Source organism: Canis lupus, chromosome 31, assembly GCF_048164855.1.
Source record: "Canis lupus baileyi chromosome 31, mCanLup2.hap1, whole genome shotgun sequence".
Classification (NCBI taxonomy): Eukaryota; Metazoa; Chordata; class Mammalia; order Carnivora; family Canidae; genus Canis; species Canis lupus.
In genome coordinates this window covers 32,018,914-32,091,002 of record NC_132868.1, presented here as the reverse complement: position 1 = coordinate 32,091,002, position 72,089 = coordinate 32,018,914, and the positions used below count along the sequence as shown (strand labels likewise).

Here is a 72,089-nt window from a genome sequence, read left to right as displayed (position 1 = left end):
TGGCTTTTGCTCCAGTGATACACCCCATTACACTTACTGCCAGAGTCTTCACATTCTGTGCTGATATTCACTCTGTGGGGTTATTCATATGGAATTTAGGATTTGTAATGGATGTTCTGATGCTCTGTCCAGATTTCCCTTCGGGTAAGAGGGACTTAATCTTCCACTTAGTAGTAGGATTAATCTCAGCTATCACCCCTATTTAGGAATATCTCTCCTGCGGTCACACTTCCCTCCATGGGTATCCAGTGTTGACAAGCTGAATAATGCATTGATATAAAGGACCTGCTTACTTGTACTACTAATTCAGGTAAACTCTAAAGAGCCATTCAGCTTTGCTGCTCAACTTCTCACTCAGGCCTCTCTTCCACAATGTTGATCCCCACTGTAGTCACCAAAACATTTTTCATAAGCTAGCTAATCTGTGTTCCAGAGTCTGCTTCCTGGTAAGGCAATGTGCACACTGACTCATGAGAAAAAAGGTTTTTTCCACACCAAATAAATTAATAAATTAACTAATTAATTAAAACAAAATAAAATAAATCAAATTGTCTTATTCCATTAACACTAGTCTCTTTCTTGGTCCTGCCTAAAGCACCAGCCTACTAAACCCACTTCTCAGTTACCAAGGACACACATCAAGTCTCAAAGAAATCTCACTGAAATCCTTATCATTAGGCATAAGGTTAAGGGGAGAATTTTTTCTCCTTCCAAGTTAATAGGAAGTAGAATTCATAGCACAGTTCTCTCCAAAGGAATCCTCTTCAAAAATTCTCTCTTTAAATCACTCTCTTGTCTCTTCCTTATCCTCCTTAGGAGTCTGTCATAGGTTTTTGGCCATAACAATGCAGCACTGTTTTTGTTTGTTTGTTTGTTTGTTTTCAGAGCTTAACTGAGAGTTCAGTTGCTTGTATAAGGTCTGAAAGCCCTGTGTCGCCCCCGCTTTAAAAAGAACAGAATAATACAAGTTCAGTAAAAATATCACAAGACTGTAAAAGCTAGTCAAAGTTAAGAAAATGTGTACTAATTCAAATGACTCATTTAAGTAATTTTTCAATATCACAAAAAATGTAATAACTACTTTTCAAAACTATTTCAGAATTTTTTTATGATTGAATATATCCCTAAATTTCTAAATTCATAACATTGATATTGAGACAAATTATAAATATTTCCTTATAAGAGGTAACAAGGTAACAAGGTAACAACCTATATAAGGTAACAAGACAAATATGCATTCTAAATCTTTTTCTATATAGCAGTAATGTGTTAATGTGCAAATTAACCCATAGATTTTTCTGAAATTCAAGTAAAAGAAGTAGTTATAATCAATTATAAGCAAATTCTAAATGTCAATGTAGTACAAAAGGTAAAAATACTACCATCTACTTTACTATTATATTCTATTTGCAAATAAGCTTTTTATATTATTTTTATTATTTTTTCCACAAAATTATGCAAAGTATACAGAACAAGTGTTATCTCCATTAGTGGCCTAAGAAAGTTAAGCAATTTGCTTAAGGTCACATAACTGATAAGTAGAGGATTAACTTAGAATTCAGGTCTTCTCATTTACATGTTACCACCCATTTTATCCCTTATTTGTGAGTAAGCCAATTTTTCCTAGCATTATCTCTTCCTCTCTCAATTTTGGCTACTAGTAATTTTTATCATTCCATTTAGTACTTGATTTTTTACAAACATTAATTATTTCTAATGCTTTGATATTGTTTAGATACTTTTCCTGAACAGGTGTGTTACCTATTTTCTTATTGTGAGAAAGCCTAGCAAATTTTATAACATCTTTAGAATATGTTGTATACACCATTTTTCTACATAATTATACACCACAATAATAGGTTTTAAAGAGCTAATCTGCATGTCTTATTATTCAATACCTACTCTGTAAAATTATTTTTAAAGTCATTATGAGGAATAGAATATACTTGTTAAAATATATTTTCTATCTACATTAATATGGAAAAATACTTTTAAAAATTGGATTTTATACTGAGTGACATTTTGAAAATTAGTATTAAGACTGGCCCTTCGATTCTAATACTACTACAACATTCTTGTGGCATATTATTAGTATGTCTCTCTGGTCTTCCCCCAGTATACAAAACATAAGATTCGTTTTTAGGTTTAGATTTTTATTTTGTCATTAATCAACCAAAAGATCACACTGCTTTAAATTTCCTCATGTTCTATTTAAATCGATCACTGTATATGAAATAATGGATTCATTGGCCTACTGTTTCAAGGTGAGAAGCAGAAGATAAGCCTACTGCTAGTAAGAAGATTTACAACAAAGAAATTATTAAGATTTCTTAATAATATTCTTTGGTATATATTTTGCTATTTATATTAAAAACTATACTTCCTTATATGATAGGACAAGAAAGAATGATAAAGTTACAAGTTGAATTTATATGTAACATGATTTGTGAGGTCAACCATAAAAATACTGCTGACTTTCCAATGCAAAGATGACATTTTCTGACCCTCTACCAGGAAAGCATGTACTTTGGTTTCATTTAAGAATGATGATGGGTTTGCAGTAACTGATCCATATTCTTTCATATAATCCTTCCTGAAAGTGTAAAAATGGTCTGGGTCAATGCTTGTATCCATGAAAGAAAGAAAAAGCTGACAGAATTAAATCCCCACCACTGGCCTCATTAGCATGTTTCAGAGAAGTAAATCATCAGCCTCACAAACCATATTAGCATTTTTATAATATTATTAGTAGTAGTAATATTATTTTTATTATTTGGTGGACAGGTAGATCAAACAAACTCTTAGTTCCATAATCCAGTCAATTCCTTTATTTAATAAATCTTTACTGGGTTATTATACTAAAATCCATGAGAGAAAGAAATAACATGGATTTTCTTTTCCAAAAGCTTACAGTTCCATTATTAAACAAAATATGCATATGTATAATTTCCAATAATATTACAGACTGGTGATTTTTTTCAACAAGAAGGTATAGTTGTTGTAACATTAAGGCACCAACATGGGAGTACCCAAATACATAAAGCAAATATTAATAGACATAAATACATTGATAGTAATACAGTAACAGTAGGAGGCTCTAATACCCCACTTACATCAATGGATAGATCGTCTAGACAGAAAATCAACAAGGAAGCAGTGGATTTGAAAGATACATTGGACCAGATGGATCTAATAGATATTTTCAGAACATGCCATTCCAAAACTGCAAATTATGCATTTTTAAGTGCACATGGAATATTTTCCAAAATAGTAAAAATCATATCAAGTATCTTTTCTGACCACAGGGCATGAAACTAGAAATCAACCACAAGAAAAAATCTGGAAAGAACACAAATACATGGAGGCTAAATAAACTATGCTACTAAACAATGAATGGATCAACTAAGAAATCAAAGAGGAAATAAAAAAATACATGGAGACAAATGAAAACAAAAATATGATGGTCCAAAACCTTTGGGATGCAGGAAAGCTGTTCTAAGAGAAAAAAGTACAGCAATAGAGGCTTACCTCAAGAAGCAAGAAAAATCTCAAGAAAACCCAACCTAATCTCATACCTAAAGGAGCTAAGAAAAGAAGAACAAACAAAGGTCAAGGCCAGTAAAAGGAAAGAAATAATAAAGATTAAGGTAGAAATTAATTAAATAGAGACTAAAATAATAGTAGAATAGGTCAATGAAACCAGGAGCTGGTTCTTTTAAAAGATTAACAAAATTGGCAAACATTTAGCCAAACTATCAAAAAGAGAGAGAGAATTGAAAAGGAGAAATGACAATCTACACTATAATATACAAAGTATTATAAGAGAATATTATCAACAATTATATGCCAACGATTTGGACAACCTAGAAGAAATAGATAAATTCTTAGAAACATATAACCTCCCAAAACTATATCAGGAATAAATAGCAAGTTTGAATAGATCAATCACTATCAATGAAACTGATTCAGTAATTTAAACAACAACAAAACAACTCCCAATAAACAAAAGCCCAGGACGATGTGGCTTTACAGGTGAATTCTACCAAACATTTAAAGAACACTTAATATCTATTTCTCTCAAACTCTTCACAAAAAAAAAAAAAAAAAAAAATTGAAGAGCAAGGAAAGCTTCTAAATTCATTCTATGAGACTAGCATTACCCTGATATCAAAACCAGATAAAGACACTACAAAAAAGAAAACTACAGGTCGATATTTCTGACGAACACAGACCCAAAAATCCTAAACAAAAATATTGGTAAACCAAATCAACAGTACATTAAAAAAAAAATCACTCACTAAAATCAAGTGGAATTTATTCCAGGGATGCAGGTGTGGTTTGATATTTGCAAATCAATCAACATTATATGTTTAATTAACAAATGAAAGGATAAAAACCATGTGATCAGTCCCATAGATGCAGAAAAAACATTTGACAAAGGACAACATCCATCCATGATAAAAACTCTTAACAAAGTAGGTTTAAAGGGAACGTAGCTCAACATAGTAACGACCATATATGAAAAACACACAGCTAACATCACATTCAAAGGTGAAAGACTGAATTATCCTCTGAGATCAGAAACATGACAAAAATATCCACTCACCACTTTTATTCAACTTAGTTCTGGAAGTCCAACCCACAGCAATCAGACAGGAAAAAGAAATAGGCATCCAAATAGAAAAGGAAGAAGTAAAACTTTCACTATTCGTAAACGACATAATACTATATATAAAAAACCTTATATATAAAAAACCTTTATATATAAAAAAACACTATTCGTAAATGACATAATACTATATATAAAAAAACCTTCTTCTAAGAGAAGAAGTAAAACTTTCACTATTCGTAAATGACAAAATACTATATATAAAAAACCTTAAAGATTCCACCAGAAAACTACTAGAACAGATAAATGAATTAAGTAAAGTCACAGGTTACAAAATCAATGTGCAGAAATCAGTTGATTTCTATACAGTAATAATGAAATAATAGAGAAATTAAGAAAGCAATGTCATTTACAATTACACCAAAAATCATAAAGCATCTAGAAATAAACTTAATCAAGGACATGAAAGGCTTGTACTCTGAAAACTACAAGACATTGATGAAAATAAACTGAAGACACAAACAAATGGAAAGATATTCCATGCCCATGGATTGGGGAAACAAATATTGTTAAAATATTTGTACTACCTAAAGCAATCTACAGATTTAATGTAATCTCTATCTAAATACCAACACCATTTTTCACAGAACTAGAATAAATAATCCTAACATTTGTATGGAACCACAGAAGACCCCAAATAGCCAAAGCAATCTTGAAAAAGAAGAACAAAACTGAAGGTATCACAATTCCAGATTTCAATATCTACTACATAGCAGTAGTCATCAAAATAGTAGGTACTGGCACAAAAATAGACACAAAGATCAATGCAACAGATTGGAAGATCGAAATAAACTCATGATTATGTGGTCAATTCGTCTAATACAAAGGAGGCAAGAATATACAATAGGAAGAAGACCATCTCTTCAACAAACAGTATTGACTAAACTGGACAGCTACATGCAAAAGTATGAAATTAAGCAACTGTTTTACACCACATACACAAAATAAACTCAAAATGTTTTAAAGACCTAAATGTGAGATCTGAAACCATAAAATTTTTAAAAGAAAACATAGCCAATAATCTCTTTGACATCAGCCATAAAAACATTTTTCTAGACCCATCTCCTTTGGCAAAGGGCACAAAAGCAAAATTAAACTACTGGAACTACAGCAAAATAGAAAGCTTTTGCATAATGAAAGAAACCATCAACAAAAGAGAAAGACAATCCACCATTGGGAGAAGTATTTGTAAATGATATATCTGATAAGGGATTAATTCCAAAACATATAAAGAATTTATATAATTCAATGCCACAAACTCAAATAATCCAATTTTTAAAAATGGGCAGAGGCCATGAATAGTTATTTTTCCAAAGAAGACACACAGATGGCCAACAGACATATGAAAAGATGCTCAACATCACTAATCATCAGGAAAATGCAAATCAAAGCCACAATGAGATATCCCCTCTCACCAGTCAAAATGGCTAAAAGCAAAGACACAAGAAATAACAAGTGTTGGCAAGGATGTAGAAAAAAAGAAACCCTCATGAACTGTTGGTGGGAATGCAGGTTTATGCAGCCACTGTGGAAAACAGTATGAGGGTGCCTCAAAAAATTAAAAATAAAATTACCCAAACTACTGGGTGTTTAAGCAAAGAAAACAAAAACATTAATTTGAAATGATATATGTACCTCTGTGTTTATTTCAGCATTCTTTACAATAACCAAGTTGGAAACAATCCAAGTGCCCACTGATAGATGAATGTATAAAGAAGATGTGGTATATACAATAGAATATTACTCATGCATAAAAAAAGAATGAACTCTTATTATTTGCCACAATATGAACAGATCTAGAGGGTATAATGCTAACTGAAATAAATCAGAGGAAGACAAAGATCATATGATTTCACATGTGTAGAACTGTGGCATCATTATATTGCACACTTGAAACTAATATAACACTGTTATTATACTTGAATTTAACATATAAATCATTTAAAAAATAATGGTGATTTGTTTTTGGTAACTATGTGATTTCCAAGTCCACTTATCTATTTCCATTGATTACAGCAAAGTAAAGCCCAAATCTTTGGGTAACATACACTACACAGTTCCCTAAAGCTACTGACAAATATAATTTTACACCGTGATCTTTACATCTTTGTCAGGTTGAAATACACATACTTACTTCCAGAATTCCTACCTAGCTTTCAGTCCTACTTTACATATGATCTCTACTAAAATCATCCTAAAATACTCCAAGCAGAATTAATTAAAATCTGAGCTTTGCTTCAACAACACCAGAGAGGTACCATGATGAAATAGAATAAACAACGGCTTTGGTGTTGGATTGCTCTTGTTGATTCTCATCTCTACCATTTATCTGATACGCAACTGTAGCCGATCATCTATCCACATGAGCCTCAGTTTCCTCTTATATACAATACAACTAGTATTCCTATCTCACAGGATTTACTTAACTAACATGTGAAACACAGTCCCTGGTACAAGGATAAAGTATACAACAATATGAAACATTATTATATAATTATATATAAAGTACTTGGGATATAATAGGTGGACAGTAGTACTATTTTATAATAACATCAAAATAATGTTTGGCTTCTATTTTCTTTATTATCCTTAATTAATATATTTTTTATGATCCTTTGTCAATAGAATTAAAAATAAGAATTGCATCTTTCTCATTTTATGTCCTTGGTTCAGGTAGGTCTCTCAGTTGTAACAGGTATCAGTGAATGCTGTAGAATTAATAAGCCAGTAAATTAATGGCACAAAATTTGAAATGATTACACGTTTTGGTACACTGGGTTGATTTGCCAGGATGCAATTTAGTAAGAGTAACAGATGAAGAGTAATAGATGGGGAACATAGGGACAGATGTTGAATTGGTAATACTAGATTTTGAGCAGTCAGGAGGCAACGGGAAGAAGATACAGGTTTATTTGTGGGACAACAGGGGTTGGACTTTTCCCTTTGCTCTTAGTATTTTGGTAATTATGTGTTTTGTTCACCAGACTCTAGCATACAGTGACACTTAATATTTATTTTAAATGAAAATTTACATGCACTGTACAAGTGGCATGAATTAAGTGCTGTTAAGGTAATAAGGCAGTATGGGAGAAGAGAAATACCTGAGGTTACTGGACACACATCTGATCTTTGCCAAGACTGAGGCCCCCACTGGGATTCAACCAGGAGAGTACTGTTTTTCCCATTTCTATTCCTTCCTATCCCTGAGCAGATAAGAAGAACTCAATGTCTTGGCCTTCTACAGGCAGCCTTTATCTAAGAGCACTAGGTGTATTTTTTTTTTCTTATTATGGTTTATATAGTTTCTCTAACTCTATGACTCTGTCTGATATTAGTCAAGTTATTTATTATCTGCCCAATTTCCCCATCTGTAAAATGAGAATAACACCTCTGACCTCATAGTATTGCCGTGAGGATTAAGTGAGGACAGCTGTAAAAGACAGTGTTCAGCAAGCATTTGGTACACAATAAGCATTGAAATGTTACTTATCACCAAAGACTCATTCCTGTAAAGGAAAAAGATCTTTTATTTCTACCTCTAGAACTAGAAAGTAGTTCTTAATCAGATGACTACACTGAATTAGGAATCAGGGCACAGGACTTCTACTTTGCCACAAGTCACTAACTTGTTAAGAGACCTTGATTAGGTCACTTAGCCTCTCTGGGTTTGGGGTTCCTCATCTGTAAAATAAATGCTTCCACTAAATGGACTCTGCGGTCCCTTCTCACACTGTTTATAACCCAATGTGCTGTGTTAAAGGCAAATGATATATGAAGATCAGTCCTCCCTGTGCAAGGCACTGACCTTTCATGAAAGCAGTGGTCTACAGAGGGGTGGGAAGGAAATGAGAATGCATGAAATTAAGAAAAGGGAAGATGGAAAGTAGAAGTAGAAAGCATCAAACAACCTGACCATAAAGCAATGAGTTATCCTGAACAGAATGGGACAGCAAGTCAAATTTTAAAAAATTCTAAGGCAGAAGACACATATCTATGTTTAAAGACAAAAGGAAGATATAAAATTTTAAAAAGGTTAAAATGCCTGCCTTTCATTATCTCTTCATTTTTAAAATTAGTCTAATTATTACTTTTCATTTCATCAACACTTTTTTATTGTCTCTAGAGTCATTCTTCAAAATTTGCTTTGCTTTGTTTTATCATTTCAGAAAGCCCAATCAACAAGCTATGAGTTTTGCTGTCAATTCGAGAAAGTTAACTTAAAACTAAGGTGGAATTTAAGACATCTTCAGTGCCATTTCCTTTGTTGCACAGAACCATAATGCAACCAGAAGAATTTTTATCAAAGTAAAAGCAACCCATGATCTTCTAGCTTTCTGCACTGCTTTGCACTTTAAACATAATGATATATTTGCCCATTTTGGCAGAACTAAGGATGCTATAATTACTGAGGCATAAGATAAGAAAAGAAACTAGAGAATGAGTCAAATGAATGAAAAAGGAGGTAACAGCTTAAAAATGAGGATGTGCATAGACACCATGCTATAGCTGAGAGACAATGGTGTTTTAAAAAGGGGAAAAGTCTAAAAAAGAACGGGTAAGACGGAACCCAATGAGAAAATTGAGACTGGATGGCTAGAATATGGTAGAGCTCAAATTTCTGATTCCTAGGATCTTGAGATTTCCACTAAAGGGAGTAAAAGTCAAGAAAAATCCTAAAGACAACTCTTAAGTGGAATGCTTAAAATCATCTACCAGACTAATATAATATCTGCTTTGGATAAACATTTATTATGTAGCTTTTCTTTTGCAACAATACCTAATGGTTAGCATTATCCATCTCCCTCATCTCCCAAATTATAAAGAAAATGTCATTGGTAATTCCGAACAAAACATACTTTTACATTTTACATGCTTTTCAGCCTACCGTTTCTTTTAAATAATTGGAAATACATACATAATGGTTTAACAGTATTGCCATTTTGGACTTTTATAAACACTATCCAATATTTGGATTCAAATATTTATCCCTAAATTCTATCTGAAGGTCTCTCAGGCTTCATTAAAAAAAAAAAAAAAAAAAAAAAAAACAACAACAAAAAAAAAAGTTTTTGTTTCTTTTGTCAGCATTTTCTTTGGGCATACTTAATAATGGAAAACTGTTTTCATATACACAAACTGCCTTTTCTCCTTTAAATATGACATGAGACATGAAGTTAGTATCTTTGGATCAAGCACAAAACTATTTCCTGCTAATCTGCTGTATCATAACCTTCTTTATAACTTGGCACTGTCTTTTCATCCATTTTGACCAGCTTAAATCTTTTCTATTCAACCTGCCCTTGATTCACCATCTCTCACTGGGCCACCCAACATACTGCTCTCTCTAAATAGAAATTTCTAGCAGCACTTTTCTAAGAAAGAGCATCTTTTCCCTCTTCCTAGACCATCTTCAAGACTTCCTTTTTTTTTTTCAAGACTTCCTTATTCCATTTAATACTTCTAATCTCGTCTCAATTTATTCCATATTTCTTTTTAATGAAAGTCAAGAAAGGAGTGTAAAAGGTAAAATGAATGTAAGGGATCCCTGGGTGGTGCAGCGGTTTAGCGCTTGCCTTTGGCCCAGGGCGTGATCCTGGAGACCCCAGATCGAGTCCCACGTCGGGCTCCCTGCATGGAGCCTGCTTCTCCCTCTGCCTGTGTCTCTGCCTCTCTCTCTCTCTCTCTCTGTGACTATCATAAATAAATAAAAATTAAAAAAAAAAAAAAAAAAAACGAATGTAAGAAAGACTCAACTGGCTTTCTTTAGCACCATCCCAAGCAGAATCACAGACAAAGAAGCCAAGACTTAGAGCCATTTCACACTATTCAAAAGATTCCCTGATACTACCTGAGTGTTAAAGGCAAGTTACCTCTTTATTCTACATGGTAGGTGTGGGTCTTCCATTTTGTGTCCAAGACTAAAATCTCAATCCAAGCTCCCACATGCGAATATAGGTTTCTTTCTTTCAGTGTGTATAATACTCATGGGGTATTATATGGAAAAGGAAGTCAAATATCAGTTTTGGGTGGAACCCCAGAATAAAGACAGGGAACATGCTACACATGATTAAAAGCCTAGACTATCTTAAAGAATTAAGTTAAATTTCCCCCAAACTGATTCCTCTCAAACGATACTCACGGGGTTTTAATAATAAAATTAAACTTAGTAGGTAAAGGAATAGTCACTAAAGGATTTTGAACTGAGGAGAAATAAAACAAGAGTTATTCTGATTTGACAACTGGAAGAGGTATTGTGGTGATCAAATAATTGATTACAAAGGCCTGAACTTGGTCTTAGAACAAAATAAGAAAAAAGATGGATTCTAGAGATATCATTAAAGATGAAATCATTAAGATTTGAAATCTTTTTGCTATGATGGAGATAAAAGATGGAGAAAGGGGACCAGGGATAATATAAGTTCTAGCATAGGTGACTAGGTTAGATAAGTGATCTTAAAAGATACCTAAAAGAATGGGGTGTTGCATGTGTGTTTTGGAAGATGGGTGGTCAGTGCAGGGCTGTGAATCTGGAATGATGAATCTGAGTTGGTAAGCAGATAACCAGAAGAGATGGTTAGCAAAGTGTCAGAAATGCAGACCTGGAAAAAGTCAAGACTGACTGAAGAGTCATCAGTGCAGAGAAGATATATTAGATCACATAAATGGATGCAATATAAATGATGAAGATATAAGGAGAAGATATAAAGAGAGATATGAAGATATAAGGACCAAGCATAAAATCTCAGTGAGTGCCTAAAATTAGGGAGCAGAAGGAGGAGGAAGTCAAATGCTGTGTATCACTTAGCAATAATATTGATGGATCATCTGCTTCACCAAGATGCCAGAATAACAGTGCTAGTACTCGATAACTTATAATAAAACTATTATTCCATTTCTCTTAATTTAAAAATCATTACTATTTTGCAAATATTGCTAGCCATGCAATCCACTGTCTATTCATGCTTAAAGTGTAACGTAATGTGTTAGGTCTTGGAAGAGGTGTAGATTAATAGGACATGGTCCCTGACTTCAAGGAACTCATCCTGAAGAGTGATCAAAAACTCCCACTATATATTTATAATGCACAATAGTCACTCAAGTTAAAGCAACCGAAACTAAAACTCCTTTTAATCAATAATTTACCCTTGAATAGGACTTCTCACCCTTTCTTGTACAAATTTTCTCATTTATCGTCTCATTTGATCTTTGTAACAACTCTGTTAAGAAACACAAGCAGATATGTTTCTGCATCTGCTTCTTCTTACTTAACCAGCCACATCTGTCATTTCTTAAGGGATCTATCAGCAGGGGCAGAGTGCTGGTGATGGGGAATGTGGTGCAACTCCAGCTCCCGTTCCTCTTATGAATGTTGAAATCACTGTGGCTTCCTTAGAGAGGTTTCTCCTGTCACTAAAGATAAGGTCCTTCTCTCAAAGTCTGTTCATCAGAGATACATGTATTTTCTCCCAGATTCTGTTTTTATTTTTGTTGGTTCAAATTTATATGATATATATTTTAATATTTACTTCTGTATATAAAGGTGCCAAATTCATTATATAACATTTAAAACTACAAAATGGTAATAAAAACATCAATCATAATTACTACTGGCAACTATCACTAAGATTCTGGTGTTCTTGGGGCACCTGGGTGGCTCAGAGGTTAAGCATCTGCCTTCAGCTCAGGGCGGGATCAAATCCCACATTGGGCTACTCTCTCTGTGTGCCTCTCATGAATAAATAAATAAAATATGTTTAAAAAAGAAAGAGTCTGGTGTTCTCTATATCCATGCCTAGAACTAGGTCTATATTTATATCCACATCTGCCTATAAATAGTGACGTCATATTTTGTATTTAAATTTGCATCCTGCTTCTATCACTTAACACCATTTTATCACTTAATAAAATCGCTTTCCCTCATGACAATATTCCACTTCATTCTATAAATGGAACATAATCTACCTTACTATTTCTTTTGGAAAAATTATGCTTGGAAGTTTTGTCTGGGAAAGACTGAACATAATGTCTATCCATAGGAGTCTCATTTCTATAGTACTCCATGAAAGTAAAAAGACCTTTAAATAAAAAATAGCTGTAAAAACAGTGAAGAGAAAATCCATAGCACTATATAATCCCATTAACTCTGGACTTAACCTGCTTACTTTTTATTAATGACTTGTATCAATGTGTCTGTAGGGTATGCTGATCAACTGTGCAGATGGCATAAAAACAGGAGAAATAATAAACATGTTCAATGATGAAATGATGATCCAAAAGGATCAGACAGGTTGAAATGATGGGCTAAATTAAAGAATGCATCTTTATTTTTTTTTAAGATTTTATTTATTTATTCATGAGAGACTGAGAGAGAGAGAGGCAGAGACATAGGCAGAGGGAGAAGCAGGCTCTATGCAGGAAGCCCAATGTGGGACTTGATCCTGGGACTCCAGAATCACAACCTGAGCCAAAACTATTGAGCCACCCAGGCGTCCCAAAGAGTGCATTTTTAAATGAATGGATTTAAATTTTCATGCTTGAGTCAGAAACAAAAAAAATCAGTAGTATATCATATGAAATGTGATTTAACAGAAAGTTCATGCAAGATAAAACAAAAGAAACAATGGTATAAAGCGGGTGACAAAAAAGAGAGCTAGTATAATTTTGAGATGTTTTAACAAAAAAAATATGACAAGAACCAGGAAACTGATACTTTGTTTTCCTCTAAACTAAACAAGTCAAACGTGGAGTTTGTTCAGTTTTCTGCTTTACAGCTTAAGGAGGATATCAAATGGTTGCCATTTAACAGAGGGTGCTCATATTGCAAAAAGTCTCAAAATATTACATATAAAAGAAAGTTGAAAATATTAAGGCTACTTAGCCAGAAGATAATGCTAGTGAATTTTAGTAATTAACTCAATAGCTATATTAAAATACGTAGAGAAATTTACGAAAAATAATTTGTCCTAATAGACTTCTTCTGTGTCCCATGAAAGCAAACTTAAGACCGAAATAGGTTCTGGTACCAATTCCAATGTGTGGAGGGATCCCCCACAACAATGAGCAGTTCTGGAGACACCAGTTGGATGTCCTACATTTCAACTCAATTCTGATATTATTTACCTGGTGAAGCATCAGATTCCACAGATTAAGGTCTCAGTCCCACAAGACAACCCACCACTTCAGATGCTAACCACAATCCCAAGTAGCTACAAACTAGAAGCTCCAAAATCCCCTTCAATTCAGAATCTGAATCACAAGTCCAGGTTGTTACTTGTACTTCTGGCAGATTAGCTATAAATGAGAGGTTCCAAACACCTGTACCCTGGGCTCCGTTAATGTACTAGAACAGCTCATAGAACTCATTAGATTACTAATTTATTACAAAGAATATTAAAGAATACGAATCAACATGCAGATGAAGGGATACATAGGGTGAGGTCCTGACAAGGGGGTTCTGTCTTTGTGACGCTTAGGGACTGGCATGGTGGTATGTGGAAGTGTTGTGGTTCCTCAACCTAGACGTTTTCCAAAACCCCTCCTTTTGGATTTTTATGAAATCGCCAATACATAGCCATAATTGATTAACTTATTGGCCGCTGGAATTGGATCAACCTCTAGCCCCGCCCCTCTCCCAGGACGCAAGGGGCCAGGATTCAAAGTTCCAATATTCTATTCGTGGTTGGTTCCCCTGGCAACCAGCCCTCATTCTTAAGTGTTTTCAAAGTCACCTGCATTAACATAAATCCAGTTGTGGAAAGGGCTTGTTATAAACAAGACACTCATTTTACCTTACAGCTCTAAAGTGTTTCTCAGGAACTAAGGACAAGAAACCAACTACTATAACAAAAGATGACTCATTGCTCTTATGCAGAGGAAACTCCTAGGGTTTTGGGCACTGTGAGCCAGGAACTGGAGATGAAAACCAAATATGTATGAGAAAGCTTATATATCACAGTATCATAGAACCAAGGCGTGATAGTTACACAAAGATGAATTTTGTTCAAATACAAGGAATCTGGCTCAATATGTGACAACATATTGTAATAGTAATATAAAACATTCCAAAGTATTCAAAAATAAAATAAATTGCCTCAAACTATCTCCTGACTTTAGGAAATTCCAGTCTTTGGAGCTGTCCATGGAAAAATGAGGTAAGTATATAATCATCTACATTCTTTAGCACAATCTCATCTACGTACATTGCTTAAATTACCACCACTGATGATTTTAAATGATTTCTAGTCTCATCTGTATCTTAAGTTCTAGACACACAATTGTACCACCTTCTTTGTTGTCTCTGTATCAGCGGTTCTCAACTGAGGACGATTTTGTCCCTGCCTCAGAAAACACTTAGAAAAGTCTGGAGACATTTTTGGTTGGGACAACTGAGTTGGGTGCTATTTGCATCCAGTTGGTAGAAGCCAGGGATTTGCATCCAGTTGGTAGAAGCCAGGGATATTGCTAAACATCCTACTATGTGTAAGGCATGCCTGCCACAACAAAAATTATGCAGCCCAAAGTGTCTATAGTACTGAGATTAACACTCTTCCACATTTACATCCGACATACAACAAAGAGCACGACCAACTCCAAACTCATTATCTCCACTCCACTGTTCGCTTTCCCCTAAAATCCAAAGTCTCCTCTCAATAAAGCTTAGTTGCTACTTCCTATTATGATTAATGGCATCATTAGCTACCCCATCACATGAGCTAGGAATCTTGGAGTCATCCTTAAGTCCTCACTTTCCTTTGTCTATTAATCTACTTCTAAAATACCTTTCTAAATCTTCTCTCTCCTTACCACCATTGTTGCCGCTGACTTAGCTCAGTGTCACCTACATTTTGTCTCCCAAAGATTTTGTTGTTGTTGTTTTATTTTCTTGTTTTTTTTTCAAAGATTTTTTTTTTTTTGCTAATTCATCTTTCACAGTGTTGCCAGGATTATCATCCTAAAACACAAAAGCAATAGTCCTATTATCCTATTCAAAAAACACAGGTAAGCTTCCTGTGTCCAATATAAAAGTTCAAACCCTGAATCGACATGGAAGGTGCTAAACAATCTGTCCCCACATTCTCTCAACAATTTCATCCCATTCACTACCTCCTCCCCTTGGATGCTGGATTGTATACTTTTAATGTCCTTCTAAATATTGAGATTCCATAGCTCTAATGCTTTTCACTTATGGATGAGAAAAGATAGTAGTGTTTTCATTAAATATGTCCCATTATATTGCTATCTTTACATGAACATCATTTATCTTGTTTCCGATGAGGCTTTAATCAGGGTCAAAATTTCTAGAGAGAGCGTATCAAAAACAGGAAATGTAAAATGATCTCTTTTCAACCATAGTAATTATATATTATTTTATAGGTTTGGTAGCCAAAGGAAAGACATTAGCGACTATTCATGTTTTGCTTTATGATATTTTTAAATATTTAGATTTTATGAATAAATACTTCCCCAAATCAGAAATCCAAAATGCCAGTACATGTTACATTCTCTCCCTGGATGAGTGAGAGGATCATTGGGTAGATCACATTTTCTTTTCATGAAGTATTAATACTTCAGGGGAGGTTAAAAATGTAATGGTTTTTTGAGGTAGCATGAAAGGAAAACAAATATTTGACTATCTAATGCACACAGCCAAGGTGAAATGACTTGATGTACAGATGGTTAAATGTTAAATATGAAGCTAAGGGGGACACCTTATGAAATATATTTGAGTATGCACTGCATCGAAATACATTAAAAGTACACAAATCTCAAAATCTCTTTATTAACAAGATAGAAAAAGAGGCATTTTGGGGGCACACCCAAACCTTTTATATTTGCCTTCAGAATTTGGACTCATTCCTACTGTCAACACATGTACTCAAATGTCTCCTCCTCTGTGCTGAAGTTGAATCCTTCCTGAGGAGACCATGCTGCTGGCGGCCAAGAACAAAGTGAGGTGTTCCAGAGAAGCAAGTCTGGGGTGACAGCCAAATCTCCACAAAGCAGAGAGTTCTCTAAATAATGAAGAGTTGACTGTGATGGCAAAAGTCTTCTTGCAGGTGCAGATGCATGCACTTTGGAAGAGAAGCAACCCCTTTCAGCTGCTTCCCCTACCCCATCACCAGCACCTTATTTTCACAGTGTTCCAATCTTACTTGAGTTCTTACTTGAGGAATCTCATTACTCCAAAATATTCCAGGTGTGGGATGGAGCAGGAAAGCAAGGAAGGCAGGTAAGTGGGTAGTATAGAAATACAAACAAAATAAAATAAAAATGGGGCAAGGAATTAAAGGTCCTTCTATTTCCCAGGTCTTATTCCTGCTTTGAGCATGATAACTTAATGTATTCTATTCAAATTTAATACCTGAAAATGAGCCTTCATGCATACATTGCTGACATTTGGGGTAGTGAGTAAATAGACTACTCTATCAAATTGAAGCCCCAGACATCAATTAAGATATCTGTGTCATCACTGCAGATTTTTGAAAGAAAGCATATTCCCTGGAGTTTTATTGGCAGAAATTCTTTTATTTCTATTAGTCTCCCGCATTTCACATTTATCTCTGTAATAAATTAGTTTTGATATAGTTTGTTATCAGATCCTAAAAAAACCACTGCAAAACAACAATTTGGGGATACTTCATTCCCTGCCTGCAATATAGGACATTTCTTCTTCAACAATACTTTTTATAATAAAATGAAAATCAGTAATTGAATTAAGCAGCGTTTTAGACAAAATTAAAGAGCGTAATTTCTCAAGTTTTGCAGTTTGCTTATCAGCAGTAAATGAAAGCTAAAACTATAGCAGAGTAATTTGTAAAGCATCGTTTTCTGCTGTCTAGCTAATAATTACACAAACATAGATTTTTCATTCTTCTTAATTCTTCTTAATGTGTGGTTCATCAAAGCAGACAAACAGTATCCTTTTCTTACTGAAAATGTCTCTCAAACTCAATACATTACATCCTTGGCCATTGTACTTTGTCCAATTTTGCAACACTGACAAAGCCTAGGGTGACTCTCCACTTTTATTTTTCAGAAACATTTCAACATGCAATGGTGAAACCGTCTGAAAAATACATCTGCAAAGCTGAAAAAGATGTATTCTAAAAAAATGTAATGGTAGATATGACAAATGTCTCTGAAATCTACTTATGAAATCATAAGCATATGTCAGAATAATTCATTGCAATTAATTGTACTCAGTCTTAGTAAAAGTTTTCAAATTTGACAAAGTCAGCCTAAAGTGCATCTAATTTCCTTTATGAGATATATCCATATAATAAACTCCATTCATTTGACGGTGGAAGGTGGACATTAGAGGATTCTGTATAAAAAGTGGCAATCAGTGAGATACCAACCCTGGCAATCTGAAAAATCCATAAACACACCAGAAGATTACAAAATGAAAAAAAAATAAATAAATTAAAAAAAATAATAAAAAATAAAAAAATAAAAAAACAAAAACAAAATGAGAAGAGTGAGGAAAAAACGTGGAAATTTTGGTAACTAGAACTGGGTGGTGCAAACCTATGGTGAAATAACTTAAAATGACATATTAAAGGAATGGAGATACCAGGTTAAATTTTTAAGCTCAAGGACAGAACAGACCTTTATTTTGACAAAAAGTCATTAACTGGGAACCAAGTGAAATGATCAGTGTGATCATGAAGGAGAACAGAATATGCTACCCCACTTTGGCATAGATTATTTTGAGCTGAAGTCAATCAAGACCCAACCGACTCAAAACTGTACCTGTCCCTTAACTACCTAAAATATTTTTTTTTCCTAAAATAATTTAGATGGGGGTCTGGCCCAGAAAGAGAGCAATTACTCACGATCACTCTTTTATCTCACAGATTTACCTGCATACCAGGGAAACATCTGATTATCAAACATCTGCTCTTCTTATTTTCCTATGAATTGCGCTCCTGCTCTTTGAAACTCCAAGTCCCTATCCCATTCCTTGGCTCAGAAGGGCATATAAAACTCAACTGCCTGACTACCTTTAGGTCTCATATTTTTATGGGGCTTCCGTGCATACAAAATTAAATTTGTTTTTCTCCTGACAAACTGCTTTTTGTCAATTTAATTATTAGACCAGCCAAAACACCTAGAAGGGCAGAAGAAAAATGTTTCTGCCCAGCAATCATTTAGTCAGACATCCTGTTTCTTTTTCTTTTTCTCTCCCCTACCATCAGGATTGCTATCAGGATTCTATACACAGCAAGTGGGTAGTAATGTTATTGTACTGTTACATACATGCCTCAAGGGCAAGGTTTACTCTTTTGCATTATTTATAAACCCCCTTAATGTCTGACACAAAGCTCTGCATATGAATACTACAGGCCTCAAGTGCAGTGATGATAGGTGTTTCTGAAATTTACATACAAAATCATGAATCTGTGAAGTCCTACTGTAAAGTGCTCTTTTTTAGGATTCGGCCATTTGTTTCTCAGTGTGGCTAGTCAAGGGTGGAAGGTGAGAAGGCAAGCTCAAGAAACGACAGTTAAGAAATAATTTAGATAAAACCAAAACCAAGGAAAATGATTTTCTAGCTTTTAAAAGAGCCTGAAAAAGCACCCCCCCCTTTTTTTAATCTACCTGAATGTAAAGCATGCGACACACTACTCCAGAACCTCTGCAGAAGGAAATCATCAGGCTATATAGGTGACTTATCTGCAATATTTACTGAGAAAGATTTTGACAATAACCTTCTGATATCTAAATGACTTGTATTAAAAGAACAATGACTAGTTCTTCTGTCTTCACAAAGATCAGGAGAGAAGATGTGGGTGTATATGGCAGGAGAGATTTTGGACAACGTTTAGCTAAGAATTTCATAACAACACAGGTAACTGCTCCTGGCAACAGATTAGCCAGGGAAGGTATGACATAAGCTTCTTTGGAAGTGCTTTGAAATTGTAAAGATTCTCATCTCCTCTTGAGAAAAAAAAAAGCCACTTCTCGAGCTCTTCTTTAGCCCTCTAAGATTTTAAAATTATATGTTAAGGGCCAAGTAAAATTATAATTACAGAGAACTTATAGGTTATATCTAACCAGAAAAAGCTTATTAATAAACTAGGAATACCACTTTTCCTATCAGTCAAATATCTAGCTTCCCTTAAGTTTATTACTCAGTAACAGATCAATACAATTAGTTGGCACAACTGAAAATTTTCCTGTAGCTGAAGGTACAGCAAGGGATTTAATACTTTCAATAATAATTTAAAACACCCTCAATAATAACTTCAAAGAAATTAATGTCAGATGGTTTACTAATTCATAATGAAAAAAATAGTTTTAGAGAACATTAGAGTGAAATATTAGAAATATTTTCTTTAGAAAATCGCATCAAATACCCACAATACAAAAACAAACAACAATAAAAAACACACGTCCTAAACCTTTAGTATCATTTTAAATAGTAGTAAATGTTTCCCATAGAGAACTTTTTTAAAGTTAGAAATGTTTCTGTCAAGTATTAAAAATAATGAATACATGAGTTGAAAAGTAATTAACTCAAAAAGTATTTCTTAAGAATTCTCTTTGAATGAGGCTCTTATGTAGTAGTCAAAATCAATTTAATCAACTATTATCCTGTATCTGGAAAAAATTCAATGGAAATACAGAGAAAGTAGGAAATAATCTTAAGGTATTGCACTTAAAAAAAAAGTTAAATCAAAAATTTAAATCAGATTTCTTAGTTGAGGTAGTGTACTTATGATCACGATATACAGGCATCAAGGATCCAGGGCATTTACCTTCATAATCAACTTACATCAAAGCACATCCTACCTATATAAGTAAACCTTAACCATCTGCGATTCCCCTTCACTTGAAATTTGCTTTTGATTTCAAGCACCTGTAATGTACTTCATATTTCGAATGACCTGGGGAAATGAAGCCTTCACGCCCTACAGTGTTTTTACATCCTGACAGTTTCCAGCCATGCTCTCTCCCTCGGGAGGGCTCAGTCTACTCTCAACCAGTACCTGCTGACTGACAAATTTCTATGTCTCATCTTAAACTTTTCATCCTCCCTTCAGCCTATTTTTTCTAGTTGCCTATATCTTTGGTTGCCATTTAATATATCATCAAAATCACCAAGGGAACTTGTTAAAAACAAAGACAGTGACCCTCCTCAGATTCTGAATCTCAATCTCCTAGATTTGTGTCTAGGACTTTGGACTAACAAGCCTTCTGCCAGTACCTAAACTCCTAAAGGACTCCCAACCTTTATCAGTTTGAGACAGTATTTTATGACATATCTATCTAAAATTGAGTCCTACGATACATTCCTTAGGATCTCAGTCTCCATATAGTATTTAAATTAATTGTCACAAAAACCCTAAGCAGGGAGAATTACTGTTTCTATTCTACACAAGAGGATACTGAGGCTCAAAGAAAAAGGTATTAGGTAGAGCTACGAGCACTTCCACCATACTGTGTAGATTATATGGTGGGATGAAAAAGACAAAGGACTCAGAAGTGAGACTAATATTTGAATCCCAAGACGGCCACTAATGAAGCCTGATCTTGCCATTCAACTTCTTTGAGCCCCAGTTAATCACAGAAAACTAGTGATTCTATAGCTGACCCTCATAGGTCATAGCATATCATCGTCACTCAAGAAATATTAATCCATTTCCATCTGCAATTCTATTTTTCTTTATTATTTCCTGAAGCCTGAACCTATTTTAAAATGCTTCTCTTGGCCCGTTTGCTTCTGAGTAGAAACACAGTCATACCCTTATTATTGGATGTTAATCAGTTATCTAAATGTGATTGTTCAGGAAGCTGATCTGTAACGTAAAGCATCATATCAAACCTGTTGACAATGGAAACAATAGGAGAATTTCCAAAATTAGGAGAATAATAAAAGCAAAATTATTAAATAAAATTATGATACAGTCACACAGTAAAAAATATCCAAGCACTAAAAACTGTAATTTTTAAGGAACAGCTAATAAAATAATAAACACCCAACAGGATATGAAATTATATTTACTACATAATTCCATGATCAAACATATGTGTATACAGGCATGTGTATGAACATATGTATATGCAATTGTGTCAAAAGAGAGAAAGGAAATATGCCAAAGTATAAATAATAGTTCTCCCTGGCTTGAGTAATTATATATTGCTTTTGATTAATTTTTGTTTGGATTTTACATATTCGCTATAAAATCAAGTGCATTTTTATAATGAGAAAAGGTGAACATCATATAAATGAAGTATATAAAGAAAACAAAACAAAAAATGCTGTAATGTGAACAAAATGAAGCAATGCTATCATTTGCTTCTTTTTACGCTGAGGTCATAATGAGAATATATATCTTACAAGGGTTTCTTTAATTTCTGTTATAGCCAACACTGTAAAATGCTCAAGAATAAAGATCCTCTCAGATTACACACAGCAGAAGTTTCTCTCTGAACATATTTGGCTTCCATGAGAATTCTACAAACACAGTATCTGCGACAGAAGGCTCTAAAGTCAGGGAACAAACTTATCTTCACTGTGTGGGGTAGTTTCTCATTTACACAGAAATCATCCTTTCCTAAATCAAACTGCAGTACCCACATCCCAACATTTAGTACCAGTCTATCCTCGCACTGTTCTAGGCCTCCTATTTTCAACAGTCTTCCCCCTGTGGCCTTGGGCAAATAACTCATCCTTTCTGTGCTTCTAAATCCGATATAATATAGGACAATAACAGTACCCATTTGACAAGGCATTCTTATTTTGAAGATTAACTCGGTTGATATTCCGAAAGCCCATGAGAAGATAATCATAGTATATTAGTGATCATGATAACAATGGGTATTATTTTTAACCTTGACAACCATGTTTAAGGAACAGGAATATACTTGCCTCAGAGACTGGGACTGAGAGTCTGAGTGGCCTCTCTCTCACCGAATGTGTGCCAAGAGTCAAACGCAACTTTCCCTGACACCAAAGCCCCTACCCATCCTTGAAATCATCACTCAATGGACAGTATTCATAAACAGTCACCAACCTATTGTCAGACACAGAAACGGAGCAATATCGGACAAGACTCAGCTGTTGCCTTGAGTCTAGTGAAGACAGCAGGGAGGTCTTCAAGTGGTCAAAGTATGGTGGCAAGGATGAGACTATGCAGCTGTAAGGGCAGACAGAAAGGTGCTAAGTGTGTCTAGAGGGGTCGGGCAAAGCTACCTGGGGGAAGCAGCACTTCAGCAGAGATCTGGAGTATGAGTCAGAGTCAGCCAGCAAGCCGGTGGGGAACAACAATCAGTTGGCATTTGCTCCCTGGTGTTCTGTGCTGGAACTCTGGAGCTGCCAAAGCTAACTTCATGCCAGGTGACAAATGATCTGAGTGCCCACAGCTGCAGCTGCCGCTTTATACCCTCTCCCTCCTACTTCCATCGTTAATGAGCCTGAGACCAGAAAAGAATACATCTTAGTAACCAAGAGCTCTTCTGTTAGCCTTTGGTCCAGAGATACAAGAAACGTTCTTCACTCCTGTTAACAACACAGCTACAGATCCTTTATTACTTCCCTCTAGCACTTGCTAAAATAGAAGTTTGCTGCTAACTCTCATTTTTATTCATCTTGGTAGCGGGTTGTTTGTATGCTCATAAATATACTCATTATAAAAAAAATACATGATTTTTTTTCTTCCAGGAACACCTTTAAAGCATGTCAGCGCCCTAAGGTTCCTTAAGGTTAATTCTTGCTGCTAGGAACACTTCTGACTTGCCCTAACTTTCAGCAGTTCTGACTTTGGAACATTCTATCTGCAGTTACACAACACCCCAGAGACACAGCTATGCCAGGAGGTATCTCTTCTCCATGTAAATAGCTTTACGGAGTGAAGGCAAGGTTTGTGCCTTTATAGATATCTCTGCATTTCAAATATTATTTTTAAAAATCTCATTTCAAACACCTGATTTAAAGAGAAGCGACTTCCCCTTTCTGCTGTGACATGTCATTTTCAGCACACAGAGCTTTTGGAAAGATTTCCCTTTTGCACCTTAGAAGTTACTGCTATATGTCTGAATCTGCTTATTTGAATTTGTGAGGAAAAAAAATAAGATTTTAATCTTTAGTTAATTGTCAGAAACCCAACTTCAGTGCTGTTTGTGGCTGGCAGCATGTTGAGTTTAATAGGGCGATGCAACAGGAGCATGGAAATGGTTTCTTTCCTTTAAGGAGTTTACAGTTTGGTTGGAAAGGCAAAAGAAATCATGTTAAACGGACTCAGTGACACCGACTATAGAAAGTAGAGACATGAGGACACCAGAGGAAGAAGAAAACTTTTCTCTCTGCTAGGAAAAAGGAGTATAATATTGAATCCAGTAGTAGAATATTTTCATTATTGTGTATATTTTGTAGTTGTGCATTTTTGAAAGCCCAGCTTTCCAAGAATAGAGAAAAAGCCCCCAGTATATTTTCCAAGGCACTCCATTTGTATCTTTTTAAATGAGCATTTAAAGAAACTTATACGTTCTCCTGAAACAAATTTTTAAACAATTTAATGTAAAGGATCTTGCCAAACTAGCTGTACTATATAAGAAAAATGTATTTCAATTGTTATAAGAAACACAGCAGCTTTAAGTCAACCACTAGGGGGAAAAACCTGCAGTATACACTGCAGTATATTTCTCTGAAACTGAATATCCAGCTTTATTTGCACAAGATAGGCTTCCCTAATCCATTAGTCTCCAGGCCAAGCCATGCCCCAGGGCTTAGAATAAGGTAAAATTCCTGGCCACCATACCTTCCCATCTCCTCTCACACGGGCTAAAAATAAAGCATTAACAGTATGTTAACAGGATGGAGACCAGGGCTGGTGTGAAAATTTGCCATACTGACACGGATGAGAGAAAAAGCCTGACTCTGTGCTCATTAGCTCAAAGTGAATCAAATCCTGCACGCTCAGTTTAACTAACACATATAAACCCCATCAATATACATTTTTAAACTGAGAAATTCTACGCTTGCATATTTTTAGAGGAATCATATAAAAGTAAATTACGATATAGAAGTCATCATCACAGAAGAAAGGTCTCTCTTGGGCGAAAGGGGAAACTCCAGGTGTTTGTTTAGCTTTTAATGTTGTTGGTTCAAGGACCCTGTTTATTTGGCTTTTTTATTTGTTTGACGCTATACATGCATTTATAATTTAGTTGAGTGAACCACATTTATAAGGTTCCTTAAAACGTCTATCTGCCTTTAGTATCATCCTTTCAAATGACAAAAAAATATTTTCTTCACTAACTTTTTCACATGTGCCTGTCACTGCCCATAAAAGCTACAGATATCATTACACAGGGAAAGAGAAAAGGACTACCTCCGTGTATGGAGGCTGGGACCCCAAGCATGCTACCTCAGCGCCCCCTAAAACCATGGAAGCAAAAAGCTAACAAACTCCTAAGTGATACCTACGTACCCCTCAGAAATACAAAAAGGACCTAGAGAATTTGACCTCTACTAAGTTGCAGACGACCAGACACAGGAGGCATTCATGTAAGAAGGCAAATATGCACCATAGGGTGCAAAGACATTCCTCAAACTCTTCAACTGTTTCCCAGAGTTTATTTGTTAACTCCTTTAAAAATGTGAAAAGACTATTCATGTAAAAGGTTAAAAACAGAAGAAGATTTAAACAGCATTAGTGGCTATTCTAGGGGACTTGCTTTTCATTACCGGAGCCATAAGGGGAATCAGCTGGAACAATAGTTGCAAAGAGCTGGTGAATTTTGAGGATGTTAATCATTGATGAGTAATAGGAAAGCTAAATGTAAATAATATAAAAGCCTGGCCTTATCCCCATTTTACCATTCATTCATTCATACAGTAGATAAATACTTTTTTTTTCCAAGAAACTTCTAGGTTCTGAGGATATAATTCCGAAAAAGATTTCCATGTCTTGGAATTTATATCTCATTATGGTAGATATACAATAAGGAAATCATAAATCTATTGTAAAGCTTCAGAGTGGCTCGTGCTATTTTGCACAACACCCATTACTTCTAAAACAGTTCTTAATGCCTATATTGTTAGTGATACTGGGAATGAACTAATGATGAAAATCCAATATGGTCAGCCTGACATTCAAGGCCTCTCTAATACCGCCCCCTCTCCTCCACCACACACGGACACCTGTTTAATATTATCTCTTACTGCTCACCACCCCCTCACCCTCCCTCCCAAGATCGATGAAGAAAGCAACACCCAACATAAATCCAATTCCTGACTGGACATTATCTTTACTCACCAAAACTAATCTTTCCACCCATCTCTCGAGAGGGGCACCTTATAATATAAAGTCCCTAAGTCAGATTTCTTCCTCATCTTAAAAGCTACATACGTTTGGCAAGCACCTCTCTAATAGCACTTGTTCTGGTTTGCTATTTTACTATATATTCGAGCTCATACAAATGCCCATCCTAGTCATTTGACTGGCAACTTTTTGAGGGCAGGGATTGTTTCTAACCCGTCCTGGTATCTCAGGCTTTATTTGGCATACTATCTTAAACAGTGAGGTGTCCATTCATATTTCTCACGTTGAATTGTGTTATATTTGCTGTGTGCAATGGGAGAACATAAAATTCAGTACCTGGTTCATGTACAAATCTGTTGCCAAAAAAATACATACAAGTTTTTAAGTGCCTAATATTAGTTTTAGAGTCATAATACTGAGAGTAAAGCCTCAGCCTCTGTCATTTGCAATGTCGTTCTGAACTTTTGGGTCTTTGAGTCGGCTGACTAGCTTCTACTATAAACTCCCACAGCCAGAACTCGCAAGTTTTCAGAGCTCTTGTGCATTCCAGCTCTAATAACCTCAAGTCCAGGGGAATCTATATTTATAAGTCGATGCATTCTATTTCCACATAATCACTCCAGGGCATATTTTATGTTCAAAATATAAAAACCAAACTTTTCCTCGGAATTGAAAAGCACAAACGAAGTGCACAACTGAATGAGACTTGGGGAATTTAAAATGCAACACTGAAACAATTCAAAGAATTAAATGCCATTTGAATTCAGATTTATTTATTATTATTATTTTTAGCAATAGATGATCTTCCTACTAAGTCACCCAGATAGAAATGCCGTGTGGGATGGTGCGAAAATCCATCCGTACTCAACGCATGCATGTTTTTACAACTGTGTAATGACTCTGCATGCAGATAACATATATATGTTCTTGCCTCCACGTCCACAACACATATTCACATGGCATAGACCATACAAAATGTACCTACACGAGATGGGTATTTTTCATCACCAGCTACACAATATCCCTTCTTGCACACAGATATGAAAATCATTCATATTTTACAGGTGTGTCTGAGTCTACACCTATAGGTAAAAGTGATCCAAGATCTAGTCCACCGCAGTTAAACATTTTTTTTTTCTATTGTCTTTTAAAAGTCATAGCTGGTAAAACCACATGGTAATATGGTTTAGATTTACTTTCTTCCTTTTCTCTCTCTCTCTCTCTCTCTCTCTCTCTCTCTCTCTCCCTAACAAAGAAACATAAAAGTATTTTGGTGGCATTACCATGGGTTCCTTGACACCATTAGATCATATTTCCATCCACAATGTCCTGCAAAGCTTTTATGGCATCATGTGGGAAAAGCAAAGGCTGTGACCTCACACCCGCACGATCCAGGTAAAAATGAAATGAGTGCATGCACAGAGGCACAAGTCAGGACACAGAACGTTCTGCACACAAAGAATGGTCACACGGGTCCCTACCCAGCACAATCGCGATTCAGTAGTTTTCTCCTGCACGTACCGGCTCAGCTGCCCGCGATCCGTGCTGCTTTTAAACACTACCGAGCAATGTACACTCCAACGGGCCGCCCGCTTAAGTTCTTCCCTTTTGCGCTCAGAAGTGGAAACCCTTGGACAGGGAGGGACGCCCTGTTGCAGCTGCTCCGGGTCCTGGGCACCCACCTCCGAGGCGAGCTGGGTTCAGCCCCGGCGCGCACAGCTCCGTGTCCCCGCCCGCTGGCGGAGAGCGCGCACCAGGGCGCCACCTGGAGGCGGCTCGGGGCAGCTGCGGCGCGCTCAGAGCAACCAGGTGGGACCAGAGGCCCGCAAATTCCTTGCCAAAGAAGCATCCTGTTTTATTTACACTTTCCTATGCATTTTTTTTTTTTAAGACAGAAAGGCAGGGAAAGGGGAGATGGAAAGTAGAAGTAGAAAGCGTCAAACAACCTGACCATAAAGCACTGAGTTATCCTGAACAGAATGGGACAGCAAGTCAAATTAAAAAAAAAAAAAAAAAAAAAAAAACTAAGGCCGGAAAAAAAAAATTCTAAATGCAAGAAAAGGGAAGATGGAAAGTAGAAGTAGAAAGCATCGAACAACCTGACCATAAAGCATGGAGTTATCCTGAACAGAATGGGACAGCAAGTCAAGTTAAAAAAAAAAAAAAAAAAATTCTAAGGCCAAAGACACATATCTATGTTTAAAGACAAAAGGAAGATGTAAAATTTTAAAAAGGTTAAAATGCATGCCTTTCATTATCTATTCATTTTTAAAATTAGTCTAATTATTACTTTTCATTTCATCAAAACTTTTTTTTACGGTCTCTGTCTTTTGTTGCCTGTGAATGTTTGGATTTCTTTCATACTTCACAGTGAAAACTGCGATCTTGTCTATATACAAATAACAAGAGGTGACAAATTTTGTTTCTTTTTTTTTTCTTTCTTTCTTTTTTTTTACTCATCTCAAAGGAAAATAATTAACACTGGATGCTATCAGAAGTTACTGGGGGCTTGGCGTATAATAGCAAAAAGGAAGCGTTCCAAAAGAGAGATCTATGCCTCTGAACTAACAAAGTGCAAACGTGTTAAATATGCTTTTATTACTTGAAAAAAAAAATTGCAAACCTTACCTCTGGAAATGTTTAGTGTGTTCCTTTTCAGGGCATTACACTGACTTGAGTATGAAAACAAGAAAAAACAGTTTTGGTTATAGTTCATTTGATAAGGTGTTCATAGGACTTAAACATTTCAACAAAAGCTCCTTGAATTAATTTCCCTCAAAATATCTCCCTAAGCTTCTTTCCATTAAACAGGATAATTTGTATACCTGAATGAGATATAAACTTAATTAATTAATTGAATAGAGCACTTAAAGGCTTATCTGCTGTGATATGCATTAGAAATGTGATTATTGAATGTTTTGTTATTCCCTACAGATCAAAATGAACGCGATTGCTATCCCCATCCCCCACTCCACCTCATTCCTAGTTCCACCATGCAGCAAGATTTGGGATTTCACCCTTCTTTTAAAATTAAAACGCGTCTTTGAAATGATTTAATAAAGGACCCAGCTATAGTGATTGTATATTTTTCCAGCCAAATGTGGACCAGGGCTCGATTATACTCTGTGTGGGTGTCCTTTTGGGAAACAAAAATTCTTAATCACTTCAATTTCAAATAGGTGTTTGAGAATTACTGGCAGGATAAACATAGAAAAAAAATATTTCATCAGTATTTCATCTCAAATGTTTATTTTCATGTATTCGATAAATGCATGTATTAGCTTTTTGAACATATACCATTAAGTATTTTCTAAAGTAAGATTTTTTTCTTTTAAATATAGTATGTACCAAATATTCAAACTATAATTTTTATGAGTTTGTAGAGTCTAAAAATTCATGTGCTGAAGGGATTAAAAAGAATGTTAACTCTTTGTGTCTCTATACCCTCAACTCTCAGCACTCTGGAATACGAAAACATATTAGTTAACTAACTGACTCCTAGATTATATGATCTATATGCTGCACTGTGGTTTGGGTTGTATAGAACTTTTTAGGCAACATACTCAAATATACAGTTTAATATTGCAAACAGAATAAATAGCATTTGGGAGCTTATAAATGATAAGGTATTCAACACTGACCAAACACAGATATATCCAACTTTTACAAAGTAAAATGTGGTACATGAACATTTAGATGTAACAAACAGATAAATTAGGGGATAATTCTTCCTACCATAAATGTTTTGACCTTACAAAATCATTCTTTTTTTTTTTTTAATTTTTAATTTATTTATTTATGATAGCCACACACACAGAGAGAGAGAGAGAGGCAGAGACACAGGCAGAGGGAGAAGCAGGCTCCATGCACTGGGAGCCCGATGTGGGATTCGATCCTGGGTCTCCAGGATCGCACCCTGGGCCAAAGGCAGGCACCAAACCGCTGCGCCACCCAGGGATCCCACAAAATCATTCTTTAAGTAAAACCTCCCCAGTACTTATAGAATGATTTTAATGAAAAATAAAATAACTAATGCACAAACAAGAAAGTGAGACATTAACGAGGCGGAGACATGTAAATTTCACAGCCAAAGATACTGTGTCTATGTCATCAGAATAAAAAGCTGAAAATGATAGGAGTTGATGTCAAATGCAAAAGAGATAATTATGTGGCTAGGGAAAGACGAAAAGTAGGGTGGTAATGTGTTGTCTCCTGAAAGAAGGTCTAAAGTTAGTCTTAAGACACTGAGACAGAATAAAATATTCCAAAAAAGAGTAAATTCACAAAAAAGAGTATACTTAGAAGTAAATGAGGAAGCAAAATATTTCTATTTCTACAATTTAACATGTAAAACTCAAAGAAAGCAAAAAAAAAAAATCCAAGTCAAAGATCCCACATGGGGTCTAAAGGACTAAAATAACATGGGGCCCCTAAATATCTGTCTTTTCCTGTGAACAAGGATAAAAGATCTATGTTTCTGTTCTATGGCTAGTTAACAAATCACCACAATCTTAGTGTATTAAAACAAAGCTCATTTATGATCTCACACTTACTGTAGGTCAGCAGTCCAGGCATCGCTTAGATGAGTCTTCTGCTGTCTTACAAGGCTATAATCTGGGTAGTAATTGGGCTGTGTTCTTTTCTTTCTTCTTCATTTTCTCCTCCTTCCCCCCCTCACCTCACCCCTCTTCCTTTTCCTCCTTCTTCTCCTTTTATTAATGTGAACCAGAAATGTTTATTGCAGAAATTTGATGAAGGTTCCCATTGGGTGGCCCCTGCTGAAGTTGGACTGGGGCCCTCCATCCAGGGCTGGGCAGGTGAAATTTGAAAAGGGTAGAAGGAATATGTCTGGGCCCTGGGCCTTGGAGATACAAGATGATATTGGGGGCTAGGCTTCAGGTGACGCCTGTACCCAGCTCCATATTCGGAGACCTTACTATGCCATCCTCTACCTCTATGGAGAAGCTCTTAAGCTGGTGATTTCCAAAGATAGACACCAATGGGTCATCTAGTAATGAATCTGTTTCTTTCCCAAAAGTCCCAGTAGAGTTGGACAAGAGCCTAACCTTGCCTCCTTAGTTGTGAGCTGCTCCTCACTCTTCAGTCACAGAAACATCATTAACACTCATCTAGACATGCTACCACCTGGACCTCCTTGGCCTGCAGAGCCTTAGCCTGCTCCCCAAACACTGGCAGGTGGGTCTTGGAACAGCCTGGGGTAAAGACCCCAAAGATTCCAAACAGCACCCCCTTCTGCCCTTGAACAGCTCTGCCAGGTTCACCTTGTTTCCAGGTTCTCCTTCAAAAACCACCACTGAAGGCATCTCCCACCTTGACTGGGGCCATGGCTGAGGCAGGGTTGCTGAAAGTGTAAGCCCCACCAAGCATCTACTCCCAGCTTTGTTGCCGGCACCCTCCTGCTCCTGCCTCCACCCATACCACAGACCAATGGCAGTGGCCCAGACAAGAACTGAGCCTGCCTGGCTGCCCAGAAGGTGCAGTCCAGCCAGCAGCATGCCCATCCCAAAGCAATGGGGCTGTGTTCTTATCTGGAGACTTGGTTGGGGAAGAGTGTGTTTCTCTCTTTTTTTTCTTTTTAATTTTATTTATTTATTCATGAGAGACACAGAGAGAGACAGAGGCAGAGACACAGGCAGAGGAAGAAGCAGGCTCCATGCAGAGAGCCCGATGTGGGACTGGATCCCAGGTCTCCAAGATCACGCCCTGGGCTGAAGGCAGCGCTAAACCGCTAAGCCACCTGGGCTGCCCAAGAGTGTGTTTCCAAATTCAACCAGGTTGCTGGAAAAATTCATATCCTTGGATTCTTCAAGGCCACCAGGACAATGGGTCTTCATTTTAGGGAAGGCACCAGTCTCTCTTTTAAGGATATTCACCCAATTGAGTCTAGCTGACCCAGAACAATCTCCCTTCCAATTCACTCAAAATCACTGATTTAGGACTCTGACTGCATCTGCAAAATCCCTTAACCTTTGCCATTTTCTACTGGGTAAAAAACAGTCACAGGGTCCACCCACACTAACTATAAAGATGAGCTTAGCAAGGATGTGACACACTGGGAGTCACCTTAGGGTGTGTCCACAACAGGATCTCTATAAAGGTACATGGGATTTCTTACTTACCATTCAAAAGCATAATATTCTGGGGAGAATAAGAGTGCAAGGTCATTTTGCTGCCTTTAGGATCAAGAAACAAATATGGATATATTTATTATAGGAGTTTTGTAGATGCACAGTGATATCTAACAAAGAAATATAACAACAACAACAACAAAAAACAGAGAAGCCATCTTGTCAGGAAGGACTTGGACACAGAAGTTTGATGCACTGAATTGAGGAGTGATGTCAGACTCATGAGCAGGACTTGGGACAACAGAGAGCACAAGTGCCGATCTGGCTGCAATGGCTTTATGTACTAGACATGTTTGTGTTGCCTGGCTTCCTGTCCATAGCCCCTCACACCTAATCATCCATGCTGTGACCTGGCTCAGCCTTATTAGGCCAGGAATATATACCTGGCCAAAAAGAATATAACCAGAGACTGGCCAGAAACGTATGGTCTGTGTGGCCTTACTGGAAAAAATAAGCCTGTCCAATTAAATTTTCAGGAATTTGAACTAAAGTAAAAGAGAGAAGTTGCCAGTTGGTGGAGAATACTGCAGCTGAAAGGCCATGTAGCAATTATGAGCTGTGTGCTAGCCGATGCAGAGAAAGCAGCTTAGCAGAAGGGGAAAAAAAAAAAAAAAATGGTGCAGACTCAAAAAAAGAAGTGGAGATTAGAGAGAACATTCATTCATTTAATGCCTCTAATACATTCGTATAGAGTTCCTATTATGTACGGGGCACTGTTCTAGGTGCCAGGAATACCGCAATGAATAACACAGAGTGTCTGTTCTCATGAAACTTATTCCTGTAGTGGGAGAGAGAACAGTGAAAATGCACAAGCATATAAATTATATTTCATTAGGAGAGAAAACTGTGGGAATAAAAATAAAGCAGGCCATGAAGTTTAAAAGTAATGGGGGAATTGCTACTTGGGGTAGCATGGTCAGGGATGCATACTTGATTATGTCCTTTGAATAGAAACCTGAGTGCGGTGAAGATGCCAGCCAACCCTGCTGATAATCATGAAAAGGGTACACTGGACACAGGGCACAGTAGACGCAAAGGCTCTGAAATCGGTGTCTGCTTGGAGAGTCAGAGGAATAGCAAGAGGGGGAACATGCCTGCTATAGTGGGGCAAGAAAGCAAGTGAGAGGGTATCAAGGCAGACATGGAGTGAGCAACAGGATCACACAGGGCTTGTGAACCTGTGTCAGAAATGCTAGCTTTTACCCAGAGAGATGGGAAGCCGCTAGCGGGTTACTGGAAGATAATATCAGCCTTACATTTTTAAGAATCATTCTTGCTGCTGTAGAGAACAGATGGGAAGTGAGGGAGGTGACAGGGAGACCATGTGGCCCCTGAGAGATACAAAGTGTGGCCTAATTTCCAATTATGTCCCCCATGAGGTCTGGCTGTACTTGTTTCAGTCCTTGAATTTCCATGAGATAACATTGCAAATCCTTTTTTTAACCCTCCCCCCCTCTCTTAAACCAGATTGCCAAGGACTCTAATGAATGTTAAACATATTCAAGACTTGGGTATTTTGGGTTTTTATATATTTTGGCATAAGAGCTAAAAGGTAGTAGAATTTTTAAAACATGTTACCTTTTTTATAAATTATAGAAAGTGCTTGCACATTGGGGAGTTGACGTCAGACCCGTTAAATTGTTGAACAGAATTATTTTTCCAGGGCACTGGCTTAAACCCATACACAAAAGGTCAGTTCCCGAAGATGATTTATCTGATCCTTTGTGACATAAATGTTTCAAGAGTTTCTAACTCAATGAATATTCGCATCCAGTATCAATAAAATAAGTATAATTAGTTTTTATATCTTCTGGATAACTATTTTGTTATTCGATGAGCCTTTGAAACTAGGTATGTCTCCCCTTTTAGAGACAAAACAATTTGAGACAAAACAATGCAAGATTTTTATAAAGAATCCATTAATTTTTCATTTTCTATCCTCCCAACCCACACACATACAGAAACACACGTGCATGTGTGTCATTTTTATACGTATAGGCACTTTTTGGCTACCTTTTATGGGATTTCCAATGAAATACTACTAAAACAGCCATAAAGTGTTTCAAAATGGGCAGGGGAGGGAAGTTAGTAAACACTCTGTCACCATCTTAATAACATAAGACATTTTACTACTACCTTTTCAATGAAAATATCTAACTAATACAAGAAATTAAAAAAAAAAAAACTAGTTTAAGGTCAGACTATCCTATAAAAACATTAAGGGTGCATCAAACACATCCCCAAATAGACAAATATTCTTTATCTTTTATTTATAGTTTTGGTAATGCTTCTATAAGATATTTTATATTTTTTGGATAAGGGTAAATTAATAGCATTATAGGTTTTTATATTATTTGGTAATTTTACCATTATTATAAAACAGTTAATGGTATCTCAGTTGCGCCATGTTTATTAAATTATTGCATTCTTTTTATTTAAAATATTTGCTAAAAATAACATTTTTAATAAACATGTCCCCATTCACCAAATTCTTAAAAACACTACCATTAGAGAAAATAAAATTCAGACCGTTCATCTGTGAAAGAAGAGTATTTTGTTAGATATGAAAGGAATGAAATCAGCACCCATGGAATCATACATTTATCTTTAAATGCCCAAATGTGAGCACACACACACATCAATTTCAATACACAAGAGACAGATACATTTAAGAGAATCACTAAACATTAACAACATAGAAATGTGAAAGGAGATTTAGATAGAACACAAAAGCTAAAAGAAGCTATATGCCTAAGTAACTCAGCAGAGTGATACAGAGGAGGCAGCCAAATTCAAAGAAACTTTACTTTTTTAGATTTAAGTCACTTTAAGAATTGTTAACATTCAGATATATATTCAGTGTTTCATAACACTCTTGTTCTATTCTTAAAATGCAAAGTTGTACATAATATTTCCATTATCTGAGGTTTCCAGCACACAATCATATTAAGCCTTTTATCTTGTGGCATAGTTGGTGGGAACGAATTTTTCATCAGGCTTTATACTGAAATCAGCCTCATTTAAAAATAGTTATTTCATATTCATGTTCTCAAATAGCTTTCAAAAATTCAAAGACCAGGGGAAATTTGATTTGACTTATAAATATCTATGGGTATTGTTTAGCCTTGCTGGCCTCTTTAGCTGATGCCAATACTATTCCTCTATGATGCCGTAGTGAACTTTAAATTAGTAGATTAAGAGGACACATATAGAACTTCAAATAGGGTTCCAAAAGGATGGAAACTTTTCCATGAAAGCTGGTTAAAATATTTTAAGTATTTCATAATTAACTTTCAAGCATTATAATGTCCTTTAACACTTTGTCACTTTAGTAGTTACCATAAATTCTTTTTTTTTTTTTAATTTTATTTATTTATGATAGTCACAGAGAGAGAGAGAGGCGCAGAGACAGGCAGAGGGAGAAGCAGGCTCCATGCACCGGGAGCCCGATGTGGGACTCGATCCCGGGTCTCCAGGATCGCGCCCCGGGCCAAAGGCAGGCGCCAAACCGCTGCGCCACCCAGGGATCCCCATAAATTCTATTCTATAGTTTCAACTATCTTCTCAATTTAAATGATGCCTTCTCCAGCCTTCACTCATCTCTTGAAGATTAGTTCTATGTTTCTACCTGCCAGGTGAGTTTCTCTTCATACATAAAAACCGAACTCAAATAAGTAGGAAGTTCATTACCTTAGAATTTTATACATATTCTCAAGGGGGTAACTAAGTCTATTCAATGGGAAATAAAAGAAAACATTAAGTTTGCTTAAAATTGATTCTACCAATTAGATTTGTCCCAAAACAAAAACAGCTGTCCTGTAATATACCAACGTCCACATCACAGGCAATATTAAGTAATACTCTAGATAACAATTTGGCAAAAGATAGTAAAATAGGGATGTGCATATCACATAATTGGTCAGACTTGATAATCTTTCAAGTCCCTCTTAATTCTGTGAGTCCATGATGTTGTAAAACTATTCTCATTTTATTTTCTCATCATATATTAAAAAAGAAAAACTTCCTTCACTGCTAAAACTTACGTGATTTACCTCTTTCCAGTACATACAATACCTATTCATTATTTCCTGATGTATTATTCAACAGTTTAATTCATTTCAACAAATATATTTGATTAATTTCCCCTTATCTTGATCTTTGAAAATTTTTTTGTCAGTAGTTTTAATCTTAATATCTACAATCTATTAATTCCAAATAATTTTAGAAAATCTCTTATAAAGGAAACAATAACTTTCTAGGCTTAATCCAGACTACAAATAAAAACTTGCAAGCTTTGTTCATGTTAGATAAACTCTGGGAGTTCTAAAAAAGTTCATTTAATCTTTGAGATTAAAACACATGTTTACTTCAAAGATACCCTAAGGTTTCATTAGGTGGAAGCGTACAAAGTGCTTCTAAATGTTTAAGTTTAAACAAAATAGAAAACAAAATAGAAAAGATTAATGTCTGAGTATCTTCTAACTTCTTCTTTATATGTATAGCCTGTTAGTTGTAATGACAATGCTGGTATTACTCACAACATGTTGATTCACTAAATTTTACAAGATGCTTTCAAAAAAACAAAGTTACCAATGGGTTTGGAACTTCTACAAAATATAAAACCTTTCAGACATGTTTCTTCTAAGGAGTTCTAGAAAGATATACACAAATAAACATGGAAGTATGTAACCTTCCATCTGAATTGTTCAATCCTTTGAATTCTTTTCACAAATACTAACAGCTAATTTCTGTTTTATGTTTTTATTTGCTTAATTTTTTGCAGACTAAATTTTTATTTGCAAAGCTGTATTGTGTAACTATATGTTCAATTGTTTCAAAGGTGGTATCCAAAGTTGCTCAAATGAAGATATAATTATCAAGCATGTCGTTTGTCAGCCTGAAAATTATTTGGAATGGACCTGAGAGACAGAGAGAGAGAGAGAGAGAGAGGTTTTTCATGACTGCCTCTGTAAAAACAGATGAATACAATATATAGATGACTTAGGTATACTATATGTAATCATAAATTACTGCAGAGTTTAGAGCTTTCTAGGGTGAATGCTCCATTGTAAAAGAAACTCTCCTTAGATACTACCTTAGATAGTATTACATCTTTCAAAAGTGTATTTATTTTATTTAAATCACAGTGAGTAAAATACATGCTAGATAAGAAAAATATGTCTACTTTATTCTTTTTAATACCAGTGTCTCTCTGGAAAATGATAGAATAGTTAAAAGGAAACTGAAAAATACTGCTGTCCTTGGAACTTATATATATATATATATATATATATATATATATATATATATATATATGTCAACCAGCAATATATTTAATTACCTTCTATATGTTATCTTGTTTTCCTTTTATTCATTATGCATCACGAATAAAGAAGAGTTTTATCAAGATAGTTCTTCCTTTTTGCAATATAAATTGCTTGATTAAAATAAAACTATGGGCATAACTTTGCAGAATGCTCTAAAAAGTTACAACAAATAATTGCTCAAAGGCCCATCACAATCACTTACCCTACAACATTTTTATCTGACCTGAAATATTTATTATGTTGGAAGTATTTACTTTTAACACTAACAATCCATCTAACTATCCAATCTTCTGTAGCTCCCCAGTACCATCAGACCATATCAACATCTATCTGCTCAGAGTAAATATCTTAACACAGAGTTCTCTTATCAACAAATAACCTTGAAAATCAAGTAAAATGAAAAAAAAAAGTTAAAGAGATTCAGCTATTTTAGGAATGATGTTGGCTGATTTCTTTTAGGGTTACTCTAATATCCTCCAGCCTTGAGGCTCAGGGGCATGTGTGTGATTTCACACTTGCCCACGTAGAATATGGTGTACTCAGGAGTGATTCTCCTCGAATTGAGCAACCACCTGAAAAGGCCAGAAACAACTCTATGACTCATCAGCCTACTGATGTAGTTCTCCTAAATCAGACTGATTTGTTATAGGGATGGACCTTTTTCACAACCTTTCCTAGATATATCCTTTTATTTTTATTTTTTTAAAGATTTTATTTATTTATTCATGATAGAGAGAGAGAGAGAGAGAGGCAGAGAGAGAAGCAGGCTCCATGCCAGGAGCCTGATGTGGGACTTGATCCCGGGGCTCCAGGATCGTGCGCCAGGCCAAAGGCAGGCACTAAACCATGGAGCCACCCAGGGATCCCCTAGATATATCTTTTTAAAACTCAATTTGGAGACCTTGTAAGTAAAAAATCCAAGACAGATATTCTTCTCTTATCCATGTCTTCACATATATAAAATTCACATTGAAGCATTTATTAGCCAAGAAAATACTGAGGAGCATTTAAACTTTGTGTCAGTAGATTTGAAGAACTACATTTAAAAGTTTGGGGTGGGGGGGGGCACCTGGGTGGCTCAGTCAGTTAAGCAACTGACTTTTGATTTCAGCTCGGGTCATGGTCTCAGGGTTGTGAGATCAAGCCTGGCTTCCGATTGCACAAACTCTACTTGAGATCCTCTCTCTCCCTCTACTCCCATCTGCCCCTTGCACTCCCTCTCTCTCTAAAAATAAATAAAATCTCTGAAAAAGAAAAATAAATAAAAGCATATGTTTTATCATGTTGCTTTCACCACTTTCTAGGTCCCTGGAGATGCCCTATTAATCTAAATAATCTTCACATTATTGTGAAGAGCAAATGGAAGCGTTATGTTTAAAAAGCAATCTAAATTCATTTATGCACAACCAACACAGTTGCCATCCTGAATTTGGCTAATATATGTACAGAATCCAAAGCAATTCCACAGGCCCTTGGTTTTCACTATGACCAGTTCCATCTTCTCTCTTTTAATGAAGGTAATACAGACACTAGACTTGTATAGTATGTACGTAACACACAGTAACGATGATGTGACATAAAGAAAATGCATTAAATAAAGGCTAAAATCATACCTCCAGGTCTGTTTCTCAAAGACTATATATATATATATGAAAGAGTGTTCTTTGCAAGGTTTGAGTTAGCTCTTTTGACAGCTTTTGCAAATAGGGTTGAGGTCAGTTTATGTCTCCGTTATACCAGTTACACAACTTTGCTTGTCTCGGACAATTTATTCCATTCACTTCGTTTAGAAATGGCAAGAGATACAAAGATGATTCCTGGGACTACTTCGTATTCAGTTTGGAAGTTAGTGCAAGATTGCCCTCTCTCCAACACAGTCACTGATGAAAGGGATCTATTAAAAAGAACTGCGTTGGTTTACACTGCAGATTGGAGCATTAAACGACTGCATTAGTATGACTGCAGTGGGGGTAATGGTCGCCTCCAGTGAGTATAGAATGTTGTAATAATACTTTCACATACGTGCAATAATTGCTCAAACGTCCTCATTGAATTCGTCACGAACTGCTATCCGGCATCTCCCCAGCTAATGCCCCTCACACCTCCCCTCGCTCTTAGTTTTATTTCCCTCCGTCTTAGCGAGTGTAAACACATCAGGAAATCCGTGTACTTCCCAAATGTCACCTATGTATCATGAAGCGGGGTGTGCGTGGGGGGGGGGGGCGGGGGAGGGGGAGGGGGCTGCAAATCGCTTGCAAACAGCTTCTTCGGAGGCGTTTAGCGATACCGCCCAGCTCGAGAGCTCGAGAGCTCGGAGGCTCCGAATTCGATGACCCCGCCCGAAACCCCTTGGGCCTGGCCTGTAATTTTCCAAACAGCGAGCTCTCCTTTGCAAATAAAAGTTAAACATCGAGCCACAAGATAACAGAATGCTGACTTCCTGCCACTCAATTTTACAGGGCTTCTCTTTGTAGGGCTGCCAGATTGTGACCGATAAGGTGGGGGGGGGGGTGAGAGAGAGAGAGAATGAGAGGAGAGAGAGAGAGAGAGAGAGAGAGGGAGAGAGAGGGAGAGAGGGAGGAGAGCGATCACTTGCTTCCTGCTCCCTAAGCAGGGATCTGCCTGCGATGCGCGGCGAGGGGACTGCGGCGGCTGCTCCACACAGTTGGCGCGGAGGAGGGGCCGGGGGTGCGGGCGGGGGGAGGGGGCCCCGGCTGGCGGCGGCTCCGGCGATGGGCTGATCTGGGGGCTCCCGAGCGCCGCTCCCCGCGTGCGCGATTTGGGGGCAGCAGCTGATGGATTTGCGTTCGGGGTCCGGCCCGGCGTCTCGTGTGCCGCCTCCCCGAGCCCGACCTGGAGCTCCCGGTTCGGGTGCAGACGTCGGTAAGTAACGTGGGGTCCGCTGCCAGTTAACCGCCGAGGCCATTCAAGTGGCACTTTTAAAGCAGGTCAGTCCTGGAAGATGCCGCCGCCGCGAGCGTCTCCTTGGCCTGAAAGGTTCGGCGCGGCCCCCTGCCCCGCCCCCCGCCCGCTCGGGCTCCCGCCGCCGCCGCCGCCGCCGCCGCCGCCGCCGCCGCTCGCGCTCGGGAAGTGAGGGTGCTTGGGTGCTGGGCGGTCGGGGGCGCAGCCTGTGCCCGCAGGACCGCTTCACCTTCGGGCTCCGCCTGAGCGCCCCCGACACCGAGTCCGATTTGGTGTGCACGGCCATGCTGTGGTATCTGTAGCTCTCCTCTTCTCCCCACCCCGCCCCCCACCCCCCACCCCTCCCTTCGCCGTCTGGCCAATGCTGGGGTCTGGGATCCAGTCGCCCCCTCCCGCCTCCTGCCCGCCCCTCCCCACCCCCTTCTCTCCTCTCCGCACCACCCACCCCCGCTCCCACCTACCCAAAGGGTCAAGAGCAAAGACGCCGCCGGGAGGAGGTTAGGGCTAGTCCCATCTCTTCAGATCGGAGGAGGAGGCCTCGGGCAGGGATTGCACTGGGTGACAACCTTTCAGGAAGCGAGGAAGAGAAGGAAGGAGGGGGAAAAGAAAAAAAAAAAAAAAAAACACCCAACCCCATCCCGGAGACCCAGCCGGGACTGTCGCGGACCGCGGAGCTCGACAGTGCACGGGAGCTGCGCCCCAGGACGCCCGCTGTGCCCGCCTGGCCGCGCGGGGCCGCGGGGACTGTGGTCGTGAGCTCCCCGCCACCGGCGACGTCAGGCTAGGTGAGCGCCCCGCTCGCCCATTGGTATGCAGCGACCATTTCCCTCCGAGCCTCAAAGGTGGAGACACTCCAAAGGATTACAAGCGTGATGTGGCGGCCTCGCTGAAAGTTGGCGGCCGGGAGGCAGGGACGCCGCCGGGGCTACGGCGCGATGGATACAACGGAGCCTCCCCGAGAGTTCGCACCTCCCGCCGGGCAGCCCCTCGCAGCACATCCCGGAGACCCCGAGCGCCCCGCACCCCTAGGTACTCGGCGCAGCCTTCCCTACTTTGCCTGATTGAAACCAGTATTGCTCGCTTGTAGGATGTGCCTTGGTAGAGAATGTAGAGTTTTGACAGCGGCGTCTTCTGTACGTTCACAGGTGCTTGGAGGGGTGGGGGGTGGTTGCATTTTGGAACTGGATCCCTTGGTTGTCAGGACAACGGTTGAAGGGATGGTCCTGGACGCTCACATACCCTCGGACCCCTTCCCGGGGGGAGGACGGTGTAAGTAACTCCAACAAATAGGCCAAGTGTCGGAGCGAAGGGCCCCTCCCCCAGTGGGTCGCTCGCCCGGCTTGTGAAAGAAGGAAAATCGGCTCGAGGTTTTCGCCGTTTCCCGGGGCTAAACGTACCCATTTCGTGCGTTTCGCCTGGAGACAGCCGATTAGCAAAAGCATCTGTAGAAGGCTCGGACCTCCTCGGAAAATGAATGATGCAGCATTTTAATTATTTGTTCTAGGGGTGGTCGTCTCGCTTCCATATTGGAATATTGAACCTTAGATATGGGGAGACGAGTGGGCTCGGGGATCGGGCAAAGGGGAGGGGAGGTCGGGGGGGCGCTCTGTGGGGAGAAAGGGCTTCTTGTCCTCCCCGTGGACAGATGATGCCGGGCGCTCCCAGCAGGGAGCTGGGATCCGGGGCTCCAGGGCCCTGCGTCCCCTAACTTTTGGAGCCCTTCCTACCACTCAGACACCGCACACCGAGGTAAAGGAAGGAAAGGGGGGGGGGGGGCAGCAGCCTTTAGGACGTGGGCCAAAGCCAGAACTTGAGGCGATGCAGTTAAGGAGAGCACAGAGGGCGATGGCGGTGATGGCCATGGACGGTCGCCGGGCAGCTCCGGGAACCGCCGGGCTCCCCAGCGCTGCCATCGCATCCCGGGCTCCGAGGCGATCCGCGAGACCGTCCCCGCCTTCGCACGTCGGGCGCCCGAGGCCGGGTGCGGCGGGGGAAGAGGATGGGGCTTTGCTCTGGTTCTGGGCTCAGGCTGTCGTCGGTGACGCGCGGCTCGGCTGCGACCCGAGAAACGGGCCGGGTCTGGACCGCCCAGGGTGGGGAGCGTTAGGGAATCTTGCCTTCCTGCCTACCGAGTCTGTAATCGCTGTTTCTAATCTTAGCTACTCGGGAGCGGCGGACACTTGTGTGGTCATTTTAAATGCAAAACACCATGCAAATCGTCTGCGGCTGACTCTTAAGGAACGTTTAGGTCGCATCAGGTGATTTGCATATATTTAGAATGGTAAAGAATCGATAAGTTGTTTTTCTGTTTGTTTTTTCTTTGAAATTTGATTTTGTTTAAAAAAAAAAAAAGCGCTTTAAGGGAAAGCTCTTCTTCTCTACCCGCTAACTTTGAGTCCTTGGGCACTTGAGGTTCAGTCCAGTTCATCGGCGATCAGAAAGTCCCTCCCTTCCCCAGGAGCTGGTTACAGGATTGGTGTGGAGGGGGTGGGGGGGTGGGCGCGCAGGGCAATCGGTGCCCTCCGGTTCCCGCTAACTGGACGCGTTTGTTGCACACTTGCCTGTCCCCAGTTTCCCCGCTAAGCTGCCTTTCCTCCTAGTAGGGAGGGGGCTGCTCAACTGTCTCCGAGGGTTTCTGTGATCTGCTGGCCTCTCTTCACTGCAATGTCTTTGCTCAATCACCCCCACCCTCACGTCTCCCTATTTTCCTCTTACCCAAAATATCACGGAAAAAAATATTTGGATCAAAAAAAAGATGGGGGGGGCAGTGGGGGGGAGGTGGAGAGGGTCGAGGGAAAAAAAAAAATAAATCTAACCCCTGAAATGCTGCCCCCTATCCTCACGAGGTCTTTCCCGGTAGGAGAAAGTGAAATGTGCCATTGTTACCAAGTGGTCTGCGCTGGCCTGTCTCTGTTTTTAAAAAGGTGGAAGCAGACACATGGCCGTTGAATCCAGGGGAAATCGAAGGCTTTGAGCTGCAGCACAACAAAAGGATTCCTGGTGCAAAGAGATCGAAGCAAAATGCAGGAGAAACCCGGTCCAAGCCGCTCAGGCTGCCTGGGCTCTTGTTCGGGACACCTAAGCAGAATCAGCTAGATCCAGCCCTTCTCCTTTGGGGGACCTTTTATCCCTGTCTTTGGAGGGGAGTGTCTGTGCTATGAAAAGGATGATTCTGAACGATGATCTTACTTTATAACCCGTCTACACTAGACAGAGGAGCTTTGGAAACTAGAAGAGCAAAACAGTCAGGAGATGATTTCCTTGAGAGTTAAAAATAATAGTAATAAAAAGAAGGGAGGGGAATGCCTACACTCCCACCCACCCCCACCTTCTCCACCAAAGGAATGCTTCCTTAGGCTGGCTTCTGCTTCCCTGTTTCTTATTTTGACAATTTGTGATCTCGACCCCTCCAGGTTTTTTTTTTTTTTTTTTCTCGTCCCTTACACGCACACACACGAACTGTATAGTCAGGGCTTCCCAGTGCTCGTTCCCGACCCCAAGCTAAGCGCGTTCCCTTCTTGGAGCTCATTTTCGTGACGTGGAAAGCCGGATCCAGGGTTACAGCACAAAAAAAAAAAAAAAAAAAAAAGGGCCAGCAGCACAAGAGAAGTCCGGGTTCTGCACTGGGATTGAGCCTGCCTCCCTGCCTGCCTCCCTCCCGCCCTTCCTCCCAGCGCCCAATGATGTGCTGCCGGTACCCGGGGAGAGCGGCGGCGGCGGCGGCGGCGATGCTGGAAGCCTGCTGCAGCCCCTTCTCCTCCCTCCTCTATTGAGTGTGCCAAGCGGCAGTTCTGCATCCTAAAGAAGCCCATTGAAAGGCCCATTGCATTCCCAGCACGTCTCAAGCTTGCTGCTTTTATTTTTTCTCTTCGTCTCCCCCACCCACCCCCTCTATCCCCCTTTGCTTCAGCTTCAGCAAAAGGAAGGGAGGGAGAGGGAGAGAGAATCCTTAAAATCAAGCTTCCCCCCCCCCTTCCAATGTTCAATACTTAAAAAAAAAAATCTCCTGCAAAAATAGGTAAGTCAAAGACATCTGGAGCCTTTCTTAACCTAAGTCTCAGGGACCTCAGAAACAAGAAAAACATTTTTTTTTTTAAATGGTGAGGAGAGAACTTAAGTAGATTTTAATATTTTATAAGAGAGACAGGGAAGACTAACTGATACTGCAATGTAGCTTCATCTGCCTTCTGTCTCTCTCTCTCTCTTTTCATTTGTTTCTAAAAATTGAGCATTGCATGCCCGAGGCGTATTTCTCTTTGCTTTCTCATGGGTCTTCCTTTCCTTACAGCTGTGTACATTATATGCAAGTTGAATATGAAGATTTAGTCTTTTCACTCTCCCTATAAATTATACCATTGTGTTTTCAGAGGGTTGGCAAAATATTTCCTTAATGTATGTATCTTACTTGTGGAGAGAAAACATATGCTAAAAATTCCGGTATATTTTCATTGATTAAAAATAATTATTTCATTTTGATTGATATTTCAGTGACTCAGAAAGGGCAATCTCACAAAACTGCATTAATATAATTTATTTATGTACGCATTTTCATATACTGATGATATAAAGCAAAGAAAGAGAGCCATAGAGGAAGGCTCTGTATTATTAGAATAGTGCACAGTATTTGTTTCTTCTGATTGGAAAAGAATGATGTCTTTCTTTGAAATGTAATTCATATGATAGATCATTTACCAGCAGGTAAGAATCAAGGTTTCCAGCCTTTCTTGCCTTTAACTACCCAACTGTCTTCTAACCAGCCACCTGCCATTCCAGCTTTTTACGGGGTTCCTCAGCTGATCTCGAAGGCACAGATACACGTTCCAAACTATGCTCTGCAAGTGTTATAATACAGACACTCCCAGGCTCAGCATCCTTTAGCTATCATCTTTAATTCTGACAACTGCATGAGCTCCTTCTTTAGAAAGGCTAATTACTCCTAAAGGGGTTAAATGGCCAAATGATACATCCCTGTAGAAATTATTTAATTAAAGGAGATGTTAAAAATCTGTGCTTGGGCAAAAGAGGGTGGGGGTATAGTGTGATACTGAGCATACACTATAATTAAGTACACTATGATCATCTCTTAAGCAGAATCTTAAGTTTTCCTGAGAAACCAAGCATCTTCTACATCTCAACATCTGATGTTGGGTAATGGGCTCATAATTTATCACATTCTAATGTAATAACTCTGTGGTGTACTGTGTCTTTTTATGAGTGGAAACCTATAGTTTAAAGGATATTTATGTATTCCCCATCAGAGTTCCAATCAGATTTATAATGGGCACCTCTGATATCAATGTGAGTTTTAGCAGGCAAACAGATGTAATGGCCCAATTCCTGCCATTATTACTGAATCTGCCTATATCTAAAAGGCATCTCTGTATACCAGTCCTTTGATTGCTGTAAGAGGCAATGAAGGCTGCTTGTGTTAGTATAATATGCCCTTTACCAAGTATGTCTTGCTCAGGAAAACGTCATTGCATGGCACAATACTTCAGAGTCACCCAAGTTTAAATACAAAACATATTAAGCATGTTGATAGATCATTTGGACTGTCAGTTCAGCAACTGCTAAAGTTTTGTATCATTCTTAAGAAGCTTCAAATGTAGGAGTCAATTAGAATAGTGCATACGAGGAAAGGCTAAAAATCTGCATCTTTATTTCTGTTGCAGTTTTGTAATCAACTACGAACGATGAAACCTTCCATAGCTGAGATGCTTCACAGAGGGAGGATGTTGTGGATAATTCTTCTAAGCACAATTGCTCTAGGATGGACTACCCCGATTCCCCTGATAGAGGACTCAGAGGAAATAGATGAGCCCTGTTTTGATCCATGCTACTGTGAAGTTAAAGAAAGCCTCTTCCATATACATTGTGACAGTAAAGGATTTACAAATATTAGTCAGATTACTGAGTTCTGGTCAAGACCTTTTAAACTCTATCTGCAAAGGAATTCAATGAGGAAATTGTACACCAACAGCTTTCTTCATTTGAACAACGCCGTGTCCATTAACCTTGGGAACAATGCATTGCAGGACATTCAATCAGGAGCTTTCAATGGTCTTAAGATTTTAAAGAGGTTATATCTACATGAGAACAAACTAGACATCTTCAGAAACGACACCTTCCTTGGCTTGGAAAGTCTGGAATATCTGCAGGCAGATTACAATGTCATTAAACGTATTGAGAGTGGGGCATTTCGGAACCTCAGTAAATTGAGGGTTCTGATTTTAAATGATAATCTCATCCCCATGCTTCCAACCAATTTATTTAAGGCTGTCTCCTTAACCCATTTGGACCTACGTGGAAACAGGTTAAAGGTTCTTTTTTACCGAGGAATGCTAGACCACATTGGCAGAAGCCTGATGGAGCTCCAGCTGGAAGAAAATCCCTGGAACTGTACATGTGAGATCGTGCAATTGAAGAGTTGGCTGGAACGCATTCCTTACACTGCCCTGGTGGGAGACATCACCTGTGAGACCCCTTTCCATTTTCATGGAAAGGACCTGCGAGAAATCAGGAAGACAGAACTCTGTCCCCTGCTGTCTGACTCTGAGGTGGAGGCTAGTCTGGGGATTCCCCACTTGTCATCAAGCAAGGAGAATGCGTGGCCAACTAAGCCTTCCTCAATGTTGTCCTCTGTCCATTTTACCGCTTCTTCTGTTGAATATAAGTCCTCAAATAAACAGCCCAAGCCCACTAAACAGCCCCGAACACCAAGGCCACCTTCCACATCCCAAGCTTTATACCCTGGTCCGAACCAACCTCCCATTGCTCCTTACCAGACCAGACCACCCATTCCCATTATATGTCCTACTGGGTGTACCTGCAATTTGCACATCAACGACCTTGGCTTGACTGTCAACTGCAAAGAGCGAGGATTTAATAACATTTCTGAACTTCTTCCAAGGCCACTGAATGCCAAGAAACTTTACCTGAGTAGCAATCTGATTCAGAAAATATACCGTTCTGATTTTTGGAATTTCTCCTCCCTGGATCTCTTGCATCTGGGGAACAATCGTATTTCTTATGTCCAGGATGGAGCCTTCATCAACCTGCCCAACCTAAAGAGCCTCTTTCTCAATGGCAACGATATCGAGAAGCTGACACCAGGCATGTTCCGAGGCCTACAGAGTTTGCACTACTTGTACTTTGAGTTCAATGTCATCCGAGAAATCCAGCCTGCAGCCTTCAGCCTCATGCCCAACTTGAAGCTGCTATTCCTCAACAATAACTTGCTGAGGACCCTGCCGACAGACGCCTTTGCAGGCACTTCCCTGGCCCGGCTCAACCTGAGAAAGAACTACTTCCTCTACCTTCCTGTGGCTGGTGTCCTAGAACACTTGAATGCCATTGTCCAGATAGACCTCAACGAGAATCCCTGGGACTGTACCTGTGACCTGGTCCCCTTCAAACAGTGGATTGAAACCATCAGCTCAGTCAGTGTGGTGGGTGATGTGCTTTGCCGGAGCCCTGAGAACCTCACCCACCGAGATGTGCGCACCATTGAGCTGGAAGTTCTCTGCCCAGAGATGCTGCACGTCCCGCCAGCTGGAGCATCCCCAGCCCAGCCTGGAGATTCTCATCTTGCGGGGGGGCCAACGAGCGCATCACCTTATGAGTTCTCGCCCCCTGGGGGCCCCGTGCCACTTTCTGTGTTGATTCTCAGCCTACTGGTTCTTTTTTTTTCTGCTGTCTTTGTTGCTGCAGGCCTCTTTGCCTATGTGCTCCGACGGCGCCGGAAGAAGCTGCCCTTTAGAAGCAAGCGGCAAGAAGGTGTGGACCTTACTGGCATCCAGATGCAATGCCACCGGCTTTTTGAGGATGGTGGAGGTGGTGGAGGTGGAAGTGGAGGTGGGGGCAGACCAACTCTTTCCTCCCCGGAGAAGGCTCCTCCGGTGGGCCACGTATATGAGTACATCCCCCACCCCGTTACCCAGATGTGCAACAACCCCATCTACAAGCCTCGTGAGGAGGAAGAGGTGGCTGTTTCCTCAGTCCAGGAGGCAGGGAGCACAGAACGAGGGGGTCCTGGGACACAACCACCAGGAATAGGTGAGGTTCTCCTAGGAAGTGAGCAGTTTGCTGAGACACCCAAGGAGAACCACAGCAACTACCGGACCTTGCTGGAGAAAGAGAAGGAGTGGGCCCTGGCGGTGTCCAGCTCCCAGCTCAACACTATAGTGACAGTGAATCACCACCACCCTCACCCTCACCACCCAGCAGTTGGTGGGGTTTCTGGGGTAGTTGCGGGACCTGGGGGAGACTTGGCTGGGTTCCGCCACCATGAGAAGAATGGTGGGGTGGTGCTGTTTCCTCCTGGGGGAGGCTGTGGTGGTGGCAGTATGCTACTAGACCGAGAGAGGCCACAGCCAGCCCCCTGCACAGTGGGATTCGTGGATTGTCTCTATGGCACAGTGCCCAAATTAAAGGAACTGCACGTCCACCCTCCTGGCATGCAATACCCAGACTTACAGCAGGACGCCAGGCTCAAAGAAACCCTTCTCTTCTCGGCTGGAAAGGGCTTCACAGACCACCAAACCCAAAAAAGTGATTACCTCGAGTTAAGGGCCAAACTTCAAACCAAGCCGGATTACCTCGAAGTCCTGGAGAAGACGACATATAGGTTCTAACAGAAAAAGAAAAATTAGTGCTTTTTTTTTTTTTTTTCAAAAGGAAAGGAAAATAAAAGAAATATATCCCTTGCTCCCTTTACACTCGTCCCAATAACTCTATTCTCACAAACTTCCCTGCCCTGAACAGAACTGAAACCGCATGATAACTAGAAAATACAGATGTATGCTCTCCCCTCTCAGATGTGATTTGGAGGAAGGGCCATACTCAGATCATTAATCAATGAAGTGCCTTCGCAGACTTTTGCCAGCAAATGTTATCATTATTTTTTTATACTGAAACTTGAGACTTTGACTGTGCCATGTATAAGGTATATTGGGGATCGTTGTATTGATCCTAATTAAGTAAAATTCGATGTGTCTTTATTTTCAGTAATTTTTTTTAGTTGTAGTTTTGTTTGAAGGGGGGGCGGGAGGGAAACAAATTGACATTTGTGGCTTTCTTTCCTCTTCCCATCATGGCACAGATTCTGTACATGTATTAACAATGCAGTTTGCTGCATGCCTGGAAACTGCAAGACGGGGAGGGAGGGGGCGGGTCTTGCTCGAATGTTCTCACCCACTCTTTTTTCTGTCACACACACACACCCACACGCAAATCACAAATCCCTGCACACAGTTAGGTCCCTAAACCTGCAGCCTCTTCCTTCTGGTGCAGGTACACGTACACACACACACACACACACACACGTACACACTTGTGCGTGCATGCACACACAAACATACACACCCCATTCCCTTGTAACCCAATCTAATTAGTTCGGGTTTGATCCATCCCTCTACTCTTCATAGCTTCATCTTCCCTTCACCCCTAGTGTACAGCACTCTCTTACCACCCTGGGAAGTCATATATAGGTTGGATGCTACTGAAGTGGAAGCCTGGTGGTTTAACAGCTGGAGGCACACCTAGGGATGAGCACCCTCTTTGCGACACTTCATCCTGATGCCAAGATTTTTTGGAGAACATCTGCACTTTCTTATATATATATATATAAATATAATATTAAAAAAATAAAAAAGCAACTGGGTATATATCACTAACAGCTTTGTAGGAAGCACTTTTAATGTTTTCTCTCTCACACACAAAGATTCAAAAGAAATGTGCATATATTTATTCTGTAATTTCAGTGATTATAAATTGTAAAGGTAATGTTTAATCATTGTATAGTGATTATGCGTCTGGTATAGCTTTCCTAATAAAAAGTTTTTGAAAAACATAATACATTATATATAGAGGATACCAAGCTTGAACCTTAAACTCCAGCTATGCCATGCCTTTCGTGCTCCCATTATTTTTTAAAGTCTTTCTTTTGTTATACAGAAAGATAGTTTATTAACAAGTTTGATGCACTGTGATGTTGATAAATCTTACAGACCACCATCCCCATCACATACCAGGATACAATTGGGACTTTAAAAAATCTGATTTATATTATTCATTTTTTTGGATTTCAAACTCAGTACCCAGTGATGCACCATTTTTCCTAAGCAAGCTGTGATTGGGAGAAAATAGATTGCTAAGACGTACAGGATTATATAGAGGAGGTTATCAAGGATCCATGCACCTTAACATAGTAAATGACATAAAAAGTAAAATTGCTATTCTTTTTTTTTTTTTAAATGCACTAAAATTCTACAACACACACACACCAATCAAAATCTAAGGCCTCAGAGCCAATTTGACACTCAGAATCCTGCTATCTGCACAAGGTGTCATTGTTATATTTAGCTACTGGTCTTCAGCCATTTAACTGCGACTGGCCCCAGTCAGGCTTGAACTATAGATAGAGGATATTGAATGAAGTTTTCTTTCTGTATGATATTAAAATAACATTTAAAATTAATCTGACAACAATCCAAGTTATGATCCATTTACATGTGAGCGAAACCAAAGAAAATTGGATTTTTAAGGTGCCAGTATCTTGTTTGTGGAGGAAACTAAACGGATACAAAGAAACCTGAGCTTTGAGGCAGGCGCTTATCTCATTATGCCAGTAGAGGGCAGCAGAGCTCCAGAGATTCACGGAGCCTGTAGCTGCAGAATTGTGCAGTGAGGCCAGTGTTCTCGGTTTTCTCAAGCTGCCCTTGGTAGAAATTATCGTTATGTGTTGAATGTAATTCACCACAAGTCACCAATGCCTTACATTACTTTTTTTTTTTTTTCATAAAAAAGATTTGCAGCTTCTAAAGCTGTGTTACTGATAGAAAAATTAAGGCATTGTAGTTTTTAAAAAGCCCCATGAATGTCTAGAAGAATATATTTATATATCTTTCGATTATAATTATAAATTGATACATATGCATAAAATAAAAACCACACATATATCAATACAAAACTGCGACTTTTCAGGGCCGCCTTGCATTTGGCACTTGTACCTAAAATTTCTTTCATTATTTGAGGTACATTGGAATTACTTCAGATGAAGAAAAAGATGATTCACGATTTCTCTACATACAATATTGAAATGTAGCTTTTCTTACGCAAGAGGATCAGATCTACAATTAAACAGATGTCTTTCTCCTTTTTTATCCTCTTCTTTTTGCTTTCCCGTAAGTTAGCTTTTTCATAATTATCTCACTTCCCTTGTTCTTTCTAATCATCTTTCTCTCCTTCACTTGAAGCCTTTTTTTTAAAGCATAGAATATCAGTGTTTTAAACACCTGTAGGTGTTTTCCACATTCCTCCCTAATAAAATACTCTGGTGAATGATAGAAAGCATGAACATAATGAAAATTCAAAATGCAAAGCTAGATACTTATGACAGGAATCATCATTTCCTTAATAACTGCGCACACATTCATAACATGGTGTATTATACAAATCAGGTTAAAGTACAATCCCTAATGATCCTGGTGCTTTTGACATTTGAAAAATGTGTGTCCATAAACCATATCAAATTACAATAGAACTTGATAATTATTCTTATATTTTATTTATTAAATACAGAAAGACTGTCTTGTCTTAAATATAGATGGTAATTTTACTCTTGAATGAGGAATAAATTTTCTTTAGCGAAAATAAATTTATATAAGAATGGAATTTTGTATTCAAGGAGATACATTTTTGCTTCCATGGAGTTTTCTACCCCTTTGGCTAGGCTACTTATTTTAGCTGTACATTAGGATTACTTACGTTAGCTTTAATTTGTAATACCAGCTATGTTTTCACAAAGTACCATGGGTATTAATATAGGTTCTATGATTAGGATTTGTTTCATGTTGTTGCTGCAGTAAAAAATCATTTTTGAGGAAAAGATGCTAATTCATCTCACAGTGATGGTCAATTTGACTGAAGCAGACCCAGACCTGGCAGGTGTTTGCTATTATTCATTGCTACTTCACTACAAATTATAATAATAGTATTTGAAAATAATAAAATGTATTGTAATGTCCCTTGAGCTACAAGATGGCAAATGGAAAATAGTTGAAAGTGAAATATTAGTTTGACACAGTAATAGTTTTAACATTATTTATCATATATAGTATTTTTATGTGGATGATTTTATGTTTTTATTTCAAAAGCTACATTATTTCTTCCAATTGCAAAATACTCAATATATATATATGGATGATGACCACCATATTTTAAATAAAAGTTCAGAGAGAGATCACAAGGAAAGTTTAATGACTGAGCTTAAAAATTTGTGTTTTTTTCCTCAACTAGGAATGTTAGTTTTAAACTCTCAATATCAAAGAATAATATCTGTGTCTAGCACTACAAAAGTTGATAATGTGATTGCAGAAGATGAAGACTTTTCTATAACTATTGCAATATATTATTTTGACTCATTTAGTGTAAATCCATTGTTCACATCCTATCCTTTTGCAATTATGTTGTCTGAGCCCATTAATGTTGTAAAATGGCTATGACAAAGGAAACATTAGTGAAATGCTTTACAAAATGTGAGACATATGACTATAACAATTCAAGATAATATGAGAGGAAATGATAAAATAATACTTCATCTTAAATTAAGTGAGTTGGGCTAGTTTAATTTGAACTTAGACATGTATAACTTACACCTAGCTCAAAATCCTCAACTGAAAATTCAGGTGAGCAGATTAGAAATAACTATCAATATTTTCACCATATAAGTGTCCAGTTTAATATCAGTGAGCCTTTTAAAAGTAACAGGAGCAATAACACATGTATAATTGGGCAATCCTGTATATGTGTGTGTATAACTAGTATATATGTATATACACTCTATATACATGTATATAGTTTATATATGCTGAATTATATTTACATGTAAATTATGCACTTTTTCTCACATGTATAACATTTTCAGCGTTATGCATTTGTTTTCCTTGCTTCTATCTAGCTAATGTCCAAGTGAAGATAGATGAAATGAGTCTTCACTTTGGAAATATTCACATGTAAAAAGTAACACTGTAATTAATATTTCTGAATTTAGAAGTTCTTTTATCTTTCAGTTTGTTTCGTTTTATTATTTAAGTCATAGGGGACAAATCCGAAATTGTGATTTAAGTCCTCAACGTAAAAAAAAAGAACTACTATCTCATAAATATAAAACATAAGTCAAATGAAAAGTGCTCCTTTTTCATTTTTCTATTTATAGAATAAATTTTATAGGTGAAAATAATTTAGTAGCTTTATTAATTTGACAAAACCTTTGTAATTTATCCAGGTATGTAGAAAAAGTGAAATCTTAAAAGTAAATGTAAAAGAAGTAAAGGTCATATTTAAGACATTCATCATCCTATTTACTTCTTTTAAATACCATCTTTTTAAAAAAAATGTATAAGAGCAGTAATAATAATAAAAATAGATAATTTTTTTATACTTTTATGAAATATAAATTGAAGATGATTTCTCATATCAGGAAAGCAGGTGTACACCTGGGGTCACTGGTTGTGAAGAGGGAAGAGTTTGAGAAGAATCTTTAATTCGGATAATATTTACTCCTGAATATAATATATATATTTTTGAAAATATTTATCATTTCTTCTCTATTGCACTGATATAGATGATTTTTCATATAATTTTAAAATTGTAATAGAAAAAATACTTTGATGAGCATTAAAGATACATACCAAGGAGGCATTATGATAAATTTATGATTGACCTAACCTCTACAATATCTTTAAACATTAAAATACAGATGAACATTTGTAAAAAGGAGGCTTTCCTCATTATCACCCAGGGACAAAAAGGCCCAGCATGCCTAATTAATTGTTTCTTTAGTATATTCAGTCGATCCACTTGTTTCTTAGTACACTGAATCGGTAGTTTGCAATGTATTAAATTGTATCAAATTCAAACAATTTCCATGAAAAAATATGATCACCAGTAAAAACAAACCTGAATAATTTATTTTTATTCCGTTTTAATGATTAGCAGGTTGTTCTCTTGATGACGACAGGTACCACATCACCAATGTTGTATTATATGTGAATACTGGGCTTTTGTGCTATTGACACATTTTACTACTTTTAGGCTTATAGTTTATATATGGATGACGCAAGACCATATAATGGTTTTTGGTAGCATTTAAAACAAGAACATAACTTTCCTAACTCGGAGGAGACAAAGTTAGCCCTGAAAAAAGATGCTGAAACAAGGTTGTCATCTGATTGTGTGGAGGGGACAGAGAGAAGTTCTCTTCTTCCTAGCCCTATTTCTTTCAGTATTCCTGACAGTTCTGCTTCTACTTCTGTTTTTGACTCAGTACCAAGATATTCTTGTGACTAAGGGCACATTTATTGAGCTCAAATTAGGTGCCAAAGCAAGATCAGGGATGGATGAGAGTCCTTGCACCCAATGACAAAATGTCCAATTCACTTATCTTTGTACCTAGGGTGAGAAAATAATTCAACATATCTCTCTTCATTGTGAAGTCATTTATAAGTCTGGTGAAAAAGTCAGAACCTGTAACAGTAAAAGTAGAACCACTTCTAGAAATCAAGAGAGAATCAGCAAATGCTTTAAAAATACAGAACCTATTTTTAAAATCTCAAAACCTTGATTTTTTCCTTCTTTTAAATGTCTTATATTTTGCCATGGCTTCCAAAATACTAGTTTAACTAAAATTAAGATATAAATATAAAATATTTGTATTAAGACCACCTCCTGTTACTGGAACCCAAGTATTTTCAGTAGTTTTCCCTCATTTACAGTATAACTTTCTGGCTATTTAGCTATTGTTGCTTGGCATTCTAAGGCTTATTTTCCTTCCCCCACAGAATTCTGGTAAAATGATTTATCTTAAAATGTCTTTTTTTTTTTGTTATTGTTCTGTGGTAATTAACTTTATAACAAAAACAAGTCTGTCAATATGTAAACTATTAACCATATACTGTAACTGGAAAAAAAAAAAGAAACCCTTAAAATCTATCTAAATTTGACATTTTATATGTAATTAAATTGAATTGGGATTTTTTTTTCCCTACTTGTGCTCTTCTTCACCTGATTTGGATTCAAAAGTGAAATCTGTTCCTCTTTCTAATGAACAATTCATCAGAAGCTTTACTTTTATAGCTGGCAATAGATGGAAGGTGGATACAGAAGATGTTAACAGGTGTAAGTAATCTGGAATAATTAGACCCATGAGTCACTCACTTTGCCTTCAGAAAACCTTCCTAAACAAGAAGGACAATGTAAGAGAAAGGGAGAAAATGAAAATGTTCTCCCTTTCTGAAGATCCTCTGATAAAGGCTTGTCAACATGATTCTGAGCCACTTCAGCTGACATCTGTTAACATTACCATTGAACATGGAATCAAACCTTAACATCAAAGTACATAAACCAGCCATAATTAAAAGTAATTCTAATGCAAAAGAAATCACAAGGATAAACTGAGGTGGCAATGCGTATTAAAACATTTAGCTTAATTCATGGTATAGTTATGTAAAGTGAATTATTAAGTCTTTTTTTAAATTTTTTTAATCAGTAATTTTTCCTGTATAAATAAAAAGTCTTCACTATGCCCCAGTTTTTTTTTGGGCCTCATTAACATAATTTTCTCCTGAATCCCATACCAGAATTCATTTAAAGAATACAACCCAACTATTAATATTTAAGAAATCTTACTTATTTCTTAAAAGTTGACTGTAATTTACCATGTAATATATTCCAGAACTATAACTATTCCAGAGCCAAGGATATAGTTTAAAACATTTCATATTAGGGGTAATATTTTTCTCCTCTATTTGTGTTTATGCCTGAAGTTTAGTAGTATAAATGATTTGGATCATATATCTTTCTTTATAAATGGGGATAACTGATAGCTGAACATTGCTTAAGTTAGTTCTGGAGATATATAGGGTATATGTAGGATATATATACACACAGACACATATATGAATACATATATGGATTTATTTACTAACACCTTTCTCAAATAAGGTGACACCTTTATCAAATTAGTGACAGCTTGCATAATCATTAGTGCACAGACTAAATTTTAAAGATTATTTATTTGATTCAGAGAGCGAGCATGTGTGCACAAGTGGGAGTTCGGGGCGGGGGGGGGGGGCAGAGCAGAGGGAGAGGGAGGGAGAGAATCTCCAGCAGAGTCCCTGCTGAATGTGAGCCCAAGGAGAGCCTCAATTCTGCTACCCTGAGATCACAACCTAAGCCGAAATCAAGAGTCAGACACTCAACTGAATGCACCAGGCTCGAATTTGACAATAAATCACTTCTCATCTCAGGTTAATGGCTATCCAGTTCCGAGATATTATATTCACTAATCCCACCCCATTTCAAAAAACTAAGTAGTTCATAATAGTTCATAAAACTATTCTATAAATCATTGTGTCTTAAAGAAGGAAGGGCAGAGATGCTGACTCTGGGGAACTTTTCTGAAAAACTATTCTCTGCCTCTCCTAACTGCAACAAGCACAGCTCTTACTTCCACTGCAAGGGGCATCACAGAATAATGGAAAGAAATGTTGCAAACAGAAAATGAAGAGAAAAAAAAAAAAAAGAAAATGAAGAGAGAAAGAAGACAATGTGTAGTCTGTTAGCAAAAGCTCCTGATGTAATTCTGATATACCCACTCAACAACCATCACTTTGGGAACTACTGTTCTCAGAAAATATCTCTATTTACACTCAAGTCAATACTTTATCTTATAGTATATGCAGTTTATACCTCCTATGTTTGTATAAATTACTGTGGTTATTCTTTTATTTGCTGAAAATATACATCTCTCATAGTATCAAAATTAACTTTCAAATTTCCTTCATCTAGTAGGCCTTTTTTGACACATACTTATTAACTAAATTTTGAATATTCTCTCCAATACTTATGCACATTGTTTACTCTATGCTGATTTGAGTATGTTGGAATATTTTACCCTGTGTCCTTCAGTCACTTTGCCTGTCTGTGCCAAGAATGTGGCTTTTCAATTATATTGTAAGCACTTGAGAACACAGACTGCCTTCAAGGTCTTTTGTAGTCCAGTGTCTAGGACCAAATTTTTGCACAGCTATAGAAAATATATTCTGATCAAACTTCTGTGTTTCATGGATCCTATCTTGTTTCAAGAATAGCCACATTACTACTACTTTTTCCCCACTGTTTCTTTTTTTTTTTTTAATTTTTATTTATTTATGATAGTCACACAGAGAGAGAGAGAGAGAGAGAGAGAGAGGCAGAGACATAGGCAGAGGGAGAAGCAGGCTCCATGCACCGGGAGCCCGACGTGGGACTCGATCCTGGGTCTCCAGGATCACGCCCCGGGCCAAAGGCAGGCGCCAAACCGCTGCGCCACCCAGGGATCCCTTCCCCACTGTTTCTAACACAGTCTTAGTAATACTAGATAGTAGGTAAATCTTTGTTGACTGAATGGACAGTTTTAAAATAAGTATGGCCTATGAGTTCTTGCAAAAGTTATGAGAAATGCTAAAAAGAGATAAGGGAGTTTGGAGTGCAAGAGGTAGCAAGAAATGTGACAGTATGAGAAAGGTAATAACTTCTTTTACTTTCCTTGGATTTATTTATTGATAATATACACATTGACCATAAGAAAATAAGACTGAGGAAAATGTGTAGTATGACTATGTCTCTGAGGAAAAAATAATAGAAAGAAAACAAAGAAGGAAGGAAACAGAAAAGGAAGAAGTATAAAACTTTGTTTCATCTTCCTCATTAGTGGCCAAAGCAGAAAAAGGAGCATGCCTAGTAGTATGTGCCGATGCAGTATTGATGAAGCCTATGTTCACAAATGAGAGCAATAACTCAGCAGACTTGGTTAATTGTCTCTATGTTATAATTGCTTACCTGAGTGAGAGTTCTAGCACTTTAATGACAATTCAACTTGAATGTTAATCCAGCCAAGAGTATTAAATAAAACAGGGCATACATACAAGTATTACATGTACCACCTTCCTTTAGAGAGAGAAGCAATTTAAAATATTTTTTATCTCTTCTATGCCAGCCAATGTACAAGACTTCACACTTCAAGTGACAGGATATGACTAACTCTAATCCTATATTTCAGACTCTGATCTTGTTGTGGGCAAATGTGAAGTAAAATTAGATGATGAATAAAGAGTTGCATGGATGAACATAAGAATGAATATACAAAATATATTTCTATCTTGAAAGATCAAAATTTTAATGCATAGCTAACCACATTATCACTTGCGTGATGTGAGATTTTTTTTGGTGAGATTTTAACAAGAGAAAAAAAATCATCTGTGTTCTTATTAAAGGTTGAATTTTCGAATGCTACTATAATAATATTCTCCTCTATCTTACTGAAGGATACAATAAAGTCACCAATGAGAGTTTATTTGATGGTAAATTTCACCCAATAAGAAACATTTAAGGCAAATACAGACATACATTTTTAATAAACTGTAAGCATCTGTTTAATTTATTTTCATTAAAGCTATGTATATTGATATGAAAATTCAGTCCTTTTTAGGTATTTGAAACCTTGCCACTGTGGTGCTACATCTTAGCTCTCTTGGATGTTTAACTTTGTGTTAAAATTGTTATATTGTTGTTGACATTTTATGTTGTCCTTGAAATATACTTGTGTTTGAACTCTAATTCCATTAGAGAAAGAAATGATCCCAAACTGTATATTTATATCTTTTAATGCATTTAAGCTATAATTCAAATATTTTAGAAGTTGTTGTGCAAAAGTTTTCAGAATTTCAAACTGCTGTCAAAGCAAATAAACGGCATGGAGTCCGGTATGTCTTAAAGGATTTAACATAAGAATTTCTTGCTAGTCAGTAGAATCAGGGATGTAGAGATAATAAATTCTTTAAACATAAAATAGACTTACACAAAATTAAGATACAAAACTATTAATTTTAGGGCTATTTAATATTTTGGGATTTTAAAGTAAAACATTCAGATAGATAGATGATAGATAGATAGATAGATAGATAGATAGATAGATAGATAGATAGATAATAGATAGATGTACCAATATCCCACATACTTGTATTACTATTTCCATTAGTGAAACTGCTATAATAATATTTAAAAAGTTAATATACAATTTGCAAAAGCTATTATTATGAGAGATGAGTTGAGCTTCATATCCTGACCTATTGTAAAAGTTAGTAAACATTTATACTTGAATTTTTCCGAATAACCGACTGCGTGGAAACATGATGTTGGACTGAGGGCAGATATCATAATATTAATAATTCCCAGGAAAAGCCTTTCCATGCCTTAAACATGCTCACAAGCTGTAAGTTTTATTAAAGCTTTATAAAGTGCTGATATCTAAGAAACATAAAAAAAAACTTTGCACTGCTATTAAAATGTAGTTTTTTGAGTGTTTATAGTTCTCAAATTGTGATAGGATCAGATTTGTTTTAAATAGTTGAGGCTCTCCCATCATTGTGGTATGTAGATTCCTGCTCTGAGTCAATATTACTTTATTGTGGATTATATTCTCCTCTTAAAAGACTTAAGTGTCAAAAACAAATGAAAAACATAAAAATCTAAACCCAACGACTACAAATCTTTGTTAAATGAGTAGTACTCTAGGGACTTAGAGTTCCTCTGCATCCTGCTGTTAACCCTTGAAGTAATGACTGGGTAAGAAAAGAGTACTGTAACTTGTAATCTCATTCTGTCCAAGTTTGTCCACTAAAGCTAATATGGTTTAATAGACAGCTAAGTCAAAAGAGATAAACAGGGATAACAGGTCTCACTGCTGAATGTCTTCCCCCCCTATGAAAACAGGACTGAGATATTGGAGCTTCTTTTGGGTACTAATACTAAGATGAGTAGGCTATGATAACAGAGCTTGAAAATCGTTGAAGGTTTTAAATAGCTTCCCTTCTCCACTACACTCTACGATATAGAATGAAGCTAACCTTTAGAAGGATATCTTCACGATCTAGCTATTACATTATAAGAAAGGGAAGAAGGAAGCTCCATATTCAGAACGTGGAACCTCTGCCAGTGACCGTTTTGCCAGTGTATCCTTTGAACATCCATCCCTGAAAGCCATCATGGTGAAGGCAACTGTGACTACTGTAAAAACCTCCAAGGAAGATCTTCTCTCATATCTTAAGAAAATCTTAGACCCTGCATTATCTCGAATCTTTTAAAATGGACTGTAGCTGAAAAGCATAAAGGATTTATTCTCACTCTTCTGGCCTATCAGTTTAGTTGGTATTGGCAGAGATTTCTTAGGATTTTGAATCAGACCAAATTTAAACCATCAGTGGGATATGTGCAAAGCTGGAAGACATCAATTTCTTTTTGTTAAGCGCTGAATTCATCACATAGAAAACTCAGTAATATAATGCTTAAGAGAAACTGAATCCCATCAGATCTGGGTGAGAATCTTTGTTCAGCCATTAATACCTACATAATCTTAGGCAGGTTGTTCCAATCTTTCTAAGATGCTTAGACTCTTTTAATGGTCACATTTATATTATTAAAAGATCGCTCCAGCAGCTGAGAAGAATGGGCTGAAGGGGACTAGGATGGCAGCCAAGAAAACACTGTTTTTTAGAAAAATTTGTTTGTGACAATTTTAGGTGTACAGAGGAGTTGCACAGATAAATAATAAAAAGAATTTCTATGCATCCTTCAATCAGGCTCCCTTCATGCTAACATCTCACATAGCGATGGTGTATGTCAAAACTAAGAAACTGACATAGGTATATTTTTAAACTACAGACTTTATTAAGATTTTAGCAGTTTTTTTCATGAGTGTCCCTTTTCTGTTCCAGGATGTAACCCAGAATATCACACTGCATTTTAATAGTGCCACTTCTATTATTCTATTATTTTGTTTTTATTTTTAATTTTTTTTTCCAAATTCCAACCTAAAGATACTGATGACCTGACCTAGCTAGTAGTGTTGAAGATAGAGGGGAGCAGATGTGAAACATATGCTGAAGCCAGGAACAATGGGCAAGAGATTATGGAATGGGTGTGAGTCATGAAAAAAAGGAAAGAATCAAGAATGATTTGTGGGTTTTGGCTTCAAGAAATGAGCGGATGGTGGGGACTTTATTGAAACAGGGTAACTAGAAGGTGGGATGGGAATATGTTTAGAAGGAAAATCATGTTTCATTTCAGACTTGTTAAGATATAAGTATTAGCAATAATGTATGTAAAATATTTAGATCAAAGGCTGCCACATAGTAAGTATTCAACAACTAACTGATGATGTCAGAAGTCCTATAAGCAACATGATTTCCTAAGTTCAGTCCATTCCTGACTGTAGTTCTCTTCAGGGTAGTAAGAACAGATATCACAGTGAGACTGATGAATTTAGCAAAAGGAGTCACTTTTGTTTTAACAAATATTTAGTAGATGCCTATGCTGGAAAAAGTCCAGGATGTTGTAAAAGTTCAATTATGATGTGCCTTACCTCTATCCATCTTAAAACACTCTTTCAAGTCAAAGAGAGAGAAACTAACACGCTAAAAGTAAGAGATTTACCTTACCTTCCTATGCAGGATGGTAAAATAGTTTAGATCCTACCATTAGTTTTATCTAGAGCAGAAGTTAATTCTAGTTGAGCCAAAAAAGTGAAGCATCTGCAGGGTGAGAAAGGACAGCAGTCTCACCTTGGTGCTGTGTAATACTTCCTTTGTGCTGTACATAGCCAGATGACCCAGACTTTGTCAGTTACCTGATTTTACAAGAGTCAACATGTGTCTAGCCTCATGTCAATGATAAGCCCCTCTGATCCTTAAGCCACTCTGATGAATTTCATACTTCGTATTTAATCTTGTGGTGGGTTCCTTCTACAGGTGCCTCGAACATTAGTGAGGGACAAAAGGGCAGACTGAATGTGCTGATGGATGTGAAAACAGGAAATGAGCTGTATATATACTAAAAATTTGGAGCTATTCTACTATTCATTAGATGGGAAGTGGGTGTGTCTAAGTTAGTAGAAGGAACTCCAAAAAATGATCAGATTTCTTCATATCTGTTAACAATCTTTCGTATCTCTCTTTACATTTTTCCAGAGCTTGCATTAGTGGGCATTATACACGTTACCTAGTCTTACTGTACTGTGTTGACATAGGTCCTGAGACTCAGATTCTTCGGTGTGAGCCATACAGAAAATACTGACGCTGGCTGACTTCATTTATTTGTTTATGGTTTTATATTTATGCTCTTCTATGGGGCCCTGTGTATATCTTTTGTTTATTATATATGTTTATATTTTATTCTCTGGATGCATGTGCCTTCTAAGCAGTAGAAAACAGTAAGTGAGCTTTAAAGCATTCACAAACGAGAGAATGTTATTAAGAAAATTAATGTTTTCACTCAGAACTAGCATGGTAGAGTCCAGGCCATGGTTACCATTAGTGGATTTTGTCCTTTAACTGCAGCCCTTGGGGACAGATACACACCCATGAAGACTGATCTCACATAGGTATATGAAGGATGAGAATGTGGATGTTCAGAAATCTTCCCGCTTCCTCCTTACCACAGGGTTATCAATATTTCTGGTATTATTTGAAGTAACTGTATCAATTCTCTGCTTGCTTTTCCTATGCAGACACAGCCACCACAGTGCTGAGTGGAGAATCTGTTTTCATAACTCAAATATTGTTAGAATAGAAATAGGAGAAGAGCTTTCAATAATGTATGTACCATTTAAAAATATCTTTGGATGTTCTCTGTATAAGCTTCTACAGGCTTCTTCTTTAAAGTAAAAGATATAATTTTTAAGGCTTATTTTTGAATGGCTCTAACATCGCTGTCTGTAATACTACTGCTTGATTTCTCCCAGTTATACTAGTCCTGTTCCTGTACCAGTAATCTCCCCACACCTGATTTTTTATCTTTTGTTTTGAGTGAAAAATCTAATTCTATCACTGTAAATTTTAAACCTGCCATAATACAGGCAATAAAGGGGCAGCAATTTCATGAATAAGACGATGTAACATGATGCCTCTTAAATGATGTTTAAAATGTGACTTTTAGGTGTGTTCTAGGAATGATGCAAAAGTTCCCTAACAAAAAGCTGGTGAAGTACTGACAAGAATTTTTGGTACTGCATTTCGCATAGAGTTATTGAACATCCACTGCTTGAAGCCAAGCCACTGTGAATACAAAACTATATGAACTCAAGGAAATAAGAAACTAGTTTTGGGAGATGTGACTTACACATGCAAGGTTATTTTAAGGTATTAAAAACTATTGGTATAGACAGAACACACAATAACAATTAGGTTAAATTACTGTTTGATAGATAGTCACATGTGGTATCCAATCTGATGTCCTTGACACCTACGTCAGCCCAAAGCAAGAACGTCTTGGAATGCTGAAGAGTACAGCTTTAGCTCCCTGTTCACAGTTCATTTCAGTTTTAGTCTGTATTAGCTTAAATCAACTATTAAGTTTGTAGAACAGCAAAGTCTGGAAATTATTTGAAGGAAAGGATTAACCACAATTCTACACTTAAAAGTCCTTAGCTGCTGAATCACTTAATGGCATAGTTCTAATTATTCAAACTATTGCAATTTTTAAAAAAGCATTCTTGATTTAGAAAAACGCTGACTTGTTCAAACAACTGCATCTGAAATCATTACACACTTCTTTTGCAAGAAAAAAAAAAGGAATCTCATTTCATCATGGTTTAAAATATTCATTTAGCATATTTTGTGAAGATAAACTCCAGCTCCTTGAATTCGGTTGTACGGCCATCTTCATCTCTATACTGATTAATAATTACTATTTTTATGTAGCTTTTTACGAGTAGTAGGAAAGGACCTACTTAAATTGCTATGCAAGATTGGCTGAAATCACAGTGGTTGTACAGTTGGGGATCAGGTTTTTCCACAGTCTTCCAAGTTGGTATCACAGCTCTCACAACTCTGCACATATTCTACTAATTTCAATAAAAGAATATTGATCTCTGCAGTAAATCTATAAGAGTCAGCAATATTCTGCTCTCAAGAACCTAGAAAGAGGTCCTTAAAGTGAAAGTCATAAGCACAATACTAGCAGTTCATAATTGAAAATATTAGCTATCCGCAGAATAACCCAGGTAGTTATTTCTGTTGAGGAGTTTCTTAGATAATCAGATTTGTTCAGAATAATTTAAATATAGTCTCAGGAATCCATGACAGGAAGCAGACAACCTACTGTTTTTGTATCTCAAATATTTCTGGAATTGTTTCTCTCCATCTCCAAGAAACTGTTAAGCCATCACAAAGTATTCCTGAACTACAGCAATAGCTATTTATTCACTCTTGATCCTAAACTATTAAACACCTTTATGACACAGCAAAATTAACAATTTTAAAAGCATTTATAATCAGTTTCTTCCCTGCTTAAAAACCCTTCAAAAATTCTCTCAGTCCAAAATCTGTAACCTATTCAGGAGTACCCTGCATGATCTCTACCTCCCAGATTCTCACCTCTGCATCCTCATCATTCATACCAACTATGTCCCTTACTCACTAAGCTCCAGCTACATCTACTTCCTATTAATTACTTAAAATATACAAATTATTTTCCACCTGAGGACCTTGTCCCTGCTGCCTCTTCTACTTGGTTGGGTCCATCCAATTAACCTTTTAAGCCCTCACTTAAAAAATTGCTTCCACAGGGAAGCCTTCTCTAACTTCCCACAGAAAACCAGGTCTTCTGTTTTGCAGTCTCTTAACACCAACTTAGTTTTTCTTCAGAATAATGAAGACAGTTGTAATTAGGTATTTGTGTGATTAGCTCTTTAATAACTGACTCTATCACTAAATTAGAAGTTCACTGAGGACAGAAACCATGTCTGCTCTGTTAATGTGGTAGTTTTTACTGATTTACTCAGTGCTTAGCATATGGTCTGAGTTCAATAAATATTTTTAATGAATTAATCAATGAATAAATAACTAAAACTTAATCAACTTGGAGGAAAAAACCATTAAAACCAAGAACTGACTAAAAAAAGTCAGTGAGCAGGAAATTATCACAACTTCTCCAACACTGTCTCAGGGAGGTAGGTGTCTCATGAGAGAATACCAAGGTTAAATGTCCTGCTGTCAATCAAAATAAATTATCCATTAAGATTATTCAGCTCTACCCTCAATTCTATGCTCACAAAATAATATTCTTTTCAATTTTTTCTTTCCTTGTTATTTTTTTCAGAAAGAAAAGCTACTGGAAACAGATGTAACTATCCTGATCTCTGTAATGCAGCTTTCACTTTAAATAACAACATTCTAGCTTATACATCAATCCCTTGTTATTTTAGTTAACCTACTCAAGACTATAGTGTATCTGAAATCAAAGGCATAAGCACAATCTAGTATAGGTAGCAATCTAGATCCTAGTAAATTTTTTTTTAAACGCCTAGAAGAGATTTCAAGTACAGAGAATAGAAACTGATGTCAAATGCAAGCTAGGAATTCAATAGCCAAAGAAATGGAAACAAGAGGAGACTGAGTAAAACTGGATGGTCTGAAAAAATTGCCTGCCACTAGCACTGTTGTTCATAGTCTTAGGTACCAGAAGTAGTACATTGTGGCTGCTGGTTAGCTGCATTTAAAGCACAATGTGCACCAAAGATACTAAGGGCTGAACACAAATACAGCATCATAGTAAATAATGCCTGTTAGAAACTGGCCAAGGGGGCAGCCCTGGTGGCCCAGCGGTTTAGCGCGGCCTTCAGCCTGGGGTGTGATCCTGGAGTCCCGGGATCGAGTCCTATGTCAGGCTCCCTGCATGGAGTCTGCTTCTCCCTCTGCCTCTCTCTCTCTCTCTCTCTCTCTGTCATGAATAAATAAAATCTTTAAAAAAAAAAACAAACTGGCCAAGGGAGGCAAAAGAATGTGGAGTTATAGAGTGAGGATGAGACATGCTTTCATGAGTTAGAATGCCTGGTATTGAATCCCAGCACTCCCCCTAATAGCTATGTGGTCTTGGGCAAATTATTTCATATTTTTAAAGCATTAATTTCTCTTTATTGAAAAATGGAAATTATAATAACTATCAATTCATGGAAATTAGATGGGAATTTATGTATACACTGGTGCTTAGCACAGTTTGTGGCACAAAATAATGCTCTGTAACTATAATAACAATGCTCTAAATATAATAAATTGCTATGTTCAAATCAATATACTAAGCATTTATAGCAGGAGGTACGGCAGGGGTGAAGAAAGAAAAATTTGAAGATAAATGAGGTTGAATTCCTTTCATAGAGGTGTTTATGGTTTAATAAGGAAGATTTTGTGATTGAAAAAAATCAAGAGTCTATCCTGTCACTGTTTGCATAGGACACATTCTTTTGGAAGATAGGCTTAGTTATACAAGAAGGAAGAAAGATGAAGTACAGAGGTTAACTTGTTAGAACATGGTAATTTATTTAACCTTTTAAAAATTTATTTTGGTAAATGGAATTAACACTTAGGAGAAGACAATTAGCAAAGTGGCTTAGGGACATGAAAAATAAAATTCCTGTTTAAGCACAAATATTATTTCATATTAAAATGAAGTTCTTCATGCAAAAGCTCATATCAGATAAGTTATTTGTGGCTTTGGACTTATTATTGTGTATAACTCTAACTCTATAAAAACAACTGAATGATGCTCACTTCCTTTGAAAGATTCTGAGCAATACTTATGGAACGCTTATATAATGGAAAAATTTAAGATTTCAAAAATAAAAAACTGCATCAGAAGAAAAAGAAGGAACATATAATGGAGATGAAAGAATGGTCCAGTACACAGTACTGTACATGTGTTCAGTACACAGAAAGTAATTCAGCACACAGTACTCTTAACACATACATTCTAGGCAAGTGGGTGGTCATAAACAGGAGCTACTGAAATAGTAAATTGTAAAACCAAGGCTATCAGGTCAACATTTAACCAGCAAAGCACAAAATAGTTATTTGGTAACAGGAAGCCATCTTGAGCAACTTAAATCATACTGGAATAGCAAGTGTTACCAGTAATGCATAAGAATGAATTTTAAGTCAGCACTGTAGGAAGCTGTTACACAACCTAAGACAAACATTGGTTTTGAGTTTTTGGTTAAAACTATACTGATGAATCAATTAGAATGGAATTGAAGAGAAGGAACTAGTATAGAAGAGTGTGCCAGGAGATCTGGCAGGTGTGTGTGTGTGTGTGTGTGTGTGTAAATATATGTGGCAGAAAATAAAAGGCTAAGCAATCAACTAAGAATAAACCAATGATAGTAAATATAAAAAATGATGTAAGAACTTCAGTTGATCACATAAAGTTACCCTGCAAATGTGATAGAAGTTTCTTATCGTCTGAAGCTGTTGCAAATAATACAACAGAGGGATCTCATTTACCAAGACTGAGAATAAGATGAATTTTAATTCAGCAAAAATAAAAAGACCTAGAGACAAATTTACTGATTAAAGAATGACTAGAGGAATGCCAAACCAGTATCAACATGACTAAATGTTGCCAGTTATTAAGGTACTTTGATCAAGACGTTATGAGGTCGAAGCATAATCCTTATGCTTATGCAGAGGCCTTTAGAAAGGCAATTCTTGGGAACAGTCTATTTTCACCACAACTGAAGCTGGGGTTGGCTCCTGATTCACTAAAACCACAAAGATGCCTCCAAATTCTGAATAGCAGTTAATGGTAATAATAAACTGTATTTGACTTATGGGTGTTTGAGCATGCACAAGAGAATACAGGTGCCAAATTAAAACTATAAAATCTTGAATTCCACATAAATATTTTGCCCTAAATTCATCTAAAAATTGCATTATTACATCTATCCTAGGGATCCCTGGATGGCGCAGCGGTTTAGTGCCTGCCTTTGGCCCAGGGTGCGATCCTGAAGACCTGGGATCGAATCCCACGTCAGGCTCCCGGTGCGTGGAGCCTGCTTCTCCCTCTGCCTATGTCTCTGCCTCTCTCTCTCTCTGTGTGACTATCATAAAAAAAAAAAAAAAAAAAAAAAAAAAAAAAAAAACTGTTTACATCTATCCTTCAGTCAGAAGCATTTTTTTTTTTGCTTAATACACTTTATTTTTATGGATCAATATGCTACATTCTATCATCTGAGATTATATTTCCACATTTGCTGTAGACATCTATAGTCTAACAGCTCTTCCTACACTGAATCATCACATTTTAAAATTTCAATTTATTAGTTTGCTATTCCAGGTGGCATCAAAACCTCTGCAAAGTTTTATTTAGTTTGTTTTTAATGTAGCTTGTCTTTAAACATTTATTTCAAATGAATAATGAAAGGCAATTCCATTTACCCCAAACACAAACTAAGTTGCAATGAATTCTCTCTTCATAGAAAAATCTATGGCAAAACGAGGTACTGGAGAAGAGACAGGTACTGCATGTACTTACCACTTTTGTGAGACAGCAACATGTAATGATCTTGCCTTCCTCAAAAAAACCCAAATTAATACCATGTTCAAAAGATTGTGTTCAGTATTTAGCTTCACAGAATTCTCCTATCATTGAAAATGGGGTTTCGGGGGTTAATGGGAAAGCAAAATACGCTGCTTAAGATGTATTTACCAATGTTCCATTGGAGGAAAAAAACTACAAATGTAATTCTGATAAACTAGCTATACAATTAACCCTTTACATTAATTAACAATATTTATTAATCTTTTTTATAATATGAAATATCCAAAACTTTCAAATAGAAATTTTTTAAATCAAGATTTTTAAGGAATTTACATTAATTATTTAGCCTTAGTAGAGAGAAGCTTCAATGACGTAGCTTCTTAAAGCAGTGTGTCATCAACCTAAAAAAACTAACCATTTATAAAATATTATGTTACGGTTTAGAAAAGGTGAGATGAAATAATGAATTCTTTTAAAACATGGGTTCTACTTATTTAAACATTGAATTACATATAAGATGATCACAAAACAACTGCATACAGGAATATTTTAGATATAATTTTAAAGCAATAAAATAATGGATATCATTCTTTTTTCAACCATATGATCATTCTCCTAAGTGGGAGAAATGCTAATGAGAAATTATTTTTCAATGTATTCTGTCACTAAACATGTTAATATGTTATTCATGCACTTAAAGGTGAAACATCCATTTTTACATAAGTGCCTAATATTCATCCAGGAAACTGCTAACAGTGGCTTAAAAATGAATGGTCTGGGTATAAAAAACAAATTTTAAATCAGCATCCCGGAGAATCACTGCTTCTGATTTCTGTTACTACAGATTAGTTTTGCCTGTTCTGAATCTTAAAATATATATTCTCCTAGCTCTAACTTCTTTCAATTAGTATAATTAAGATTCACACATGTTGTTAAATATATCAGTGGCTCATTCTTCCTTATTGCTGAGGTATATTTCATTGTATACCTTTATTTTTTATCTACTCATCTGGTGATGGATATTTGGGTTGCTGTTAGATTTTGGTTACTATGAATAAAATCTATGAAAATTTGTGTACAAGTCAAAAAATATCAGCACATTTTTATTTCAATGAAATATCAAAAAAAAAGAAATATCAAAATGAAAATGTATGAACCATTGCTAGCTAGCATTACTAAAGAGTCCAAAAATTTACAAAAGTGATTCATTCCAGATCTGCACTTTTTTTTTTTTTGAGATATTGATTTGATTGATTGATTGATTGATGTGAGAGACAGAGAGAGAGAGCACGAGCTGGGAGGAGAGGCAGAGAGAGAAACTGAGGGAAAAGCAGACTTCCCACCCCACCGGGAGCCAGATCTGGGGCTGAGGTGGAGTGGCAGTGGGGCTCAACAGCACCCTGAGATCATGACCTGAGCTGCCGTCAGATGCTTAACCTGCTTAGCTGACTGAACCATCCAGGTGACCCTGGAACTGTAGTATTGAAGAGAATGTAGGGGGACCTCTGGGTTGCTCAGCTGTTTTTATTTTTATTTATTCATGAAAGACACAGAGAGTGAGGCAGAGACATAGGCAGAGGGAGAAGCAGGCTCCCTGTGGGGAGCCTGATGCAAGACGCAATCTCAGGACCCCAGATCATGACCTGAACCAAAGGCAGATGCTCAACCACTGAGCCATCCAGGGGGCCCCTAATAGTGATATTGTAATAAGTGGCCCTTGTTCCAATAGTTACCTGTCCTTCATTTTTAGGACCCACCCATCTGCCAAGTAAGTAATTCTGGGAAGAGTCTGAACAACTTGAAAAGACTTAAGAAAGGATGTGAGGCAAAAAGGAAGAGCAAAGGCTGGAATAAATAGACTGTGGCATATTTTCTCAAAGTAACCGGGGACACTGACATGGTTTGTTTCAGTTGGGGAAGATTGTGCCAATTTGGATAGACTAGATGAAGGTTTGGAAGGTTCTGAGAGAGAGCCAGGGCCAGGAAGAGCTTTCTTCACACTGTACAAAAAAGATTAAACTATTGAGATTAGATAAAGTGAATTGGGAAGGTGTTTAAAACTTGATCTAAAGGAGACAACATATCTGACAGTCTCAAAGGAGGCATACTGAAATGACAGGAGTTTAGAACTGAGTAGTGGTTTTGTTTTGTTTGTTTTAGTGAATTTTTTATATAAATTGATGCTTCAATATTAGAAATTACAGTGAATAAGAACAAGACTAGAGCTGACCTACACCATACTTTCTGTCTCAAGTTGTAATTTTTTTTAACTGTACCAATGATAGATTAATTCAGTTAAACCTGCATCATACCATAACGTCTGTATTGGAATGCAACTGGATACCTTATGTGAAAATATGTTATCTGAATTTAATGCTCTTGTTTCAGTTTCAGGGAGTAGAAACTGACATATTTTTAAGAGTTGAGTAGTCATAAAGTATCAATTCATTAAAAAAAAGCATTAAAACTAATTAAAACCCATTTAAACTCACTAATAAGGCTGTAGTGGCTCTCTTGACATTTCGTAGCATGTACTGAGGTTAAAAATAATAAGAAATTAACTTAGATGTTCATGTTATTTGAGACCCAAAAACAGAAGTACAAGTGTATTATGTAATAAAGAGGCTTGGTTAATATAATAATCATAGGCACCTAGCTATAAGAAATAAGTTCTTTTAGTTAGTGGCTGAGGTCAGTAAAAGTCTAAGACACTCCTTCAGTAACTATTGGCTATGGATGGATATTTTGGAAGCCATAAAACAGAAGAGGGACACATTTCAAAGGTTTTCTTTGGTAATTGGATTGAGAATAGCCAAAAAAAAAGTTGATTTAAAATTAAAATTATGGATAAGCCTGCTTCCATACTCCATCTTACTTCCTATAGGGTAAGGAAGCAGTAAGAGGAATCAAAAAAAAAAAAAAAAAAAAAAAAAAAAGGTCCTCATGCAAGGTTCAGAAGGTTCAGAAGTCCTAAATAGGGCCAGGTTCTATCTCCTTTGACTTCAGATTAAAAATAAGAAAAAAACCTCCTACCAAAAATATTAGCTTTTCCACGTGACTATAAATTTTTGTGGCTAGAGACTCTGAACGTCTTAGTATCTAGGAGACTTTCTGGCATATAAGACACTAAGAAAATAGAGTCTGTTCTTGTTATTCTAAGTAGTTATGTTCTATAAAGGCTGAGGGAACATTGAGTTAATAAATATTGAAATTTGCTCCCAGGAGAGATACACAGACCTGTATATGCATTGTATACATACACACACTACACACACACACATCTTATATAAATGATAATCTTAAATTCTAAAAACAACTCATTCTGGTAGATTCTAATTTCTTCATT

At 37.4% G+C, this 72,089-nt stretch overlaps 1 protein-coding gene, 1 long non-coding RNA gene and 1 pseudogene across 7 annotated transcripts; 2 read left to right on the top strand and 1 right to left on the bottom strand.

Annotated features, from left to right (window-relative positions):
- The first annotated feature begins 14,370 nt into the window (after positions 1-14,370).
- LOC140622258 (uncharacterized) lies at positions 14,371-29,024 on the top strand. 3 transcript variants are annotated; one of them, XR_012022010.1, is made up of 3 exons: positions 14,371-14,820; positions 16,511-16,898; positions 28,873-29,024. It is a non-coding gene; the product is annotated as an uncharacterized lncRNA (long non-coding RNA). The 3 variants fall into 3 exon arrangements; XR_012022008.1 differs by lacking the exon at positions 28,873-29,024 and adding an exon at positions 18,526-18,744; XR_012022009.1 differs by lacking the exon at positions 28,873-29,024 and adding an exon at positions 17,706-17,900.
- A 1,629-nt stretch (positions 29,025-30,653) lies between these two features.
- On the bottom strand, positions 30,654-31,413 carry LOC140622001 (peroxiredoxin-5, mitochondrial pseudogene; annotated as a pseudogene).
- An 8,678-nt stretch (positions 31,414-40,091) lies between these two features.
- On the top strand, positions 40,092-49,345 carry SLITRK3 (SLIT and NTRK like family member 3). Of its 4 annotated transcripts, none has more exons than XM_072807956.1 (2): positions 40,092-40,297; positions 46,009-49,345. In XM_072807956.1, the coding sequence occupies exon 2, from the start codon at positions 46,030-46,032 to the stop codon at positions 48,967-48,969; it is 2,940 nt and encodes a 979-aa protein (XP_072664057.1). In that variant the 5' UTR covers positions 40,092-40,297; positions 46,009-46,029; the 3' UTR covers positions 48,970-49,345. The 4 variants fall into 4 exon arrangements, with proteins under 4 accessions (XP_072664057.1, XP_072664058.1, XP_072664059.1 ...); XM_072807957.1 differs by lacking the exon at positions 40,092-40,297 and adding an exon at positions 40,496-41,365; XM_072807958.1 differs by lacking the exon at positions 40,092-40,297 and adding an exon at positions 41,545-41,605.
- The last annotated feature ends 22,744 nt before the right edge of the window (positions 49,346-72,089 follow it).

What these genes read in the sequence shown, in the direction of transcription:
- SLITRK3 (XM_072807956.1), top strand. Translation starts at nt 46,030, where the DNA reads ATGAAACCTTCCATAGCTGAGATGCTTCACAGAGGGAGGATGTTGTGG.